General features: G+C 28.4%; 5 protein-coding genes across 10 annotated transcripts; 2 read left to right on the plus strand and 3 right to left on the minus strand.

Annotated features, from left to right (window-relative positions):
* Positions 1 to 2,740: 2,740 nt before the first annotated feature.
* LOC107451193 (uncharacterized) lies at positions 2,741 to 35,713 on the minus strand. Of its 2 annotated transcripts, XM_071178713.1 has the most exons (8): positions 35,333 to 35,646; positions 32,374 to 33,299; positions 18,798 to 18,907; positions 16,429 to 16,634; positions 15,402 to 15,590; positions 9,758 to 9,901; positions 9,589 to 9,682; positions 2,741 to 7,706 (listed from the first exon to the last, which is right to left on the minus strand). In XM_071178713.1, exons 4-8 carry the CDS (start codon positions 16,558 to 16,560, stop codon positions 4,372 to 4,374), a joined length of 3,894 nt encoding a protein of 1,297 aa, XP_071034814.1. In that variant the 5' UTR covers positions 16,561 to 16,634; positions 18,798 to 18,907; positions 32,374 to 33,299; positions 35,333 to 35,646; the 3' UTR covers positions 2,741 to 4,371. The 2 variants fall into 2 exon arrangements, with proteins under 2 accessions (XP_071034814.1, XP_015922695.1); XM_016067209.3 differs by lacking the exon at positions 32,374 to 33,299 and having other exon boundaries at positions 35,333 to 35,713.
* Positions 35,119 to 42,871, plus strand: LOC107451195 (glutathione S-transferase theta-1). 3 transcript variants are annotated; one of them, XM_016067215.3, is made up of 4 exons: positions 35,119 to 35,230; positions 36,529 to 36,616; positions 38,605 to 38,755; positions 41,908 to 42,871. In XM_016067215.3, the coding sequence occupies exons 1-4, from the start codon at positions 35,218 to 35,220 to the stop codon at positions 42,232 to 42,234; spliced, it is 579 nt and encodes a 192-aa protein (XP_015922701.2). In that variant the 5' UTR covers positions 35,119 to 35,217; the 3' UTR covers positions 42,235 to 42,871. The 3 variants fall into 3 exon arrangements, with proteins under 3 accessions (XP_015922701.2, XP_015922700.2, XP_042895403.1); XM_016067214.3 differs by lacking the exon at positions 35,119 to 35,230 and adding an exon at positions 35,910 to 36,136; XM_043039469.2 differs by lacking the exon at positions 35,119 to 35,230 and adding an exon at positions 37,162 to 37,326.
* A 1,921-nt stretch (positions 42,872 to 44,792) lies between these two features.
* Positions 44,793 to 55,264, minus strand: LOC107451194 (8-oxoguanine DNA glycosylase). 2 transcript variants are annotated; one of them, XM_016067212.3, is made up of 6 exons: positions 54,792 to 55,264; positions 51,079 to 51,474; positions 48,708 to 48,990; positions 48,479 to 48,623; positions 46,773 to 46,822; positions 44,793 to 44,982 (listed from the first exon to the last, which is right to left on the minus strand). In XM_016067212.3, the coding sequence occupies exons 1-6, from the start codon at positions 54,863 to 54,865 to the stop codon at positions 44,944 to 44,946; spliced, it is 987 nt and encodes a 328-aa protein (XP_015922698.1). In that variant the 5' UTR covers positions 54,866 to 55,264; the 3' UTR covers positions 44,793 to 44,943. The 2 variants fall into 2 exon arrangements, with proteins under 2 accessions (XP_015922698.1, XP_015922696.1); XM_016067210.4 differs by having other exon boundaries at positions 46,682 to 46,822; positions 54,792 to 55,249.
* A 135-nt stretch (positions 55,265 to 55,399) lies between these two features.
* On the plus strand, positions 55,400 to 60,703 carry LOC107451196 (transmembrane protein 138). 2 transcript variants are annotated; one of them, XR_001585041.4, is made up of 4 exons: positions 55,400 to 55,539; positions 58,099 to 58,146; positions 59,889 to 59,964; positions 60,594 to 60,703. XR_001585041.4 is itself a non-coding variant. In XM_016067216.3 (4 exons), coding segments are annotated over exons 1-2 (489 nt in total). In that variant the 5' UTR covers positions 55,548 to 55,635; the 3' UTR covers positions 58,101 to 58,146; positions 59,889 to 59,964; positions 60,594 to 60,703. The 2 variants fall into 2 exon arrangements, 1 of the variants encoding a protein (XP_015922702.1); XM_016067216.3 differs by lacking the exon at positions 55,400 to 55,539 and adding an exon at positions 55,548 to 56,122.
* Positions 60,704 to 69,349: 8,646 nt separating this feature from the next.
* Positions 69,350 to 71,355, minus strand: LOC122268854 (gastrula zinc finger protein XlCGF7.1-like). Its single transcript, XM_043039463.2, has 2 exons — positions 71,218 to 71,355; positions 69,350 to 70,369 (listed from the first exon to the last, which is right to left on the minus strand). The coding sequence occupies exon 2, from the start codon at positions 70,262 to 70,264 to the stop codon at positions 69,482 to 69,484; it is 783 nt and encodes a 260-aa protein (XP_042895397.1). The 5' UTR covers positions 70,265 to 70,369; positions 71,218 to 71,355; the 3' UTR covers positions 69,350 to 69,481.
* Between the last annotated feature and the right edge of the window lie 469 nt (positions 71,356 to 71,824).

Here is a 71,824-nt window from a genome sequence, read left to right on the forward strand (position 1 = left end):
GACAACAGGCAATTTTACGCCAGGAATTCGAAAGAAAAACATATTTCTTATAACCTGCGTTCTCTGAAGACGCCTTTTCATCTAGCAGTGTTAAAGTCATCCATCAGTCGGACCAAATTAGCATCCACTGGCCCCAATCAAAATGTTTAAAAGTGCATAAAGGTCTTGACGATGAGTCAGCACATATCTTACTCTCCCGTATGAATACATCGTGATTGCTGGGCCAAATTCCCTCCGACTGGAAAGCTGCATCGATTCTTCCCTTAGTCAAATCTGGGAAGACTAGACATCCGATTTTCCTCATATAAATCGAGTGCACTAAACAGTGTGCCATGCAAAACTATGGACCATTATTTTCGGTACTCTTAATTAAACCAAGCTTTTCCTTTAAGTGTATTTCTAGACATCACTCAGGCATATGATCATGCCTGGAATAATATTTTGACATTCAAACTCCTTTAACAAAATATTCCTGGAATCCCGTACAAGTGGTTAAGCGATTTCTATTTCTGTAGGGAATTGGAGAAAGCCTTTCTCCTCTTAATGGGGTGTTCCTCATAGCTCAGTGCTGTCGCCTTTCTTTTTTACAAGAGTGTAATGTTCTCCTTGAACGAGTTATGTGCTTTATCTACGCAGACGACTGTTTTCTCCTCGTTTACACATCATGAATCCAAACATTACTACGGAAGCTGAACCTGGTTCTTTTTCGCCTTCAACAATTTTTATCCCAGTGGCTTCTTTCGGTTATTATTAAATGTCAAATTATAGATTTTCATTGCATAGAAGGATTTCAGTTCTTTAACTCCATGACACCGATATTCTATGGATCTCACACATTTGCATTTTGAAATCGCGTGAATATCAATCCCGTAGTCTAATTTTTAGATCATATATAAATACGAAAATCGATGTTTTATAGTACAACCGCATAAACGAATCACAACATTGGATTTTAAATTCGCGTGCATACGGATCGCTACATAGGATTTTAAAAACGCGTAAATACAAATCGCGATATTGGATTTTTAAATCTCGTAAATAAGAATCCCTGGCCACGTCTAGACTCCTTTTCAAAAGTTGTATTATTATCTAATTTTAAGGCCACACTTCAAGCAATTGATGTACCCAGCCGCTCTAAAACTGTGTGTCTTTGAAAACAAAATGAATTCAGAAAAAGTACGTTTTTGTGTCTGATTTCATAACTTAAAATATCACCCGAGCTAATTAGTTAGCATATTTAAGGTCACCCCTCGAGCCATTAAGATGGAGTCCAAGAACTTACAGACCCCATCTTTAGATCAAACTATTCATGGAGGTCCGTTTTTTATTTTGGGCACAGTACATCTAAAACTTGTGCCAAATATTGGAATTAGAAATCAATATTTCTTTTCTGTGTAATTAAGACAAATAAACCTGGCTGTACATAAATGCAATGATGTTCTACATTTAAAGTTTGTAATAACTGAGAGAGAGGGATGCATGATCGTTAATTAATAATTGTTCAACATATAATCAAGATACTTATTCAGAAAATAAGAGCTTTCTGGAGAACTACAAAAATTTTAACAAAGTGGTTGGTGAATAATTGAATAAGATTTTCTCTTAAAGAAGTTTGAGTTGATTAATTCCTTATCTTGAGTAATATCAGGTTAAAATAATTTTAAAAGCTACCATTCCTAAAAATTGTACCAAATTGAGTTAATTGTCTGATGGAAGCTATATCAGATAAAGAAAAGTACAAAAATACTAAAAATGCCCCAATTTATTCTGGAATACAAATGCAAAATGGCAATGCAGGGACACATCACCAGTACAAAAATTGCAATAACTAGCAATAAATATTTTGATACAAATGCTGTATATAAATGTACTAGTTCTAATCCAATATAAAACATTTTAACTTGTAAAATTCAGTAAAATTTAATTTTGATCTATATCATCTATCTGTACAGACATTTAACTTTATAGAACAAAAAATGATTTTTCTTTGCTTAGCCAAATAAATACATATAAGAGATAGCACAAATGTGAAACGTTTATTTATATCTCTAAAATGATTTAAACACTAAAAAGGAAACAAGATTGTAAAGATCTTTTAAAAAAAAAATAAATTTATATTAAGTTACTATTGTGTACACATCAAGTAGAAATATGATCCTTCATCAAGAACATAAGAGAAAATTTTAAAAATTACATAAAATATTTTACTGGATAAGTTTTGATAGTAATAAAATTACTAAAACTACCATTAGAAAGAGATATATTCTGTAGAATATAAGATATTTGAGAACTGTTTTTAATACAGATATAAAGAATTAGAAAATTAAAACACCTCTGTCATTACAGTAGTAATGTATTTTCATTATTTATTATGCATATTCATTATTTTTAAAACCATAATTGGTAGTAAAAGAACAACATTTTAATCAAAAATAATTTATATCCTTTATAATAATTTATAAAATAATTGTAAAAACTAAAGATTTTTTTTAAAAATAAATAAAAAAATTTTAAAAATGAAGTTAAATATTTATAAGTAAATAATTATAAGTTATTGACAATTTATTTTTTTAAATTTAGCTAAAAATAAAATAGTTCATAATTTCTCCACAGCCTCTTATTATAATCATCACCCTATTTGATTATTAGAGTAAATTGCCATCAAAATTTTTAATAATTTATAAAAGAGTGTCCTAGTTATTTAATTTTGTTAACTGTTTAATAAGACAATTTAAACAAATTTTAATTCAAAAACAGATTTAATAAAATCAAAATAAAGTACATGTATAAGCCAAGGACAGATCTTCATAAAACATTAAAAAAAAAAAAACTTAGACAATGATTTTGAATGGAACCAAAGTAGACAAACTTATTACCTTTAAAAACACACATACATGATAAAAACAAATTTATATCAAGTTGTGTAATAATGAATAATAATAATAAAAAGAATCGCAATTCCCAATCAAATGCAAAACCTAGAAATACAAAGCAAAGACAAGTAAAGTGTTCAAATTAATAGGCATTAGGCAGATACAATTAAGCAACAGTAACTTAGTATTTACATTTACACATAAATTTCTCCAACAATAGCAATTTCTATATAACATGGATGGATAAAACTTTAAACAATTTTCAGCTGGGGGGAAAAATAATGTACAAATTTTACAACAAGTTAAAGGCACTTCAATATTTCTAAATGCAAATTTTAAGCTAATATACAACTGAACATAACTGCCAATGTCTAAGATAAATATTTTGTTTTAATTACAAAAATTTAGCTTTACTTTTAAATTTGAAATATTTTATTTCATTTGTAATGATAAAAAGATCCATAGAAGACAATCTTTAGTTGAAGATTATAGGCTAAAAAAACCTCAAAATATGCCAAGATCAAGCTTGGCAAAGACTTTGGTCCTTTCTCTCCAAAAATTCCCAGGCAAAATAACAGAAAAAAAAAATTTAAAATAAATATAGCCAGTTGTCAAATTAGGAGCTAAATTTAGATATCTTTCAGTTTAATAGATATCCAATTGAAAGAATTGATCACCTACTTTTACAGTAACATTTAGTATTCATTCCTATCTATAATCTAATATTTTAAAAAGAAAAAAACTTTTTCTATACAATAACTAAGACACTATTAATCAGGAGCAGAAAAAAAATTAAAGAAATTTTTAGAAGTTCTTACTAATGGTTAAAAAAAAAAAAAAAAAAAAAAAAGACTACATTTACTTAAATATTTTTTAAATTTATTTTTTTTAGTTTTGCTGAAAATTCTGGGAGAAAGGAGGAAGTTGTGAAGCTTGACCCATTTCAGTACAATACAATCAACCCTGGTTAAGGTGGTTGGACTTTACCACATCAGTTTAGCTGCCACTCATTCAAGAGATTTTAAATCAATGCAATTAAGCTTTTCAGTTTTAAATGTATTTTTTTTTACACACAAGCATTACTTGGGATTTAGAATTAACAATTAAAAACTAATAGTTGTATCACATATTAGAAATAATTTGTATAAAGCTATGACAGTGTCGATAAAACTATTAAAAAAGTTCATAAGAAGTTTTCTAAAATTTATCATTCTATGAAATAAAAGAAAAAAATTCACCTGATATTAATTACAAATATACACTGATGAACACGTAAAAACAACCATTACAAAGTTCAGATTAAATCAATTAGAGAAAATAAAATTAGATTTGAAAGGGCATCTATATTTTTAATTAAAAAAATATATAAAATATTCGAATTACAAACAGAATCTTAAAATTCAATTATAAATTTCAAATCACACTTTGCAGAAAAACTTATAATCAAAGTTAACAGAGATCGCTTAAGAGACTAGAAATTTTAAAATTTCATATTCCATTACAGTAAACTTTCAACAGGGTTGGGTGTTGGTTCATCTTTTACTACTTTTTCTTCCTCTTCAGAGTTACATCCATTTTCCATAGGAGTCTTTTCATGAACAGCATCAGTAGTAGCGCAATCAGCCAATTCTTTAGTAGAAATTTCCACATCATTGACTTCCCGTAAAAGCTTTTCCTCTTCAGAAGGTGTTGATTCATTTGTATTTTTATCATCAGCTTCAACTATTTGGTTGGTTTTCTGTATTGCTTTTTTGGAAAATGATGGTAAATGCTTGGTTGTAAGTTTAGTAGAATCTGTGGCTACTGGTTTGGCTAAATCTCTGGTAGGTTTAACTTGACTATTGTTTCTAGGAGCAAGACGAGATATTTGAGTCTTTGGCACATTTTTAATCAACTCTCTTTTCGAAGGAACATTAGGTTTTGGTGCAGTTTTGCTAATCCCAGAAGCGGAAGATTTAAGAGTACTATTGACATTTGAAGAAATTCCTTTGCTTGGGATCTTTGGAAGAGGGCTGTTTTTCTCACTTAATTGCTTGTTAGATAGCTCTTTGGTTTCCTTAATTTCAGGCTTTTTCAAAGTGGATGAAACAGTTTGTCTTAAAGTTGTAGATGTTTGCTTTGGTTTGGATTCAAACGAAGATTTTGGTAAAGTAGTTGACTTTGTAGCTGATAAAGCTCTGTTAGGAACTGTTGCAGTTGCTGGACGATTCAAAGTAGTGCGAGCAGATGACAATGTACTAGTTTTGTTACTTTGAGTAGAAGGCTGCTTTCTAATTAAAGAACTTGTAGTATGAGTAGAAGTAGTACTAACTCCATTATTAGGTTTCACTTTGGTATTAATGGCTGAAGCAGGCTTCGTAGAAGTTTGTATTCGGCTTACGGACGATGTAACTCCAGATTTGTTTTGAGTCGGAGCATTTCGAGGAACAGTAGTGGGTCTAGACATTTTACTAGAGGGAATTGTATTTTTAGCAGCTGGAATTAGTTTTTTAGCTGTTGTAGATGTTCCAGTAATTGGAACTTTTGCTTTGTCAGTTGTCTTACTTGCGATTGTTGACGTCGGCTTAGACAATTTGCTTCTAACTTCTAGAGGCTTCTTTTCTGCAAGTAATTTTTTATTTTTTTCCACACCAACAGTGCTTTTAACTTTGCTTTTGATATCAGTAGATTTTTGTGCATCTCTTTTTAACTTTGGGGTTTCTTGCTTAGAGGATTTCTCAGAAGATTTATTTTTCTCACCAGCCGCATTGCCTTTCATATAACTCCAACCACCGTCCTTTTCAGAATCAGAATCAACATCTTCAGTGACACCTTCTGCTTCTGGAACACCAACTGGCACAGACTGCAAATCAACAGCAACTGTTTCAACATGACATTCTTCTGAGTGATCTGTAGGTAACACAGCTGCTGCTGTATCATCGACAAGAGGTAACGATACTCCTCCCAAAATTAAAGCAACTTCTGGTTTCTTATCATCTGGTAATTGTACAGCATTTTCTTCTTTTATGTCAGATTTTGGTGGCTCTCTACGAACCTGGTCATCATGAATTGAAACACTTGAGGAATCTGTAACTGGAGAACTCTCTGTAACACACAATTCATTTACAATGCTATTACTTTCAACAGGAATATCAGTTCCTATGCACCCAGTCTTTAAATCTAGAAGATCATTATTAACTATATCTGAGGAGATATCAATTAATTCAATATTTTGAGTGTTTTGAATTAAAGAAATTTCAGAGTTACAAACATCTTCATCACCATGTTTAAGAAAATCTTTGTCATTTTCATTTGAACTAGCGTTTTCTATTTCTAGAAACTCTCCTAAGGGAGACTTTTCATCTGAAACTTCAATAACAATATCTTGTGAAAATACTTCAATAATACTTTCCTCTGTTTTATTTTCTTCAGTTTTTAAAACATCAAATAAATTTTGTGCTGAAATATTTTCTTTCAATTCAGTGTTTACAAAGTTATCAATTATTTGTTGTGAAGATCTATTCATTCGTAGATCCTCCTTAATCAATAAATTTTTATTCTCTGGTGTGTCAAATTCACCAAATGCAGAATTATTTACGAGCGAGATATCCATATCAGCTATTAAAGATAAGTTTTCACTACGCATCTCAGATTTAGCAGGTACTGGTAGTTTTGTAGCGCCGTCTAAATCAGTTGATGCTAAAGTAAGCTCATTAACAGATACTTGAGCCTTTTCAATTATAGATGAGCTGCATGTAGTGGGTTCTATGTTATCCTTAGTTTCAGTAGAAATAGTTTCTGACATTATAAGCTCTTTCTCTTTATTAAAAGTTAAGCCTGTATTTCCCATAACAGAGGTTAAATCAGATGCAGAAGGACAAATATTAACCAAGTTACATTCAACAGTTTCAGACGGAATAAAAGATTTCATAACAAAAGGTTCTGCATATGGATTCAGTTTTTGGGGGCTCATGTGAACTTTGGTTTCATTAAATTCTTTTTCAGAAATACACTTCACAGCGGTTTCAATGGCATTGGATACAACAGTGGATGCAATATCAACAGCTTCCTCTGGTGACAATTCTTCATTTAACAGAATGTTTTTATCATTTTCAGAAATAATTTCAGCTGTTTTTTGATCCTTAAAATCCTCAAATGGAGAATTAGTGCTAGGAGAAACAAGTTCAAATTTTTGAGCTAAATTGGCTGAACAAATATTCTCAAATTGCTGAGAAGCCATCACATCATCAATTGGAGGAGTTGGAAGTTCACTGAGAGCAGTTGCTTCAGGTGCCACAACAGTATGTACAGGCTTTTCAGAAAGCTTCTCAAAATTAGAAGCATGATAAGTTTCTACATAATCTGTAAACGAATCTCCCAAACCAGCAGCACTCAAAACGTTAGCTGTGTTTTTTAATTTCTTTATCGATGAATAATTAAACTCCAGTACATTTGGCTTACATATAGGTGTACTTGTTACCTTATCAATCAATGATTTTTCCTCACCATTTTCAAAAAAATTCATCTGAAAGTTTGCTTTGGATAAATTAGGAATATACTTCTGGGCAGCCTCTTTTATAAGCTGGATATCTCTAAGAAAGATAACAACAGCAGTTATGTTATCTTCAGAACCTTGAAGTTTTGATTGATGTACCAGTTTTGCAGCCATTGTGTCAAAAGGATCATCTTGCCCATTCTCCAATAAATTATAATACAAAGCAGCAACCACATCTTCTGGTGACATAACATCCCACACGCCATCACACGCTAAAATTAAGAAATCCTCATTGCCCTCTAGGTTAACAACTGTTATTTCTGGCTCGCTGCTAATGAAAGGTTTATGATCAGCATCACCTAAAAATAAAGTCAAATGTTTAAAATCAAATTTAAAAAATAAATAAATTACAAAACAAAATAGTTTGTAACTAATAAACTATTATAATGCTAAGAATATTAGAATGAATAAAACTTTGCCTTTAAACTTGCGATTATATTTCCTAAATGATAAGTCAAAATTCGCTTAACCATGGATGACAAACTGTCGTTTTTCATATAATCTATTTTCATAGTTTTATTTTATTTTTTATAAAAAAACGTGAATTTAAAGAAAAATTAACCTTTAGAATAAAATTGAATTTTTTACGACCTGGATTATTGATATTGCATTGAATTTTCATTTAGTTTGAATTGAAAAATTATTTTTATTTATTGTGTTGCTTTTGAGACTTAATTTTAATAAAAAGTCAAATAATCTGAGAAGTTTGAAGATGAGAAAATTACATATAGTTATGACTTGACCTTGCATTAAGCAATTCATGTATCAATCTTTTGTAAAAACTTACGAGTCACTCTGGCATATTACTCTGACAATTGACTAAATTTAAAATTTAATTGAAATAAAAATCATGCAGATTTATATTACATGCAGTTACTAGTTATTTTAATTAGTTTTCTAGTTTGTTATATACCGTATATTCCGGCGTATAATGCGCACCCGTAATTTCCAATAACTTTTTTTTTAATTTTAAGATATACTCTTCGTATAACGCGCACGAAAATTTGTATTGTACATATTCAATATCTCGTCTAATATCTATAGAAAACCAGAAAGCCTTTTAGTGTGGGACATGTTTAGGTCCCACCTTACAGATAATACAAAAAAATTGTTGAAAGAATGTAACACCGATATGGCAGTTATTCCGGACGGATTGACACCATTAGTTCAGCCATTGGACGTCTGCTTTTAAAGCCAATTTAAAAAAAAACAGTGGAACACTTAGATGATGGAGGACGAGAAAACCTTTACGAAAGGAGGACAAATGCGTCATGCAAGTTTGGAAACAGTGTGCGAATGGATATTAAAAGGATGGGATGAAATAAAGCCTGAGATGGTTAGAAAATTATTTAAAAAAAAAACAGCATTTCAAATAATGTGGACGGATCAGAAGATGACTGTTTATTTATGGATGAGGGTAACACAGATGAAGACGAAACAGATTGTGATGACGTGCCTGAAGAAATAACGGAAGACGAATATAATGAACTATTTACGTAATAACGAAAATCAATAAAGTATATAGGTAAAGGTATGCTATTTCTTTAAAATAAAAGTATTTTTCTATATTTAAATTTTTTTAATCTATAATTTTTTATATTCGGCGTATACCGCGCACCCGTAAATTCCAATGTTATTTTTTGTATTAAAAGTGCGTGTTATACACCAGAATATACAGTAATTAGTTACTTTTATTTTTTGAGGGAGTGAAACTTTGCACACAATTATGTAATACGATAGCTTGCAATTGGAATAAACATTAAAAACACCAAGAAAAAGAATTTTAATTTATATATGTTATAGATACCAAATTATACAAGCAACAGATTCATAGCTGCATTATAAGATTTTTAAAGTTCTAGTTTCAAGTTGGCCCAACTTAAAAAAAAACTGGCTGGGTTTTTGATATCAGGCGCCTATCAACTAATCCTCTAGCATATGGAATTAGCTTAACAAGGAATGGGATTTTATTAACTGAAAACTGAATCAATTATAACTATTAAAAAAAAAAAGAAGACTTATATCACTACTGCTCTACAAAAATAAAGAATGCATAGATATTATATATTTCGTAAGATTCAAAGTACATTTGCAAAATTTATTTTCACTTTGTGCTTTTCCAGTTTGACTAACATCTCATTTGCAATTTAACACTGAGCTTATAAGCAAAGTATAATTTACCGATTGCTCTGGTGACTGCGAGCATTCCATTCACTCTGTAAGTTCCAATAAATTGTATGCTTCCACCAAGATCTTCAACTCTTTTTTTTTCATCCTATTAATAGACACTATAAATTATTTTCAATTTAAAAAAATAATACTCAAGATTGATGAAAAAAATTACACTTACTTCTCTGTCAGGTTTATGTGGACTTGTCACAATAGCAGGTATTCCTTCTTTCACCAAAACTGCTTGAGAATCACCTACCCAGGATAAGTAAAATGTTCTTTCTCTAAATAAGGCACACACAGCAGTTGTCCCACTTTTTAAATTCTAAAAAAATAATTTAGTTACAAGTAGAATAAAACAAAAAATATTTTGTAGCAAAAAGAGTTATCACAGTAGCTATGTTTGAAAAGATGTTGCAACTAAGTTTTAATGGGGCAAAAAAAAAAAAACATAACATTTAAATAATTTACTATCTTAGAAATTATTGGTATAATCAAATGTAAATTTGAAATAAATAAAAAAGTTGAAGCAAACTGTTAAGTATTGTATTTTCCTCATTCATATTAAATGGTAAAATGTTGAGAAGAAAATGAAAAGAGAAACTAACCTGTGATGTTATTTAATCAAATGAGATTTTGTTTCCAGTGTTTGTTTTCTTTTACACTGAATCTAATGAGACTCATGATCTACAATTAGACATGTAGTTTGGAAGGTACTAGTACAAAATTGTTAATAAATCAATCCCTGATAATTTCTAAACTATCAGTCAGTTTGTCTCTTGTTTGGACTATCAATCTAGAGTATAAAAACTTACCCCCTAGTTTAGGGGTGCTCAACCTGCGGCCCGCGGGCCAAATGCGGCCCGCCAACCCTCGATGTGCGGCCCGCGGCCGCAATCTGAACAAAATGAAAAAAAAAATTAAATATTTGTTTTTGAAAAATAATAAAAAAAATTCGGTAATTTAAATTTACACTTTTAAGTTTTTGACGCACCCAATCTCAATCAATGTAGTTTTTCGATGGTTAACGCTACGGATTTCAGCATAGTTTTAAAAATCCCAATATTTTTAATACATCATTATTACGATTTACGAATTTTAATTACCACTTTTGACGCTTTTCGTATGTGCCGATTCCAATGACTTTTCGGTAGTTATTGCTACCCATTTTCAAGTAGTTTCTGAAATAGCGATTTTTGAAAGTTATGAAACGCTTTATTTGTGCAAACTTCATGGAAAATCTAAATGACTTTAGATCCTTTCTTCAACAGTTATTGCTGCACATTTCCGCCCGGTTTTTAAAACTTCGATATTTTAGCACGATATTATTACGAATCGCGAGTAAAGAATCGCTCATTTAGATAACCATTTTTTGACATGGCTTATTTGTAACGATTTTATCGCAAATCAAATTATTTTTCAATCGTTATTTTAGAAATTATTGCTACACATTTCTACAAGGTTTTGAAAGTACCGATATTTTTTATACGCTATTGCGACATTTTAATTTCAAATCTCGCATTTAAATTACATAAAATTTTGATGGACTTTATTTACTCCAATTTCATCTAAAATATTAAAGTATTTTGGTTATTGTTTTAGTAGTTATTACGTTTTCCCCGTGATTTAAAAAGATTATGATATTTTTAATACTTTGACAGCAAGCGAGTTTTGAATCGCGCATTAAAATAATTATTTTTTACGTGCTCTGTTTGTGCCGATTTTATCATTTGCGTTGTACCGATTTTAACACGAATTTTTTAAGAGGTTTTTCGAAAGTGTTTTTTCTTCTTTCCCGTTATTGCTGCATTTTTATTTGTGATTTAGAATATACCTGATATTTTCACACAGTATTACAACTCGTGAAATTCGATTCAGCTTTAATTTTTTTTCGTAACTTAAAAAGTAATTACGTATCTTAGCCAAATCAACACCTTCCCAGGAAAAAAAAAACCTAGATGTGTTTAAATGCGGTCCGTTTTGCAAAAAAAAAAATAAAAAAATAAATAATTCAAAAAACGGCATAATTCTTTAGTCCCATGAACACGTGCAAGTTTAACAACACACATCGAACCTATTCTTTTTGTTGTCACATGTAATTTAAAAGTCATACATCGTAATTTGTATTTACGCTATCTGAAAATTGCGCATCGCATTTCGTATTAACATTAACGAGATTTAAAAATAATCCATCGCGTTTCGTATTTACGGGATTTAAAATCACATATCGCGATTCGTGTTCTGGCGTTTAAAATATCATCCGTTGCTACTTTTCTCGCAATTCATATGCACGCGTTTTAAAAACCATATATCGCGATTCATATTCATGCATTTTAAAAATCAAGTGTTGTGAGTAGTCCTTTCGCAATTTAAAAGCCACACGATTCGTATTCACGCGATTTGAAAAACAAGCATCGAGTTTTTTATTTACGCAATTTAAAAATCACACATGGCAATTCGTATTCAAGCAATTAAAAAATAACACATAGCAATTCGTATTCAAGCAATTAAAAAATAACACATCGCTATTTGTATTTCCGCGATTTAAAAACCCAGAAAGGAAGAACACCATCTAGGACAAATTCCAAAACTGATTATGTTATTTGCTCTAAGTTTAATACTACCCACAACAACAGCTTCTGTCGAAAGACTGTTTTCCAGAATGAATTTGGCCTGTTCAAAATTACAGAGTAGTCTTTAAATACAATCATTACATTTTCATTTAATGGCTCAAAAAATATCACATGATCAAGTAGATAAAATTATCACAATATTCAAAAATTTTGCAAATTACAGTATAACCATTAAGAAATTTTTTAAACCATTTTCTACCTTCTTGGAGCATTTTATATCATTTATGATTATATGCTGGGAAATGATTTGTATATCATTAAATTTTAACTGTATAAAAAATTTAATCAAGATAAGTTTCGAAAAGTAATGTAAATTTTATTGATTGTTAATTGATTGTGTATTAATTGTAAATAGTAAGTGTCATGTTAAAAATATATTCGTCATAAAAAGTTGTAAACAAGTATCTTAATAGTTTTTTATTATTAAGGAATATAGTTCCTTAAAATTTAATGTGTTTTCTTCTTTCTTTTTCTTTCCTCTCATAGCCTCTTATTATTAATTTAAAATAAAAATGTCTGAAAGATAAAGTACATTCCCTAATAAATGCTAAGTCTTATTTTCCACTTAAGGGGTTTAGTTTTAGTTTTAATCATTTTTAACCCTATAAACTTTCTTTAAATCAAAGTATTTAACTTGAATTTATATTAATGACTAGAATATTTATTTATTTGAAATTTAATTCTATGAAAAAAAAATTAACGTTAAAATTTATGTTTAAATGGACTTTTGTATTTTGTAATGTGATAAAAAAAATTTCAATTTTTCCATAGTTTTTTAATTATTTCAATTTATCTAAATTTTTTCCGATAAATTGATTCTGATTTTCGAATTCTGTTTTCCTTCTTAAGTAATCAGTTTTGCATTTTCTAATTTTAAACGTTTTAAAGTATTGTATTTTCTGCAAAGAGATTACAAGGTTAACCGACAAAAAGAATTTAGTGTTATATAAACAATGATGTTTATATAACAATCACCACCAACAATTGCTTTCAATATGTCGGTCTAAACACTTTGGCATGCGGCCCTTCATTGGTCAATCTGCTGTGCATGTGGCCCTTCACTGAAAAAGGTTGTGCACCCCTACCCTAGTTACATAAGGGCTGACACAGGCGCACAACGTAACAAGAAGAATGAAACCTGATTTTTCAGCTGGTCGGGCAAGGACAACTTCCAGTCAGGCTGGAATTCAAACGTGGGATGATAGGTTTAAAACAGCTACATGACACAAAGAACTCATTCTTACAAGGTGGGGTTCTTAACATCAGGAATGGTGTAAATTTGACAAACCTTTTTCAGTCCTCATGTATCTTTTTTACAGTGGTATAAAGTCAAAAATAGTTTTTACACATTATTGTAGCTTCTGAATTATTTATTCCGTTCATTCTTATATAGTTTCATAAATGTAGTATAAGAATCTGCATAGGAAACAATACATCATTTGTTTAAATAGCAATGCCAAATGCATAAATAGGTTCATTAAGAAAACAAATCTGATTTCGCAGTGATAAAAACCAAACTCAGGACATTTCACACAAAAATCATTGCAAAACAAGAACATTTTTGGTAATATACACTGATTCTAAAATTTTGTTTAGTGCTACATGTATCAATTTCTCAGGACATGATTTTTTTAAAAAAATTAATGACATGAAGCAAAATATGGTCAACAGTAAACATTTTTAAATAAAAATTTCCCCTCAGGCAAGAATTGGTTTTAAAAAAATGTGTGATTTCACGCATGTGGGGAAGATTCAAGGAATTTGAATTTTCTTGACTTGGGAAACACATTCCTCAACATAAAGAAAAAGATCAACTGAAATAAGTTTCAACCTTTTCATCATGGCAGTGTGACGCTACTGAACGGTGCACCAGGCAGCAAAGTTTGCACACAACATGTCGGTAAGCCAATGTTCGGAATTTCTTATTTAAATATTACATAAAAATACATATAGAGATTGTCCAAGAATAAATAAAGATGCAATTTAGGATAGTTAAAAAACCCTTGTAATTTAATTATGTATGATAAATATATGTATGTATGTAATATTAAAATATGTATGATAAATATTAAAACAAGGTATGACACACAAACAGATATTACTAATTTTACAATCCTACTTTAAATTTTCATCTTCTATTGTTTACACTGCAAGCTAAACTTTTTATATTGATTTTTTCTTACAGATTTATAAACAGAAGGAAAATATCTTTTGGACTTACAAGATATATATCAAGGGCATTCAAAATATACTTCTAGTTGTACTAATTCAATTTAGTTCAACAGAATACTGTTTATAGCATATTAGGCCAGCTATCAAATGGTAACACGCTAACACCAGCTAAATGTGATGCTCATACATACAAGGATTCAGGATAAATACAGAACTTATAACAAAAGTGTTAAAAAAAAAAAACTTCATTATGGTTAATTTTCTGCAACAATAAATTACTACAAAACTGAATCATACATAATCTGCTAAAGAATAAATATATGCAAAAATAAATTATATGAAAACTTAATACATCATAACATGGAAATAAAATCAAGAAAATTTAAAAAAAAGAAAGAAATTAATTTATTACTTAAAATAAAAAGACTTGCAAAAAACAAAACAAAATGTATAAGAAACTAAAAGCAATGCAGAGATTAGCAGTTCCTGAGAGGTTTCATTGTTTTACCTCAAGATTGGACACATTCGATTTGACTTAGCTACATAGAGAACTACATAGGAAATAATACCATAGGAAATAATACCTCATGTCTTCATAAATGATAATCATTAGAAGTATACAAACTTTTTTTCTTCCAATGCCCACCTGAAGAATGATCAAAATCATAAAGGCATCTGAGATGCAGATTTGTTGGCTACTCTTTCAGGGTCACCATATTAGGCGGGCCAACGTTGCTCCCACAGTAAGGACAGATAGTACAGAGAATGAAAGAACATCCTTGCCTTGTCCAGGATTTGAATCCAGAACATCTTTGATGCAAGGCCAGTTCCCTGATCTCTATACAGGCTGGTCAGCAAAGTATGTAAACTTGCCACCCCCTTTTTCCCCCTGCTCTCACTAAAACCCAAACAGCAAGGTTGTACAAATTTTTACCATTACCATGAAAAGTGTGTTAAATAGTTTGCCGCCTGAGCAATAAGACGGATAAGACAAGACATAATAATAATAATATGTCTTACCTCTTGAAAACATTTATTGCTAAAATTTTGATCTGTAATTTTATATGCTTCCGTAATTGCTGTTGGAGTATCTGTCAGAAAATCAGGATGATTTGCTATGTTGACATGCAGATGGGCTGAAGCATAACTAGCAGCATCTACACCAGAATGTCCATCAAAAACAGCATAATAACTATGAGGTGGACAATCCTGAAAACAAGAAGAGTACTTTGAATCTAGTGTTAGCTTTAAACTCAGAGTGACGTTCAAGGTAAACAAGAACATGTTATAAATTCTTAACAAGAAATTTTATGTAATATCACTGATAGATTCGTATAATTAATCACAGGTCAAACAGTATGGCATTTGAAAAATATTCCACTCATCTTGGAATGTTAGTGGTATGAAATTTTTTTTACATAAGATTATGCTACTAAATAAATAAAAAACTCAGAAAAAAAATATACATGACTTAGATATCAAAATTAACCATCAATTAGTGAATGATTCCCCACTTAACCCTTCTTTTAATCAATTCAGGAATTCAAAGTTTTCTTTTACTAAATTTTACATATTCTGAAGAGTGTTCAAGAAAAAACTTTTCAGAAGAGTAGTTACTGTTCGTCAACATGCTCAGACAAAAAATTTAAAAGCTTAAAACCCAGACTTGAAAGAAGTTCATATTTGTTATACACAAACTTTCAACAGAAATTTTAATTACAAATTTTATAGAAATAAAAAGATAGTAGAAAAAGGGGAAAAAATCCATTCTAATTTAGCTTCATTTAATTTTCACTCCCTTTAAATAAAATTAATGCATATCTTTCTACAAGAGAATCTCTAACAAATCTCTGTGACAAGATTAAGTAGCAAAATATTTCATTTCAGAAGACTAATATTTAGTAGTCATAAAAATTTTTTCAACTCATTTAAAAATTGCTTCCTGACAATTTTTACAATAAAAAATTTTCAACGTGCATTTGCATTTAATTTTTAGAGTTCTGAAAAAAGAAATACACTTAGAAAATAAAAATATTTGATTAGTCACCTTTAGGTTCAACAGCAAATTCAAATCGTGATGAATTACATGTCTATCTTCCATTTTGCGCCGCTTATTTTTTACAGCAAACACAGATGCAGTATATGCTAATGGGGGTTGTTGAATATCTATTTCATTCATTTTCTCTAAATAGGATTTGCATATCAATGTCAACTTCTTTACCGCATCATTATATAGAGTGAGAGAATTCAGCACTAGAAAAGAAATTAAAAGCACAAAATTAAATTAATTCAATTCTATGAAACAAAAAAAAAACAAAACAAAAAACGTTATTCCTCATTATTATACATTAGATTTTAAAGTCGTTTCCTAAACCAACCTTAATATTTACAACATTTAATGCTTGATCCATAAAGCTCTTAAGCATATATCGGATTTTCTTTTTTTAAGTGAAAAAAAAGAAGAAAAAAAAAACTAATTTGACATCAGTTGCGAAAAATCAGCTATTTGATTTCTTCTTTATCAGTTCACTACTATAAAATCAACGCTAGATTTTATTTCTCTTGCATCTTTATAGTTTTACCATATTTCTATTCAAGTAATTTTGACTCAATCTTGTACTATAAATACCATTATAACTCCATTTAAGAGTTAAAATGGATTTGTGGGGGCGGAGTTATCGACCATGCCAACCTTCATCTATCAAAAGGTACCTCATGATTGAATTAAGTTAGCATGTCTTATATACCAGTGAATTGATGTTTAATTTTCGTAGTGGTAGTTATGCCACAATACTCCCCCACCAGAATTTTATCAGGGATAAAATTCGATACCACTAGTTGCTGTACTTGTGAAAGACCGGGAGAACTGGAATTAAGATCACCGGGTTTTTGAGTGCTGAATGTGAGAGGTGTATTAACTTCACAGACGTGGTCGCTCCTGTGTTGCCTTTAGCAGTCGAGTGTATGCTGGCCGACGGTGTGTGTATGTTCGAGACGAGACGGAGCAGCAATAGAGTGAGGAGGTGGATGATGCCGCATGCAATGTAAAGATTGTGTTTCGATTAATTTTAAAAAAAAAATAAAAATTAGCATTGCCTTTTGAAAATTTTGAATATTTGTCACTAAAACTGCAACAGAGAGCTACACAATGATTTAAAAATATCATACTGTTGATTCGAAACGCATGTTTTACAGGGAATCATACTGTGTATGTACATACATGTGCGTGCGTGGGGGTGGTTGAGCTGCAAATATAACTATTTAAATGATATTTGGGAAGAAATTGACCAAAATTTCTACGACTCTTGGGAGACAATAAATATTCAGAAAAGAAAATTAAAAAATGTTATGTAATGCTCAGTAGTTAAGGTACACTCCAATTATTTTTCATTTAGCACATAGCAGTTAATTTTTGACTGAAGTCTAATTCAATATTTAATTATTGTTTTTGAATTGGTAAACTAAATAGAGTTTATAAAAAATAATCAGAAAACTATGTAGCACAAAACATATCATGGTAATTTTTTAATCATACATATTTCCTCATTAATATTTTTGAAACTTTAAAAAAATATCTACATTATATGATATATATAAGAATCTTTGAGTTAAAAGCTCTTTTTACATTTTGTGTATTTAAAATTTAATTATTATTGTATATATTTCATAAAGTATAAGTGTCTAAAAAATATATTTGGATTATTTTATATCATTAAAGTATAAATATTGCAAGAATATGTTAAGAGGAAAACTATTTTATATCTAACAACCATTTTATATCTAACTATTTTTTATATTTGAAACTAAAGCCAACTATTTTTTGAGTCTTACCCCAGTAAATATAACAAATTTACTGGCTTATAACTGTAAAAATGTTTTGTTTTAAATATGTTTAGTAATAAGGTACTATCAGTTTACTTTAAAACAAAGGAAAAATGCTTTTGATACTAAGCTTTTAAATCAGAATAATCAAAGTAAAAAATATAGAGAATAAAAAGATGATAAATACTATATGGAAATACAATTAAATAAAGGATATACAATTATTTAACAAATAACTATCTGTATCATTTGATTTTTTTTGGACAATAAGAATGCCAAAACAGTAATGACAAATAGTTTCAGACCATTATCTTTTTATGTAATAGAGATAACTATAAAATATTCAACTCTCTTAAAAATAAACACTTCTTGATCTTAAAAATAATGAAGAAAAATTTCAATAAATATAAATTAATAAGAAAGTTCACCCAAATACTACTTTAAAAACAAAGTAAAATTTGAATCAAAATATTTTAGAGTCTGATGTACCCCGATTAATTAATAAAACAGTACAAATAAGAAATTTTACTACGATCACTTAGAAATTTAGTCATGAGAAACGAAAGAATTGTAATCCATAATTTAATTCCTTACATTTTCCATCAGATGTTGAGTTTTCTTTTAATTGTTGCTCAGAAATGCTACTCTCTATCTGTTCAGCTGTTTCTTTAGCTATTGACACAGCTAGATTATATGGACATTTCCTATAAAAATAAAATGTATGCATACATATATTTATATTGAAAATATACAGCAAAGACAAGACTTATATTAATTTAATAAATTCTTACATTTTGAAGAAAACAAATTTTAACTTTTAGCATGCCCAACAACAATAAGATTATTGATATATTTTTCCGCATAGGAAGAGATAAGCAAAAGCAAAAATTTTCAAAACAAAAGAATTTTATAAAATTATCATAACTTAAAAACAACAGATTTACAACAGATATTTTGCTTTAAATTATATATACATAGTGGTGGGCAATATTCTATTTAATTCAATTAAAAATATTCTTTAAAATAATTTTTTTCACATAAAAAATATTTTCTAAATGTCATGTTATGAGGTTCAAATATTTCAAGTAGGATTTTCAAGACAGGTTTTCGTACCGGTGGCTAATCTAGAGAGATTAGCAGCTTTACCCTTTGAAAAGTGCAGATTTACGTCCTTACACTTTGTGTGAGGGAAGTGTTTTTCTTAACTTAAATTAATTCAGATATTTTTCATAAACAATTTCTTAAAAATAAAAAACATAACAAAAAATTATGTTTAGGAAATTTTAAAAATTAGATTTAAAATTTAGTTTGAGGATAGAAATATTATTAATTTTTTATTATTATTTTTTTAAGTTTTGAAGGAAAGGAAAGCACGAAAAATTCCTGAGTATTCTACCCGAAATTTTATCATAAACGTAAAATTTACTTAAGATACATTTTTTACCTAAATTTAACAAAAAAATTAGATTACTATAGTAAGAGAAAAATATGAGTAAAAGGAAAACCCAGGGTGTATTTGTTGCTACTTTCTGTCATGATCAGGGATGATGTAGCAAAAAAGAAAACGCCTTAGCAAAAATTGATTTTGTTTCAGACTAAATTGATGAATTGTCTTACTAAAAATAGTGTTTTGTGAACAAAACTTTTAGCTACGGGTATAATGAAATCAATTACATACGGTTTCATATTTTATTTGGTAGATAAAAAAACTAACCGATAATAAATATTAGCAATTCATTAATTTTCAGATCTACATAAAAGAGTCTTTATCAACAAATGATCTTTTTAATAAACGAATATCATTTCAACTGACATTTAATGATTTTATCCTAAAATATTCTACAAAGCAGAAAAATTGGTACAACAAAAATTGCTATTAATATTTAACAGGGATACTAATGGCTTCATGAAAAAAATATCTAGGTAGGAAAAAAAGTATGTGGGAGACACATAACTATACTTATTGTGGCAAACTTTTGCTTTTAGAAAATTATAAACCCATTCTTAAAAATATTAATAGAAATTTCAATTCTTAACACAGTTTTAGACCGTCTTTCTTCCTATATTAAAAATCGCAAGGGCCATTGCGACTGCTTTGGGTGCTCAACTTAACGTTACATTTTATTTCGCAGAGCAAAACATAACAGACTTAGAAACAGACTTGAAAATAAACACTTACCACATGGCTAGTAAACAAAAATAAATAATAATAATTTGAAAAAAAAAATGGAAACTTAAGTAAGGAACCGGTCACTTTTTCCTTTTGTTTCTTATTTCTTTTTGAAAATTGTTTAAACAGGGTGCGTAGCATGGTAAAGGAAAAATTCAACAAAAAATAAGCACCTTTTAAGCACTCAATAAATATTTTTAAGCACTTAAATGTCATAATTAGGCAGGGTTGGAAAGTTTTTGACAATTGACGGTTTTATCTTGTTTTAACAGTCATGTCAAAAATCATGAAGTTTTGAATCATGTAAAACGAACATTCGTTTGCCATGGCGTTTTCATACACTACGGACTGACAATCTGTCAAAATAGATTGGGGTTAAATGAATTGTGAAAATGTTGAATAGAACAATGGGAACTGTCTTTTTGCCTAATTCGTATCGAAAATCAACATGGTAAAGGAAATATTTCATTTTGAAAAAGGGAAAATTAAGCACTTTTTAAAAACGCTAAGCACTCTGGAAAACAGAATTTATTAAAATGTATAAATTTCTCCATTCAAAATCCAATAATTTGTGTGGAAAGAAGTTCTTGACAATTCACCATATTTCCAAGTTGTAATGTATACATTAAATATATTTTGCTACCCCCCCCCCCCCAATTTTTTTTTAATTAAGTTCTTTAAAGTCAGTATGTTTAACTAAATTTTCTCAAATATTTGTATTATTTTCATTCTTGAATTAATTTTTCTCAGCCATAGAGTATTTCTCATATGATTTTTTTAAAAAAAACAAATATAATTTAATCTAAGCAAAAAAGAGTTTGCAATAAGTTTTTATTAAATTAAAAGAACCTATTGATATAAGTCGCCAACTCAGGTTTGAGGAAAAAATGACTACTAAGTTATTAGAATATATCTGCCACTGGCTACTAACTAAAAATTTCCAGCTCCACTTTGAAACTTGAAATTATGAAGGTGTGTAGAAAAATGTACAAAATTTACTTTCAGAATTTTTGATTGTTAAACATGTAGCAAAATACAACAAAAGACTGACAAGCATGATGAAGAGACCGTTTCTGTTTATACACAAAGCCCTAGTTTATTTTTGAAATTCCAAATGGCTCGAAAGTTATCGTAATAGTAAATGCTTTTATTGTACTATTCAGTAGTAAGAGCTTTTAATATATTTTTCAAAATTATTATTTTTTAATTATCACAGTAAAAATGAATTAATTTTACAAATGTGTTTGAATAAGTAGGATAGACACACAATTTACATTTTCGTTCTTTATTCATGTAGTGTAACAAATCACATGAATAAGAATAGCGATGTCTGACTTATAAATAAGGAGATTATGAATTGTGATGAGTAGTTTTAATATTGCGTAAATACGAATTCCCATGCATAATTTTTCAGCCACGTGAACAGAAATCACGAGAGTGGCTTTCAAAATGCATGAATACGAATCACGATGTGCGCTTTTATAATCGCGTAAACTAAGTCTACTATACTAGGAAGTCTAATTCAGTACTATACTAACTAGTCTAATTCAGGGGCTCTAGCGTAAACAAGAATCACGTACTAAAAAAAAAAAAAAAAAAAAAAAAAAAAAAAAAAAAAAAAAAAAAAAANAAAAAAAAAAAAAAAAAAATACAAATCGTCAAATTAAATCAAATCATGAATCAAATTAAATCATGAATACAAATCGTGACGTGAATTTTTAACCGCGTGAACACGAATCACTATGTTTAACTTTAAAATCGCGCGTTTAAGAATCGCGATAATTGATTTTAAAAGATTCTAAATACGCGTTAATAATTTAAATAAGTGCTGTTTTTGTATATGAAATGCCGTTGATGTGGGGATTCGCAGATCAAAGTAGACATTAAATTGATATGTGTAATTAGTAAGGCCCGGATTTTGATGACATTTGCATTTTTGGTCCTTTAGAGCATTTTTAGAGATTTATACGGCATTTTCTTTAAATTTTGGGGCGTATTTTGCATTTTAAAGCATCTTTTAATTTTTTTCTAATTTTTATAATTTTAATTCTTACACTGGCTTCCAAACAATGAAGAAAATCTCTAGGATATTAAAAGGTGAAGCAAAATCTTTTCAAATTGAAGAAGAATTGTCAGTAAGTGTAACCGTCCTTTTCAAGTACGCACCAATAATATCAGTAGACGTTGAAAGAAGCTTCTGCAGGAATGAAAATTTACTTTCAGACAAGAGACGCTCGTTTACATTTCAAGTCATCAAAAAACATTTAATAATCCAATGTAATTCTGATATTTAGAAATATTATGAGATGGAGGTTGTTATATCCATTAAAGTTTCTATACAAAATAAAAATATTTTGTTTGGTGTCAATATATTTTCCTTTTTTTGTTTTTTAGGATATAAAACATATTTTTCAAACTTTAATGAACGTAGAACAAGTATTGCATTGCTTTATATTTTTTGAAACGACTCATAATAATTTTAAAGAGTAAAACATTGTTTTAGTTCAATATTTTTTACTTCTATTTAAGTCTTGTCATAAGGCATTTTTAGAGCAATTTTCGCATTTTAAGGGCATTTTTTGCAGTTTGTAAGGGCATTAATTGAGATTTTTTAGGTCATCAAATCCGGGCTCTAGTAATTAGTAATTCAATTAAGTATAAATAGAAAAACAAGATTCGAAAATTAAGTGAACGAGTCGTGAATAACGTGAATATAAATCGCAAATCGCGATGGTGATTCGTAAAAATGTTTGATGCAAATTGCGATGTCTAATTTATTGTAATTCAAAAGAGAATAAAAGCGAATCTGTAGAAATTAAATTAGTTTACACGTTGGATCAAGCGGGTCGAGAAAATAACGCTGTCGTAGATAAGAATGCAATTTTTATATCCGAACTTTTTTGAAGAAGCAGAACTCTTCTTAAAAAAGTAAAAACTCATTAGAAATTGGCTGATATGGTCTTGAGTCGTATAGGTTTTGCGCAACATAATAAAATGTACCATGAAGCTGAATATCCAAAACAGCGGAGGAGCAGACGACTTTTTAATATACTGAGTAAAAGAAAATTGATTCAAGAATCAACAAACGCGCAGGTTCAAGACGCAGCGGATATTTATCACTAATTAACTACAATTAATTGCTCATGCGTTCAGACAAAGAAAAAACTGCAATAGTTCATGCGTTATGCTATAACATCACACGTTTTTTTTTTTCTCAATTAAAACAAATGTAAAGAGAAAAATCTAGACTAGTGTAATTAAAAAAAAAGAAAAAAAAAAAGGCAGAGAGGAATTTGCGACAGAGCGGCGAAGAGAAGGGGTGGGAAACAATGAGGCGAAGCGTAACGAATGAATAAAGGAAAGTCTTTGCTTCCTGGCTTAAAGAACATGACATCTCTACCTGTGCGTTTTTTGCTCTTCAATGAACAAAAATAACATCACACGTACAGGATGTGAGGCAATCAACCGAGTATACAGGGCTCGGAGTGGCAAAGAATTCGCGCTTTCACAAAACGATTTTAATAAACACCAGGAATCTTAGAAGTGGAGAAAACTTCGCTTCCTCGGTTATTATCTTTAAAAATGAGGGGCCTAAAGTAATTCTAATGCAATTAAATGTTAGTAAAGGCAGTGGTCTCTAAAATTAAATTAAATGGGTGCACCACCACTGAGTAAACGGAGAACCTTAACATGCTTCATAACTTTAAAATTGATATAATAAATTAATTAAATGTAGACAGGGGTTATTCTAGGAGAAATTAAGAGTCCGTAAACAAATATCTTACCGCAAAATATTTTATCTTATAAAATCGAATCCTTCAAAATATTTTTCATCATAAGAATGGACCCTACATCAAATTACTTTGAAATAAAAAGCCCACATCGTCTTTTCCTAATTTCTGAAAGAACCAGATTATATGGAAAATTTAAATTTAAAAAAAATATATACATATGTATATTAGTAGAAATTTCAAATTCGCAAGAACAGGATCCTGTTTTAAGTTTCTGATAGTAATAATAGAGTTTCAAAGGATTGCACAAAAACTTTTTCAGTAAGAAATGATCAGTTAATGCTTGTTTAAAGCAATGATTAATAAAATCATAATAAAAAAGTTAAAATAAATAAATAAATAAAAAAAAACTAGCCGAATAAAAACCATAAATCTGGAATTAGAAAGAAATGCTACGACTTGAAAGTAGCTACTTCATATTTATTAAAACCTATTGCAGGGGTGGCGAACCTTTATACACCAACGTGCTATTTTTTCTAAACAAATTTTTAATGAAGTCACAAATGTGCCGTCAAATAATTTTGACTTCATGATTATTGGGAAAATAATACTAAATACTATCAACTTAAAACTCTTTATTCACATTGAAAGAAAAATACATTTTGCAATGTCTCAGTTATAGGCGTAATTCAACTTAAAACAACATCAATGGGTCCTCTGTTGTTGCAGATTAGATGACAAATAACTTATATTAGGTTGTAAGATATTAGTTTAAGCAGGACTGTTGATTTTTTTTTGCTAGTTATTTATTGTTAACTTGTTTTTATGGTTATTGTTTTTTTGCATTAATTGTTAATTTTTTCATTAACAATTGCTTATTATTGTGTTTGATTTTTGTGAATTTTAATTTAATTGTTACATATGCTTCATACTGTAATAACATTTGTGTAATAAAAATTCATAGTGCAATAACAATTGTGATCCGTGACGTGCCCAAAATATTGTGTTGCGTGCCATACAGGGAACGCGTGCCATTGGTTCGCCATCCCTGACCTATTGCATGCATGAAATTATCGATAGAATCAATTATAACTGCTATCGACAACAAAGCTAATAAAAAAACGAAGCTAATGCAGATTTTAACCTATATATATATTTCTCTTACACGGCGATAAAAAAAAGCCCCATTACAACTCTCCGAATGGCAACGCTAGAAAATCAACCAATAATTGCCGCTAAAAATGTCACATGCCAAATCTAGTTTGGGTGGCTCAACATATAGCGCTTCTAAAAACGGAAAAAACCAGAGTGTAAAATATTATGCGCATCGTATTTTTTGTTAAATAATTTATTTATTATATATCAGTTTAAAGATGGTAACGAGAAGAGTTTTGTGGTTGCTATGGTGACTAATTAGAAGGTAAATTGTTTTTTTGAGTGAGTGTGAGATTTGTTTTTTTTGGAACTGCGATGCTGTAATTTTATTGTTTAGTTAATAAATCTTCCTTTTATATTAAACGTGATAGTAGTTTCCTTAATTATTTGATTCGAAGTCCTTGGAGTTTTATTTGAGGTCAGTTTATTTTGTATTTTTTGACAAGAGAGAGCATTCTCACCAAACGAGATTTCTTCCGAAATTCAATGTTTTGTTTATGCAGGGATTTTTCCATTGCAATTTCTCTTATTTAAATTTTTAATAGACTTAATTATAGCCAAAATTTTAACCTTTTTAAAGAGATATCAGTTTTAGAAATTTTATCTTAAGATTTTATACTATAGCACATTTCTAATAGGTTTATCGAATTACATGTCATTTATTTGAATTCAAATTTATTTTAATGACTTAGTATTTACTAAAAAGATGTATTTTTTTTTTAAAAAAAAAGTTGTTATATGGATTTGAATGATTGTTTTGAATTCTTAGAATTTTGTGCATTTGCAATGTACCTAAGTTAGTAGCGAGCGAAGCGAGCTTGGTTTGCGAAGCAAACCATATAAGATTGCGTAGCAATTTTCGGGGGTTGGCGAGCGTTAGCGAGCAGGGGGCACAGCCCACTAGTTTGATATAAATCATATCAAAAGAAAAACTTCTTAACGATGGTATATATATATATATATATAGCAAAATAAAGACAAAAAGGATAAAAAGAAAAACGAGGAAAATTAATAAGTTTTATTTACTGCGTGTAAGCTGCAAGTATATAGAACTCAAAAAATACATTAAAAATATCGAGAAAACATCATAGATTAATGAAAAGAGAAAAAATCATTAAAATAAAATACTTAACATTTAAAAAAAAAGTATTTTATTTAATTAAAAAGTCAGAAAAAACGAAAAGATATAATCTCTTCATCAGCTCACACGATTATATCCGCAAAAAGAAATGCTTTCTAATACTGTATCAATACAGCCAAAACAAACTATATCAATACAATAATGTGAGGAGCCCTAAAAAACAATTGTTTATTTTATTTTATTGGGGGCTCCTCACTATTGCATTGATATATTTTGCTTTGACTATATTGATACAATATTAGAAAGCATTTCTTTTTGCGAATATAATCGTGTGAGCTGATGAAGAGATATCTTTTCTCCCCTTTAATACTATTTTTAAAAAATTTCTTTTTTTTAAGTATTTTATTTGAATAATTTTTTTATCTTCTCCTTTCATAATTTAAATGTTTTCTTTCTCTCTCTCTATGTATATAAACTTTCTTGAAACTTGCGTGTCGGCAAGTAGTAAAAATAAAAGTTTATAGAAATGATTATAAAAAAAAAGCACATTTCGAAGGCTGTTTTTTGTTTTTAAAATGTGCTTTTTAATTTAAAAATTGTCCCATAAAAAAAATTCATTTAGTTTCCTTTTATTCCCCCAAAACATCATTAAGGTCACTTCTTGTTTCCAGAAACAAATTCATGAAAAAAGAGCTCTAAGAACTCAGGCCTTCTGATTTAACCAATTCTTAAATTATACGTTAGTTTTTCTGGTAACGTAAAAAAAAGTTTTAGTAACTACAAACCAAAACAAAGATTGCAAAGCGGAAATTTACACACATAAAATTCTTTTTCTTTAAGAGAATTTCATCAATTAAAAAAATTATACATCTTAGAGAATTTCTCTTGCTCAAAAGTATTCATTTTATCAGCACACACGGAGGCGGTCATAAGCGAACAAAAAAGTTAGCAAACATCCTGATTAAAAAAAAGAAAAAAAGTTGATAAAGAACATTTTCAGCAGATGGAATAAAAACTTAATATGAACGTTGAACTCGGCGTTGAGTGAAAATTATAACATTTCTTTAACAACCGTCTTTACTTCCAATTGCATACCACTACATGGAAAACGCTGAAGTGCCACTTGCGGGAAGGGTGACTCACAAGAGGGAAATTTGAAAAAGTTGGCATGAATTAATCGATTAAAAGAAACATTTAGTAGGGCCTTGGCTACAACATTCTGAAGTTTAATTTAAACTAGTATACAAATTAAATTAGTTTTAAACTGGTTAGTGCGACTACGTGATTAGGTGGCTAAGTTCATAAAATTAACAAATTATGGTGTTTTGAAATGGTTATTGTGGATTTGTAACGTGATTAGGCTGCGTGATTATGAAATTAACTAGGTGTCTCCGCGCTCTGCTCGTTTTGCTCCCCAACCCCACGATTGCGTCGCAATTTTTTTCTCTTGACGATAACAGATTAAAAAAGTGATCTCTTGACAATAAAGATTAATATTAAAAAAGATTGATAAATAAGTCTTTCGATATTAAAAACTGGCTAGCGTATAAGCTGCTATTTTGAGAGTTGAATTTAACATCTTGTTTTGCTGTGTTAAAACGTAGATATTTAAAATTCCGAAGGTGTGCAAAAAATGCACAGGAAGTAAAATGGAATAAAAAAAATTAAGATTAGAAAATTAGTTCAAAAGTTATTACTAGTTAAATTCTGAATAAAAAAATACTATGATGTGAAAAGGCCACTCTCGTTAAAAAGAAAGGACGCGTAACGGAAAAAAAAAATCCTTCGTAAATAATTGTAACTGATTAAATTTAGAAAGAAAAAAAATATGGAACTATGACACGTAAATAATACTGGTCCAATAAATGGGAGCAATATTTAAAGGGCCAAATTAGTATTGTAAGAGGAATTTTACGGACTCTTTTAAAAATTAGATTATTTTATCGAAATTATGTATCATTTTATCGGACTAATGATTTTATCGTAAAAATGGACCGTAAAAATATTTTACCGTCTTACTCTAAATGGTTTCTTCACAAAACTTATTCTTTTGTGGGGAAAAAAAAAATTTAAAAAAAGAAGAAAAAAAAACCGGAGTCAGTAACTCCTTTAATACTATAACTTCCAGAACGAAATAGCTTTCGTCTAGTTTTTTTCCACGAAATACTTGAAGCAAAATGCATAAACCTATGGTCAAAAAGGGTTATTTTCCTCTGGAGAATCCGAAACTGCAATATAAAATAGGAGTTCATTTTTAGGATTTCTAACTTCCTCCCACGGGGGTGGGAGTGGACGCTCAAGTCTGGTATTATTGGATAGAAAAATAGAAAAAAAAACAAAGATAGAAAAATTAAAATTTTAATATTAAAATTTTTTCTCAACATTAAAAATCTAAATTTTCTTTTAATAGTGAAACTGAAAAACAACCAGGTAATTGCATTTTAGTCCCCCATTTAACATAAATCGTTATCTTTTAAGATTAGACTTAGATCTAAATTTTTGTTTCTTCATCATATAAAAATAAATTCTCGAACCCTACGTAAACATAATATATAGAAGCTTTGAGGTAAGGTTTTACCAAATTTAAAATATGCTCAACTAGACATGAGTATTTAGTGGGGAAATACACTCAAGTTCATAAATTAAGGAGCACATATTTTCACGGATGGAAGAAGTGGTGTACTAAATTAAGTGAAATTTTATGATAAGAGTTCAAAAATGACGCAACAAAATTGCATTTCAGATTTAAATAAAAGGCAGGGCATGAAATTTCACTTCTTACGCCAGATTAGAATTTTCGCTTGCTACTTTTCCGAAAAATATGAACAATCTTAATTTTTAAAATGTTAACTGATGTAGTTAGTGTAAAAGAACTTTTTGATGCCCAAAACCATAAAAGAACGTTAAAAAGTGAAAGTACATTTATGGCTAAGTAATAATATTAACTTAAAATAAGGTTTTCATAAGGTCTCAATTAGACGCATAATGAATAGGAAACACAAAATCAATAAACTTTCTGCAAAAAATTTTATTGACTCTTAACAAGTTTCAACCGTTTCAGCGCTAATTTTGACGAAATTTATTTAAAAAAGCAGAATTTAGTTAAAAAGTGATATTCATAAAACTCTATATTGATTGCTATTCATACTAGTATCTGAAAATTAAAATATCACCTGTCTAGTGCAGACTTAGCGTCAAACTCTCAGATTCTGTGTTTTTTTTCTTTTATTTTCCCCATTCCAAATCAAATTCTGTTATACTTGAGAATCTAGTCTAACTATAATACACTCAATTGAAACCAGGGATGTTGGATTTCAGCCAGATTACTTTTTATTCGGTTTAAATTAAACCACTTAAGACTGTCTTTCAAAGGTTCTGCAGGTGCATGAAATTATGCTTTATTGCAAATATGCTATTTTCATAACTGATGAGAGTTTGCAACGATTACTCATGACTGACAAGTTTAGCCTATCTTAAGCCAATGCCCTCTTATGTTTATTCTGAAAATGGTGCAAAACGTCATTAAGAAGAAAAGCCAGTTTTGATAAAATGGGTTTATGTGGTCCAATTTTTTAATGTATATACAAACTTAATGCAATGCTGCATTATTTGGGGTTATAAAAATTTTCATCTAGGTGGGAAAATGTCGCTTAAGATTAATAACTTAAAATATTCAAGGTATAGGTCAGTCCAGAAACATTCTTTACATTCAAGATGGCATATATACAGTTTAAAAATATAGCTTTGCTTTAAGTGTAAGGCACTTAAACTATGGCTTTTTTTATTTTCCTTGGGAAAATAACTTCGAAAAACAATGTTAAAAAAAGACAGGCTATAAATAAAAATGCCAGCTTTTATTAGAACTAATATTTTTATAAACAGTAATCAGGGCCAACTTGCTCCGGACAGCAAATAAATATTTTAAAGTGGTAGTTTATTATTGTGATTCTTGGTTTAATAAAATCAATTTAGTGGTTTTTTAATAAATTCAAGTAGATTTTTATCCACCACTATTTCTAAATAATTTGTAGGCTTATATAATTCACCACTTTTTAGAAGTTAGGACATGCTATACCTTTTAAAAAAAAAGTAAAAATAGTCAAATATTTTCAAAATTTACTTTGTAGTTATTTACCATTTTATTAATTATTTTGGCATCTCTGTCAGGGGTCTGCCCAGGTCAAATTTACAACCGTTTAGAGGTACCTTCACAAATTCAACTTTAGGAAAAACGGTAGTTTCACAAAATACTTTTTCTTAAAATTTTATTTTTGTATCCCTTAAGAAACAATAAATCCATATTTTTGTGTTGATTTTTTAATATAATTTTTAATTTTCACAAATTATGTCTAAATTTTTACAAAATAGGTACCTCTTAGAAAAACCAAGACAGACCCCTGGCAATATAAAAGGAGTATAAATTTGTTAATTAAGTACTGCATTGGCGTGACTGCATGTTAGGAGCAATTTTGGGCTTCAACTTTACACTTTCAAAACAGTTTGAAGCAAAAGTTATTGCAGTTTTAAGTGCTGTTTGTGTTTTGGGTGTTTTTACTAATTACACATTATTTAGCTGAGCGAAAGACTGATACATCATCAAGTTCTATTACAAATACAATCTAGACTACAATGGAATGAAAAAGCAAAAAAAAAAAAAAAAAAAACACTTGACAATTAGTTCAAGAATTAAATGATAAACTTGCAATAAAAAATACCATGCAATTTGCTATAAAGCCTGCCCAAACACTATTACTGAGCTTAAAGAGCAGATTTTATTTATGAAATGAGCTTTTCTGAAATTCCAATTTGTTTGAATTATTGCAATTCGGAGTGTTTAAAATTTTTTCCCAATATTTGTGGTTAACTAATTATTTATCCATTGTTGTCAAAAATTTCATAAATATCACGCAAAATCTTTTATACATTAAGTTGATGTTGAAAATAATAGAAGGAAAAAGGGGAAATTTTTTTTTTTAGATTAGATGTTGCCAGATATAAATCCAATCATTAATACTGGAATTTTTAAAAATACAAAAAACATAAGTCAAGTAAAAATAGTTTCAAAGAAATTATAACTATTTTGAATTAACATTAGTGAAGTTACTAATAATTTATTTCTTCTTATTGTTTACTGAAAAATGCAAAATACAATCCATTATTTTTTAAATCCAGCAATAAAGTACATTTTGTTACAATTAGCATATTACAGAGCATTCTTAAATAAAATTAAGGCTACTAGGAATCTATTAGTTAATATTATATTAACAAATAGATTTTTGTTTCGAAAAACAAACTTCAAGGAGATAAAAAAATGAAAGAAGAATACTCATGGAGAGTGATAAGAAGAGATTCCTAGTAGCATAAAAAAAAATTAAATGAGATCGAGATAACTAATTGTTTCAATAGATTTTCAGATGCATTCTTGTCAGATTATATTGGCGATCGAAATGGGCTGCAGGTGGCGTAGAGCAGAACTCTTTTCCTATGGCAACACTTCACATGCTTTCCCCATTAGCGTGTGGAAAGTCATAGAGGAAGGAAGTACGTTAGTTTCTCTCTTGATTTTCATATAGTTTAAAATCTTTCAACTTGAAACACTATATGAAACTGAAAACTGCATTAAACATAGTTCTAAAGAAAAGTATCATGGAAATTTTAAAAAATATTTTGATTAAATAAAAAGGAAAAATATTAAGAAAAGGTAAAATATCGTAGTACATTCCTATACAACTGAAAAGAGGAGGAGAGGGAAGGGAGAAGGGCTGAAAGCATGAAACCGGTCTCTCCCCAGATGGCGTATTCGAGTGTTGCGATCGCGAATAGCAAAAATGCTGCTCATTACTGAGGCTGTAATAACTTAACTTCCACTTTTTAAATTTGAAAATGAAGTAATAAAACAAATTTACCAATTAAGTAAACAAAAAATTATTCCAATAGTTATATATATATATATATAAAAAAATTGCTTTCACTATGACTTAATTTTCTCTCTCTCTGTTTTGGTCATCAAATTTAGTATGTGATTGACGTTACCTGAATCAGCTATTTAACCTTTTGGGGACAGCTGGTACAATAGTTGTATCCTGATATTTTTGTTATAAAAGCATTTAACATATAAGAGACATGTTATATTGAAAACAAATATGGAATTGATGATTTTTCTTCTTCATTCTTCTGTTTTTATTATAATGCAGCATTTTAAAGGAATGTCTCGTACTATTTATCATTTTTTTCAGTACAATATTATAGATAACAGGTAACATAGGAAACTGTGATTTTAAGTGTTAAAGTTTTGCTTTAGGAATTAAGAACTATTTGCTTTTTCTGTTTCTCTTTTGTTCTTATCTTACTTCTCTTCTTATCTGTATTTTTATCATGCCAGCATTTTTGTTTTTAATAAACGTTACTAATAAACATTATTTTATAGCAATTTCTTTTTTTCTCCTTCTAAAAATACAACATGAAAAAGTTAAATTGAGATTTTCATTAAAAAAATTAAGAAACTTTTTTTGTTTTGGTTTCTATCTGGCTTTTTTTTGTTTTTGCTTCGATTTTTTTTCTTTTCTTTTTTTATCGAAGTTTTTATTATAAAGCAGCAATTTTTAAGAGCATTTCTGTTAGATTTGATTCTTTTTCCTTGAATATATGGTAATTGAAGAACTGACATGTTGAGCATTAAAATTTTCTTTCAAGAATTAAGATTGATCTTGTTTTCTCTGTTTCTCCTTCGTATATAATCTTAAATTATGATAGTTCGGCAATTTAAAAAGAGTTTCTGACAGGCAGTTTTTTCCCGAAAATATTATTCATATCATTGAAATTTCTGTTTCAGTGTTGCTATGCTGCTAAAAAATGTTGCTATTTGGCCTAGCAGAATTCGGCTGATTTTTTTTGCAGAATATTTCGGTATACAATTTAGTCACAATTCATTATCACATTTGATCAAATCACATTCATTGCTGAAAAACGAAGGAAAAATAACTAGGTTATACAATAAAATTGTACCAAAATAACAATAAACAAATGAGCAACTAGAAATTTGGGTGCTTTAATAACATCGTAGCTATATAACGAGATAGTCAAAATCACATGGAAAAGTATAGGAATAATTGGAGAAAAAAAAATCCCTTAAATTTATGACGAACTCAGCAAAGCAAGAATAAAGTGTACCAAATGCTCAATTTGAAATTCATGTGTCGTAATAAAATTATCAATTTTATTATATTACTTGGGTATGCATAGCAATAACTGTTTAAAAAATTACAGAAAAAAAGAAAGAAATTGCCAAAAAAATGAGAAAAAAATCACTTAGATGTTGTCCTAAATAAGCTATTATTTATATGAGGGTCTGAAACTTTTGTGTCGTAATAATACTGTAATAAGAATTCAGGATTCTCACAATCATGTTGAAAAGTGGAAATAACTGTCTAACACATTAACATCGCATTTAACACACATATAGAATCTGTGAAAATTGAGTGCATAAATAATTGATGATTCGAATGTGCGATTAAAAATGTTCATTGTGTTTAGAAGCTCCTGTGGGCTGCACTTCAGTAACAGGTTGTGCACCCCTATTTAAAACTTTTCGATATCACAGAAGTAATAGCTTCCAGAATATTTTCAAGAAATTTGTGATATATGTGTTAATAAATATAATCTATGTTAATTCTGTCTAGAGACTAATTAATCATAGTCAATTTGTCAATGTATCTACAATTTAAGTCAATGTTTGGCAGGTATATTTTCATTTTAAATGAAGCGTGTAATTATATTTTGATTGCAGCCATTAACGTAATAATTTTCAAAAAACTTCTAAATCAGGACCAAGAAAATCCTATTTTAAGTTTGATAAATTATGAGATCCTACTTTACTACTAAATCCCCAGATACTAAATTGGCAGCTAGAAAATTTTTAACTCTGAAAATTAAAAAAAAGAAAGAAAAAAAAAAACACAACAATTATTATTGGGAACCAGGGATCTGTCCAGGCCGAATTTACTACCGCTTAGCGGTACCTTCACAAATTCAATTTTAGGTGAAACGGTAGTTTCACAAATTCAACTTTAGGAAAAACAGTAGTTTCACAAAATACTTTTTCTTAAAATTTTATTTTTGTATCCCTTAAAAAACGATAAATCTATATTTTTACCATGTTTTTGTATTGATTTTGTAATATAATTTTTAATTTTTCACAAATTATGTCTAAATTTTCACAAAATAGGTACCTTTCAGAAAAACCTAGACAGACCCCTGGGAACACTTACTATCTGATACAATATTGAATACGATTAATAAGCCTCTGCACTGAATTATAACCTTATTTTTAACTAATTTCTAAAGCTATTTTTCAAATTATAAAATACCCCAATACACTGAGTTAATAAAAACTTTTTTAATATTAATATAAGGGAATAAAGAATGAATCTTTTGAACTGATAATAAACTAGCAATAACCATTCCTAATTATGTCTCTCGTTTTAATAATGCAAAATTCTTCTACATTCACAAACTAAATTTGAGAAGTTTTCAAATACTCATAGTACCTAGTTATTATGGATCTACATTATGGCTAAGAACCAACATTTGATTTTTTCCCCCAGACAGTGTAAATATTTACCAAAAACATTAATACATAGAGAATAATTTTACACATAAAAGTAGCGTCTTTGATGTTTTTTATTAAAAGCCTTTCTTTTCTTAACCTCAAAAGTATAAAAATTGATTACAATATTTCAAAACCGAACGAACATAACTACAACCGACTTCTTTTATTCAGCTACAAAGGAGAGAGAAAATACGAAGTTTAACAATATTTAAGCAAATATTTGGCGGAAATTCAACTGAAAATATCTTAGTGATTCTTTCAACTAAACAATGAGCAAAATAAGTATGGAAATAGTGGTAAAATCTTTATTATCAGGACTACATCTAAAATATCACAAATGTTAACAGAAAAACATATAATAGTTCATTAAAAAGCTATTCTTACCTCTCTTCCAAATAGTTCAGAGCCCAATCTATGACTTGCGTTACAACATCTTGCCTATTTAAATTATAGTTTCCTACAATTTTAGGATTAATATTGAACTCCGAAGTTTGCAACTCGTTGTATTCCTTGAGAAATCTCTTAACGTCATTAGCCATAATTTTTATATTCACGAGAGAAAAGGCACTCTTTAAATTTTCTTAAAACATCGGACAATTAAAAACTACGCTAATCTTTAACTAATTATCACAACTAAATTAAATTTCGATAGTACAAGAATTACCGGGAAAATGTCAGACACCCGCCCTTCAGGCTTTTTTATTTCACATACAAATCAAGTAGTAATAATTTCATTCATGTCACTGAGTTCTATGCGCCATCTATTGAGAGTATTATCATTTAAGACTTTAAATAGTTAATTTAATAATAGTATAAATAATATTTAAATATTAAAAAATATTGTCGACGATTTCCAAAATTTTTCTCCTGATTTTATTGCCGCTTACTTTTTTTAGCAATAGTTATTTCTTAATATTATAATATGTTTAAATGTACTTCAACTGGCCGAGAATGACGATATGGAAAAACCACTGAAATTTGTAAACAAACAGTGAGTCACGAGCATGATAAGAGCAGAAAAATTTTCTTACTCCTCAATTTGTTTGTCAGCATCGTTTCATCATATTTAATTCAAAATGACACTTAAAGTGTTTTATGATTTGATGTCACAGCCTTGCAGAGCTTTAATAATTTTTTTGAAAGTTAATAATATATCTTTTGAATCTAAAGTTGTAGCTCTGAGGAAAGGTCTCTCTCTCTTTTTTTAAAAATTTGAATTATAAAATTGGACTTTAGACTATTGTCTTTCTTATAAATATAGAGCTATGTTAAATTTGACAAATGCTTTACAAATATATTTGTAAAATGCTTTTTGAATTGCGCTACTACTTTATATTAAAATAAGAAATAGTCAATATGATTTTATGCAGGAATGATTTTCGGCTTTTGTCTGTAAATGTTAAACAAAATGATAATGCATTTTATGACTTGATGTCTTTATTTTTTATGCATTTTCCTGAAAGTAACTGTCGTTTAAATGTATAAAGGGTTGGGCTACATTTCTTCATTAAATTTTGCAATATCTTTTTCAAAAATACTTTTAATTTGAATTGGACTTAATTTTTATTGTTTGTTAATAGGTGAACATTTGACTGAAGCATTCAGTAAAATAAATCCATTCCGGAAAGTTCCTGTCATTGATCACAATGGTTTTGTTTTAACTGAAAGGTGAGTAAATCCTCTATAACCAATTGCTCTCAATTATTTAAAGTTTATTTCTTAATGCACGAGCAAATTAGCTTAATTTGCTTGTCCAAATGCCTTTTATTGCATCTATTTTGTAGCAGTGTTAAATGGTATATAAAAATTCCTAATTTTTTAAAAAAATATATTGAAATTTTTTATTTGTTGATAAGAAGAAAGATAACTTGTTTAAACAAAAGTTAGTATTATGCATTGTTGATGCTATTCTACTTTGAGGCTGTCTCGAAGTATTTAGAGAATATTTCCTTATTAACTACGTCAAAATATTCACCAAATTATGGCTATTTTCAGGTAGTGGTCCACGAGAAATTAGAAAGAAATTAATAACATTACAAAAAGAGAAAACCTCTACATGTTTTTATTTAAAAGTACATGTTTATTATTAGTTTAGTAAAATTCATTTGGCATCTTGGCAATTGTAGTTGGCAGGCAGATCACTAAATGAAAATATCCCCAATATTTAAGCAGTGTATATTTTGAGTATATTTGTAGTAACTACATTTGTTTAGGCTCCAAAAGGTTTTCAAACTTGCATAAATTTTAAAAGAAGAAAATCCAGAGAGGTTTATCCGTGGATGAGTACAATTTATGCCAGTTGAATATGACCGCTTCTGTGATGCGTTTTTCAGCTATTGCCCATGCTATTGCCAGATCTCTCCAAAACTTGGCAACAGGTAAGCAGATACATAAATCTTCTGAGTATTTTTCAGTAGCAGTGTAATGAAATAGGCAATATATTCTTATGCATTATACATTGTAAATAAGCAGGTAATTTAAACTATTTTAAGAAAGTGACAATATGTTTTTCTTCCTTACATTATGAAATAATATACTTATAATGTATAACATGTACTTTATAATTAGAGACCAAAATATGTTCCAAAACTCTGATGGGTAATTCTAATGGGTGAACACAATTGGATAATGTTAAATGGGAAATATTTGGGTATCATTACTACCATTGCCAAGGTGCCTAAGAGTTTGCTTACTTGCAAATATTTAAAAAACAATGGGTAGTGTTTTGTCAAAGTGTGTTTACGCATGATAACATGCAAGTTGGTACCCTTCTGTGATTTTTGGTCTGTCAGGTTGCTAAAATTTTAGGACTTTTTTTGGCGTAGGTAGCTGTACGAAAATCTTCTCATTGAACTAAATTGAGTTCGTTTTTGGAACACAATTTCAAAACTTATGCTATTCTGTTCTATTACAAAATAGATTAAATTTGAAATTCAAGTTTTTGTGATATACAAGAATTTTACAGATACTTTCGCTAATGCACTAATCGGAAGTAATGAAGATGAATGAACAAAAAATATTTTTTTCAGAGCTATTTGTTTTAATCAAACAGTTATTCATTTGTAGACAATTCCCTTTGATTCTGTTTTTTTAAAAAAAATTATTGATACAGTTTACTGATAAATCAATGATGAACGTAATGAAATATTTGAATTCTGTTTGATGTTATTTATAATTAAAAAAAACTAAACTTTGGGTGGAAAGTAACAGTGTTTTTCATTTTTATTCTTGTGAACAAGATATTTTATTTTAGAAATTCTTTACAATTCATAAATTATATTATTCAGACATTGCTCAGGTAAAAGTTGCCGCTAGAGCTTTTGTAACTTAATAGCTAAGTTTATAATTTGTAGGTTTTTTGGAACTTCTCCATTTTGCTGGCACAGGCAATAAAGTCGCCAATGCAAACTTATTGAGTGCAAGTGAATGCAACTGTTTTTTTTATTATTAAGTGAAGTTTTTTTTTATTTTCAAATAAATAGCTAGAATAGCCAAAATTATTTGTGCCGGCAAAATTAAAAAGTAAGATTTCTTGCAACTGTATTTGTTTAAGGTTTTCTTACCCTAAATGATTGCATGTAGTCATTTATAAAAATAAATAAAAAGCTATTGCTGGGAAAGAGAAAAAAAATAGCACTTTCTTTTCTACTTTACAGCATTTCTATGATTAGATATTTGTCAAGAGAATATAAGATCTTGGACAACTGGTACCCAAAAGATAGTAAAAGACAGGCGAAGGTTGATGAGTATTTGGAATGGCAGCATTTGAATACAAGATTGTTTGGAAGTATGATTTTTCGTGAAAGGGTAGGTTGTATTTCTTATCATTGATACAGGCACTATCGGCACTTTCAAACAAGTGTTTATCAGGGATGTGACTTTTCAGTCTAATTATCTAAAACTCTGATTCTCTAAAAGTTTCAGGTTTTTTTATAAATATGAATATTTAGCTTTTCTGGAAATTCAGTCATTGAAATAAGATTATATTTAATTCTGATTTTCAAAGATAAATAGAAAACTCAATCTACCTAGCTGCCAACTCTTCCCCATTTTTACTTATTTTAGCTTTTTTCATGCAGAAAATAAGATTTTCCGTCCCCCCCCCCGCCAGATAGCTCGTATTTTTTATTCAAACGTCACTGCTTCCTGTTTGCTGGTGCGAAAGCAAACAAAATATGTATATGTTACCGTTAAAGTATATAATGCAGTTATTTCATAGAATACCTAGTTATTCCATGAAATAACTGATCATGTCCGTTAAAGTGAGTAATATGTTATTAATTTGACACTTTAACTAGTTATTCTATGAAATAACTAGGTATTCTATAAATTAACTAATGAGAGACAGTTAAAGTGTAAAATAAACAATTTATCTAAAATGAAATAACTAGGTATTCCATAAATAAACTAATGATAGACAATTAAAATGAAAAAGAAGCAATTTATCTAATTTATGCAGCGTATAAATGGTATTTATGGAAACGTACCAATAAATCATTTGTTACAACAAGGATTACTAAAATGACCCTTGGAATTACAAAGAACATTATTTCTAAAACAGAAAAAAAAATTTGTTGACACACTGGGTTTTACATGAATATTTTTTGAATCCCTGACCTGTACCTAAACTTTCAGCTGTAGCAACCGACCGGAGCGATATTTCTATATCCGGTACTTCTTCGATTTTAATTAATTTTTGATCGCAGACACTGAACTGGGATCGGGAATATGATTGTTTTATGTGGCCGTTTCTTGTGCCCAAATGGAAAAATCCTTCTTCGGTTATTTTTATGATGATAGCTAAAATAGATTTGGCATCACCTTTTCCTCTGTCAACTTCAGGCACTGGGATGTGGACGGTAAACCCCACAGAGACTTCAGAATTAGATTCATCCGACATTAATTTAATCTTTTTCGCTTGAATTTCTAAGCATTTTTTAGACCTTTCTCTTTGACCATTAAAACACAATTAGCAGATTTTCTGATCAACTTCATCATATTTCACAGTGTTACGGGCTGCAGACCGTTATTCTATGAAATAACTAGTTATTTCATAGAATAATAATCAGATCTGTGTCTATTCAAATGAATTTATTTCTAGAAAGTGGCAGAATTGAGTACATTTATGTATTAAGCGCTTCAATAATTTTCAAAAAAGCTAAACGGAAAACTTTTTCTGCTTCAGTGAGTAAAATCTAAAAAAACTATCTTTATGCATATTACATAAAAATACCTTATTTGGGATTTTTCTGACTGATAGAAAATGGTTTTCTATTTAGCTTTCCTGAGAAGTAGTTAGCAGAACTGATGCCCTTTCTGCATATAGCAATTCAAATTATTTATTTTCTGTTTAAGTTTTATTAAATTTGAATTTTTTGTCTTGTATTTGAATAAACTATGTTATTTTAATCAATCATATCATTAAAACAAAAAATAGGTGTTCATAAATGGTAGTCTAGTGACATTTTCATCTGGATAGTGTATATTTCTTTTTCTGTTATAATGCATTATAATCGATCTTAAATCTAAGAACTAAGCATTTTTAAGAATGTAATGTAACTGTTTGACAAGATCAGAACTGAAAATCTTCAAGAGTAAATTAAGATTTACTTAACACTTTAATTCCAGTTTGATTTAACAAATTTATTTTAATTTTTACTACTAAAAATTTGATTTCTGCATAATATGATGTGGCTTATTTTTCTAATAAAATTTTATTATAGATTTGAATATAGAGCTGGTGATAAGTTTTAAGTTATTACTGTTATTAGTCAAAATAGTTATACAGCTCAAACATTTATTTTAAATATTTATAAAGAAAGTATAAATTCTACAACTTATTCATCGCAATTTATAGAAAACCACTTCAGTTTTTCTTTTTATGAGGCAACTATATTTAGTGATTTATTTAAAATATTAAACAGTTTTATCTATTATAAAAAAAAAATATTGTGTACAAAGTTAAAAAATAAAAAATGCTATTTGGAACTTGGGATGTGTCCTTTGCTGATATTTTCGATTATTTGTTTCAAGAGTAAAAATTGTTGCAGAGAAAATATATTTTTCCTCAACATTATTAATGTTTCTAATATAAAATCATACTGATTAGTTGTGACATCAGTATTTTATAAAATGTAGTTTTACCATCTGTACTCAAATTCAAAATTTGTGTGAAATTTATTCATTACTTATCTATTCAGTAAAATAAATAGAAGATATTTATAATCAAATTTAATAAAACTTTACCAATTTTATAAATAATTACTTTCTTTAAATTTTTGTTTTTAAAGCAGAATTTCATAATGCATGAATTACAAGTCTGCTTTAGACAAAATGCATTTAAATCTAGTTTAATGAAACATAATGCTATCTTTCATAAATATATCAACTAAACTGTAGTTTCAGTTCTATAAATAAGAACTTTTATTCTAATCTAGGATTAATTTACTCTCATTTAATCTTTTGCACTAGAGGGTTCTCTCTGAATCTTCTAACACCTGTTTCTTATCTCTCTTCTTTTATCATTTTGTTCCTCTGTCCCTGTTAGTTAAACCACTTAACATGCATTTACCTCTTATACTTGTCTGTTTGGTGTTTAGACCCTGAGGAAGGTTCGGTTTATAGAACTGAAACTATAGTATGTCCATTTCTGTGCTTTATTCATGGTTTTTTTTACTTTAGTTTACATAGCACTAAATATACCCTATCCTTTTTGGAGAACTTTTAAGTTGTTTTTAGTGCATAATTTTCTATATGAAAGGTACAATGGTTTTTTATTATCTTTCCTGTACTTTGTTTAGGTAATGAAGCAAATTAATGTATGTCTACATGCTGTTAAAATGACCAACTTCACAGTTTTATCTTCATATCAAAAATATTTTTTAAGTGTTGCACAGGTCACAGTTAAAATTATTTCTTGGGTTTCTATCTGTGCATTCTAAATTTTATTTATGTTTTAGGTAATTACACCGCTTATGACCCAGAAACCTATTAATGAGGAGAAAATCAAATTCTACAAGGATGGTTTTCAGAATGTTTTGAAAGATATTGAAAGGGGTTTCTTGCAGAATAAGAACTACTTATGTGGTGAAACAATATCTGTTGCAGATATTTTTTGTGCTTGTGAAATTGAACAGGCTCTTGCTGTAGGATTTGATCCATTTGCTGAAGCACCTTTAGTGAAGGCTTGGCTTGAAAGAATAAGACAAGAACTGGATCCCCACTACAGTGAAGTTCATGGAATAGTAAAGAAATTAGCGTCTAACATTGTAAGTGGAAAGTTGTAAACACTAGTTTCGTGTTTAAATAATATACAATCTAATGGTGATTAGTTTTAGTTTAGTGAAAACAAAGTTAAAACTTTTAATCTGATAAATCTTGTTAAATCTGATTTATAAATACAAGAAAATCAATTTACTATTAAAAAATATGTGAATATTTTTATAACTTTTTACATGAGTTTATAAAATTTATGCTGCCATTGTAACTTAGATTTGTATTTATATTTGTCATTTCCAGAATAGTGTATTTTTATTGATAATTGGAGATTGTTGAAAGTATTACTTGTCTGTATTTTTCTCCTTAACTTATACCATACAATTACTATATCTTTAAATGCCAAATGTATGGTTAAGTAATAAAAAAAATTATATCACGAAGAGCAATTTTAAAATGCCAAACATATAGTCAGACAAAGTAAAATGCTTTATATTTTGCAATTATTATTGAGACAGATTAATAATGACATAGATATAAAAAGAGCTAATTAGTCACTTTCTTTTAAATTACTATACTTCACTATTGAAGTTACCTTACTAAAATATTTATTTTTAAAATCACATATCCTCATAATTACTATACACTTGTTGTTTCATTGTTTGTTATTTCTTTAAATATCTGAACTTAATAAAATATTTTCAAATATCTTAGTTTCAAAAATCATTGATAAAGAAAATATAAAACTTTAGCACTATATCAATTTAACTATAGTTTGTTTAAAGTGAGAACTCCCCATACCATTCGTCTGGAGCTGTGGCAATGACTATGGTAATGAGGTATAACTATTTCAAGTAGGGGTGTGGGATCACTGTTTTTGACAGGTTTTAGCTCAAGTGAGCTAGAGAAGGGAGATCTTTTTCTTCAGTCTATTGTGTTATCCCTAGAGTGAAGAGAAGCTACCCTCCCTGAAATGCGCTATTATTGTTTCCATAGCAGTAGATGATCTCAGACTTTGAGCCGGGGGGAGTTTTTACCATAGATAAACTATACTTGCAATTTTACTGCATAATATGAAGAAATTTATGACTGGTAGGGTAAAGCTTAAGTGTAAAACACACTTTCGCACTAGTTAAATATATGCGAGAAGAGATTGACAGTTATTAAAATGTGATAAGTATTCATATCTAATTATTTTTTGAAGCTAAACACTAGTTTTCTAACGTTATTTAGAGGTCTACAACACTGGAATAAAGATAATTTTTAAACATATTTGCACTCATCTTCAATTTGAATTAGATTAAAGTAGAATGAAGCTAGACCTAAAAATGTTCAGAAAAGAAAAAATATATATATATTGTTAGATTCGTACAAATGTCGAAAGGTAATTTAGATATTTGAAAAAACCCTTTATTAATAAGTTATTTGCTTGCTTGATAAAATGAGTAAACATTTTGGAGTCTAAGCAAGATACCTTTGTGTAAATAATAATCATATGAATTGCTTTGGTAAATATTATTTTAATGTTCACACAATAACTAGAATGCCATTGCTTAGTTGCTTATATTAATTTTCTGTCCCTAGATGCTCCAATAAAGCATAGTTTTTTAAAAATATATACAAAAGATGTTCATGCTGCACAAAGAGCTGAATTTTTTTTTTTTTTTAGTTTTGGAGGTTACACTTATTTATTGAAGAGTAATTAAAATGATAAAAAAAAAACTATAGCTCTTAAAATCTATAGTTAAAGTCATTATTAAAATACTTATTTTTAGTCCAAATTTTAATCAATAAAATTTTAACTAATTTCAATGGTAAAATTACATCTATGTGCTATAATGATAATACACACAAAAATATTTGTTAAGAAAGAAACAAATATTTTAAGATAGAGTGAGTTCTGTGATCTAGAGTCAGTAGAGTGTGTTGAAAATTGTTACAACTGTCGCCAAAGAAGAGTAATGTAAAGAGTTTGAAAAAAAATCAATTTGTTTAAATGCCAGACAGTGGGGCATGTATAATACTAATTTTTAGCTTTTTATGTCAACAAGCAGTTTAATATTAAATTTAATAAAAAACCTACATTAACAGTATTGTTTTATTAATGACATTTCAATATTGTGCTGAATATATATATATATATATTTGTAAATTTTTCATACGAAAAATGCACTAAAAAAATTAAAGTCTGGGTGCAATTTAGACAGGTTGAGTAAAATCTAATGGGAATGCTCCCCAGTGATCTGAATTGAAACTAGAAGAGTTTTATTAGTTAAATTCTAAAATTAAAGAAGAATATTATTAGTTAAATAAATATTCTGTATTGTTAGTTTTTTTTCTCAAAAGTGATTTTAAATTTAGAATTTTTTTTATCACTTAAAGAAGTATGATGTCATGAGGAAACTTTGAACTGAATAGCTCAAAAAATTACATCAATGTTTGTAACTAAAAAGTAGAAGTGAATCGGAGACATACCATTGAATCTATGTGACAGAACACCCCGACTATTAAGCAATTAACTAATGTTATTCTGCATTATTTTAAAAAATTGCAATGAATAAAATTGGAATTATGACTAAAAATCTGTTGTCTACTGCTATAAATTTACAAATGAAAATATCTTCACCACTAACAACAAATACTTCTTAGATTTAATACTTTAATTTGTACATTACAAATGTTAGGATAAAATTTGTTCTTCTGTAAAACCTAAAGTACTGTTTTGGCTGCAAATATCATTCTTAATACTTCATTGCAAATATCATTCTTGAGAAATCTTATTACTTCTTGAACATCTTTAAATCAGCAGCAAACAAGACCTTTAAAAGAAGTCGAAAATAAGTTAACTACTAATAATGTTAATTTTACACAAAAGCATAAAATTAAAAAACTTTACAGAATTCTTTTCTAAAGAAATAGTATATTTTTTCATAATCATATATTTCAAAATTATTCTGCAAATTATGAAAGTGATTATAAAAAATAAATTGAGAACTAAACAAATTAAGAAAAAAAAAACTAAATTTCTATCTGTAATCTATCTGTCAAAAGATAAAATTTACAAAGAAAAAATATACTTTTGTGTCAGATCCTAATTATTGGTTGAACAAATTGTGCCCAAGTATAAGATGGCCACCAAACATTTTTTAACAGCTACAACTAACTGTCTGTTTTTTTTTTCATGTATTAAGAGTTTCGATAGCGGGTTTGAGTACCGTGTTGCTTGCTGAGTGAAAGAGCTGACCAAGCTCCTATCTATGACTGTGGAGTTCTTGATGCTCACCAGAGGGCCTTGCTGATTTAGTCAAGGCTGTTAAAAAATGTCAAGGCTGTTGTCTCATCTGGTGCTCTGTGCATTTTAGTTCTTTTTACAGTTTCCTGTTAAGCATCCAAAAAGAGCTTGTTGAAGTACCCTGAAAATGGTAAGCTGGCGTTCAATCTCTAAAGGTCTACCTTGGATTAATTTGGGCTGAGGCAAGTCTTGAGGATTTGGATAATGGAAAGTACTGGATTACTACCATGGATTAAACTTATTGAAGGTCCTTTGAATGGATTTATGTTCTGGCCAAATGCAATTCTTAAAATAACTAATGACAATAATTGTTATATTTTTACATATTGTTCTTCAATGGCTGTGTATTGTAGATGTCAAAAAATATTCGTGTTTTATTAAATTTGTTGTATTTCAGCCAAAAAAACCAGGTCTAAATGGGTTATTGCAGGTATTTATTTGAAATTGTATTATCACTTCTGAAATTTAATAGTTACTTTGATAATGCATGTCATGTACTGATACATAGTTTACAAAACGAGGCGATCTTCTAGGGCGTTCACCAAAGTATTAATTAATATCTATATAGTAAGCAATAAATTAGACAATATAATGTAGATAAGGCTACACGTTTTTTGTTAATCACCTTATATAAAATACTGTAATTAATTAGATGTCTACTGTAAATCTTACATTAGGTGAACGGGATATTGTTTAAATAAAAATTTCTATAATTGAAACAGAATATTCATAATCTGACAAAAATAAAAATTTCCAAATATAAAATAAAAGATTAAATGTCCCATTTGAATTGAAGAAATCACATTAGTCCTAGCTATCCAAACATAAATTAAAAAAAATATAAGAACCTGTCAATTTTTGCTAAGTCAAGATGTTACAATATCAATTTGAACAAAATTAAATTTAATTTTTGTAAAATTAATGTACCTTTAGTATCATAAAAGTTAATAATATGATACTAAAAATTGACAAGGGACTAAAAGATGTTACAGGCATTTTAAAGTTTAAACTACTAAATTTTAAGACAAAAATAAATATCTATACACATCTTTTATTACTTCTATCATACTAATTGGTAGTGAAAATTGACCATTAACAAAAACTGATGAAAAAAAACTTTTAATCTTAGAAAGAAAAATTCTTGAAAAAGTATTTGGCACAATTAGAGAAAATGATAGATGGAGAACTTTGTTTGGCGATAAAATCTACATAAAACTTAGTATTACCAGTCATCATATCATGTCAAATAGCATAGGCATATTCACTTTTAGATCTGACAACTTGAACCCTGAAATAGAAATAATGCAGCATACATACTGTGTTTGCCCATCCAGCGTAATCTCCAAATCTTTCTCTGTAAAAATCACCTAAAAAAGAATAATGTTATTTTGATGATTGCAAACGATTGGTGTTCATTTTCATTATAAAAATAATTACAAAATAAATGTCAAAAAGTTTTGTCATAACAACATATGTACACAGTATTTATTACTAAAATAAATAAATGTATTTAGAATAATACACAAAAAATACAGCATCTATATTAAAAAAAAGTAGGAGTGGCAACTGCTGTTTTAGAGGTTCAACTTTATGTTTCCAAATTACAAGACTTAGAAAGTTAAAAATATACAAAAATGTGCAGAGAAAAAAATTTTAATGTAAATTTTTTTTTTAACATTTCATAATAATTTGTGAATTATTAACTGTTAAAACTTGTAGTAAAAAATATCACTTGGGGTGTACTACAGTTCAAAGAAATGCAATACAGATTTGAAATTTGACATACTGAAAGGACTATTTTTGTTTGTTAACTTTTTTTTTTGTTTGTTTAAAAGTTGCAATTTATGTGCTTTTTCCATGAAGTTTTGCTCACTTTTTGCTTTAATTGCTACTTCATTAATCTTCAACTTATTTTATTAATTTTGCATCGTTAATTTTCACTTTTTGCTACTTCTCTTTGTAAAAATATTGTTGCAAAGATAAGGTTGTCTTAGAGTTACAGAGCTGTACAGCAAATATTTCACCTAGTTTAGCAATTCATTTTTAAGGTTATAAAAGAAAAGTGTTATTTTTCCTAATAATTAGATTTATTTTTAATTAGAGTAAATGATAAAATATAGTGTATTAAGCATATACTCTAATTAAATATGTCAAGTAAAAGTAAGTCACAAATTATATTCATTTAGGGTGAGTATAAAATATATATATATAGGGTGATTCTAAAAAGATGGGCAAAATTTTAGGAAGTGATAATACACACCCACGCAAACAATTTTTATCAAAGAATGCATGGTTGAAAACAAAACGCAAAGGAGCTGGTGCATTTGAAAAGTTGTTTGATGCAAACGTGAAAGCTCCATTCCTGTTGCGAGTTACTGTGCTGCGTTACTTGTCGCCAAGCTTTCGGGCGCTGCAGGGAAAGTTCGTGATATGCATGTGTGTTTCAGAATGTTCGCCTATCTTTTCTTTGTCATTGTAATGCGTGCATAGCCTTTGCCGGCCACTGTTTTGAGCACTTATTGTAATCACATTAAATTTGCTTTTATAACTTAACTTCATCGTTCTTTGTGTGTTTTTGCCTCATATAAGAACATAAACTTTGACGCCCTCTAGCGGTTTTGCATTTTGTTTTCGACCATGCATTCTTTGATAAAAATTGTTTTCTTGGGTTTGTACTATCACTTCCTAAAAGTTTGCCCATCTTTTTAGAATCACCCTGTATATACTGCTTTCTCATAGCTAGCTAGTGGCCACATCAAGAGCCTCTCTGTCAAAAATGGTGCGAAAATCTTAGTAAAATACTACAATCAAGAGGTTTCTACCACACATATTCTGGCATGTTTGGAAATCTATTCTTTCTTCAAGTCAACAGTTTTTTGAACTTGGTCTGACTTCTCTAAATTTTAAGGATTAAACGCAGTAACAACACAAAAAATAACTATTAAAACTGTACAGTTTACACGGTAATAAAAATCAATAAATAAAAAAGAAAGAGCAATATGTAATGCTTTAATTATTATTACCTATTTGTTGATATATTTTATTTGTTAACGCTTTAGCATTCTTAAGATGGGGCAAATAATCTTTAACAGTCACTTGCCAAATATGGGTATCAACTGGAATAGCATTATATTTATCAAGAGACATGAGACAAACGCAATCAGCAACCTAAGCAACAGAAACATATATTTAATATAATAGACAACCAATTAAAATCAAGATGAGAAAATATACAAGCAAAATAATGTATACTTTAGCTCCAACTCCAGGTAAAGCTTGCAATTCTTCGTGAGCTTTCTCATATGGCATATTTCTCAAACTTGTAAACCAATTATCAGGCTTTTTTTCATGTAAATATTTAGCAGTTTGTGCAATGTATTTAGCTCTGTAACCAAAACCCAGTTCTCTTAATTTGGCTTCCACATCATCTTGAGCTAAACGTCTAATTGCTGGAAAAGTATAAAATAATTTTCCCTCACATTCAGCAATTTTCTCTCCATAGTTTGAACATAACTTTTCCACCATACTTGTAATTCTAGAAAGAAAAAAAAGAAGATAGATTTAAAGATTAGAGATAATCAATCAAACAATATTTCAAATTTTAATAGAAATTATTTAAACGTTTTATTCTTATTAAAAATTGAATATACAGTATAAAGGTTTGATAATTTAAACCAGTGATTATCGAACCGTTATCTGTGAGCTACTAGTAGCTCACAGGGATATTTTCACTAGATCACATTAACACTCCGGTTAGTTAACCTTGATTAATCTTCTGAGCTGATAAATGCAAATAAAACTTGGTATTTATTTTTATTTGTAGTTCAGAAGCTCCATATGTTTGACAACTACTGTTTTAAACAAGCATATGCTCGAAGGCATGGGAAATTTTTAGACGGGGACTAAATTAAAATATACAGTTATAAAAGTTTTTTAAATTACCCTCAAAGAAGAAGAAAAAAAAGATAAAAATAATTTCTTTTGTGTGCCTAATATTGACAAAATGATTACTATTCTTTTATTTTGTAAGTTGTTTTCAACTAAGTTGGATATAAATTGACGATGGTTCATTTGAACTTACTACATTTATATGAAATTTTAGGAAGGAGGGACTAATATTCCAGTTATTGAAGACATACATATTGAGGGTGATATAACCCACTAGTCCACCAAAGATAAGCACGTAAGCAAATCTGAAAGCAAAAATAATGAAAATTTAATATTAAATTACAACAACTGATACCTAGAAAATAATAGAGTACATTTTGAATTTAATTTACCATGCTAGCAAATTTTATATTTTCCAAAATTTGGAAAAATAAAATTATTCAAAAGGTGTTTATGTGAATTTTGTTCTTATTTTGAAGAAACTTTTTCTGACAATTCCTTCAATTAAAATTTTCTGAATATGCCTATGCCACTGATTTCAACTGAACTGTTTTGCATATCTACATGATTTCTTTTTATACACAGCTAAATATAAAGCAAGTATCCATACCAATAGACAATGCAGAGTCTTTTCATTTTGTGACATAGCAAAGTTAAGAATTAAACGACCTTATAGCCAAAATGTAATTGTTTGCCTCAATCTTGTTCACCATCAAAAGATACACTTTCCAGATGCAGATGAGGACTCAGACTTACTTTTTCACACAGGAACAAGCAGAACTAGTTAGGTAATAGAACCAGTTAAATCCCCTTCCAAGCTACTAAAATAAAGACAAATGTTTACACAGAAAATAAAAAATTTAAGACTTTATAAATGTCAACCTATCACACGTTGTCTATTCTAAACTATTATCATTTTACAAACTATGATTAAATTTAAAGCAGGGATGGACTGGGATACCCTGAAGGGCAGTGGATAAAACAGTGGCAGTGGAGTTCACTGTGCGGTATGTATATATATCTATATGGTTATATTAAAAATAAAAGTACAATTAAAAGACAAAATTAAAAATTGTGATATATATAGTTCCTCTCGTGTCAATTTTTGAAAAATATGCTTTTTTTTTAAATCATGATTGTACATTATCTCACTTCCTGCATTTCTTAAAGCTTGTCTGATAGGAAACATAAAATCAGGGTTCCACTGTGTGTGTAATAAATGGAATATTTAATTTTTGAATACTAAAATTTTTTTAAGGTTGGATTGTGAGTTACTATTTAAAGCATTAATTTTTAAGTAAAAAAATAAAATTTCATTGTAAATAATTATTTATGATTTTTTTCTGAAAAATGATTTAGATTCAAAACACCATTAATATCAATAATTGTTTGTTTTTTCCAACACAAAGCAACCTTGCCAGAGGACATTAGTTAAGAGATATACTGGAACATGTTCTGTGGGGCCAATCCCTGATTTAAAGCACATCACTACATTTTAATTATTATTTATAAAATATATAATATGCATCATCATTGAAAGAGATTATTTCAAATTGGAAAAGCAAAGAGCTATTCACATACATGGTTATAAAGTGGTAAATTAACAAATATTTATTACTATTATTTTTTTCATTCAGAACAACAGTCAGACAAAGCAAGAAAAAATATAAAACATAAGTAAAACAGAAAGCTAGAATACTACACACAGAAATCTAAAGTGAATTTTATAAAATACCTGGGTATGTTGTTATTAGCTGAACATATGAAAGAAAAAAGATTCTCTACAGGAGGTTGGCGTAATATTCTGATACCGTTGTATCCTTCTGAGACCTTCTTAAAGTTTTCATCCGCTTTACTCCACACATTATAATAATCCATTAACTTGATATCTAGGTTAAAATAATCTTTTAAACTACTTTCAAAATAAGATGAGTCTTGTGAAGAATTGTACACTGGTTCCTTTTTTGTCTTTTTTCGCCTTTTTGATGGTAAACTATCACAGTCAATGTTTGATCCTTTGTTTAAAGATCTATGTACAAAATACAATAAATTACCATTTTCATCTTGTTTTAAAGAGAAAACTGAGTTTTCTATCACTCCAATCCAATGACCAATGTCTAATTTTGTCCACCTAGAAAACAAATAAAAATTAACAATTAATGTTTTCACAATTTCTAAAGAGAATACAAATTACGTTTTTTTTTCCCTTCCAATTACGAGTAAGGTAATTCAGTCAACATTCTTTAGCACAACCCTCCATTACAGTGACTATTCTATTATAACAACTGATGCATAAAGCGCTGTTTGCTATTCCATGCACCAAATGTTCCATTAGAACGTCTGTACTGAACCACTCATTCATTATTTAAATTTTTAAAGAAAAATAAGTTATTTGATTTGGAAAAAGTTTCAAATAAATTATTTAAACCATTATACCCTTTGATGTTACACTATGATGACCTCTCTAAATGAAAAACACCCTGAATTCTCTTTGAATGAAGGAAGAGTGACATAATCCCTTAAATTTCATAACCAGCATATTATTTTTAATACAATTTCCACCTATAAAGTAACTATTATTTTGAACGGTACTTATATATATGTAACATAAAAAGCTTCAATTAATCTTTTTATGTTAGTTTCTTTACTATAAAACAACTCCTACTTTATTACTAATTAATTATTCAAATCGAAATACCTTCTCACACTCTTAAAAGCCACATCCTGTTTCTAAATCTATTTTTGGCCCAACTATGCATAAATTTAAATAAAGATCTTTTTTCCCTTTTAAGCCGTGGGAATCACTCGAGCAAGTTCATTAACCAATAGTAATATCTAAGATTTCCCTAAATAGAGACATTTTCGGATTATTTGCAAGATTTTCCCTACCAGAAAGACTGATCCTGAATGGAGTTAACATCACTTTTCGCTGGTCTTCCATAAGAACATGATCTAAATAAAATACATCTGATTTCATTAAAATCCTGTGTCTGTTTCCCTGCTCGGTCCGACTGCATCATTTTACAAGCCGAGCAGGATTATAAGAACTGATGAAACGGGCGCAGGATAATATTAAATGCTTCTTCAAAACATAAAAAAAAAAATAAAAAAGTAACTAAAAGAACACACTTCTATTATGTTGGAAGATTTGAGCCTATTAACGAACGGATCGAAGACTTCACAACGAAATGCCATAAGTTCAAACTAGAAGAGAATGCTTAGCAGTTTATTTCCAATGATGCGAAATTAATTGGATTTGGAAGAACCTTGACCGTGGTTGGCGACACTTTCCCCTTCTACCCTGAAATCGAAAGCATAGTCTGCTACAAATTCTCTATCACTTTCGGCGTTAGTCTGTGACTCATCTTAACGAAGAAAATTGGCTTATTCCCCTTTTAACTAACTGTCGTGTTTACTCTTGGAATGGAGCGACTATGGAGAAAACATTAAGAAAGAAAGAAAAAAGATGTTTCGCTTGTTTCACCTTTTCGAGAATTCCATGCCTCTCCTGCTCGGTACGACTGCATCATTTTACATATATATTATTAGATATAACAAAAAATGCATCATAACCTGATTTTTCCGCTAGTTAACAAATATTTATTGAAGTAAAGCATTACTTCGTTAAAGTTAGTCAAGTATTTTTTTGGCTATGAGTCAGTACTTGAGTCATGAGTCAGTTTTGTGCACTCTCGATATAACAAACTCACATTATAACATCCGTTTTTGCCTGGGCCATGAGGGTCATTATATTGAGTACAGATGGTTATAAATTCTAAATAAAAGAGATAATTTCCATTTTGGTTTGTACCAATTCATATAATCAAGATGGCAGTTTTCTGAATTCATAAAAGTTCCAAAGTTTAGGCGACAACTAGGAAAAGACATGAGAAATGGAGAAAAAAATTCATAAAAAAGGATAAACTTGAAGGGTAGAACTTATGGACACCAATGAGCAAAGTACTGAATTTTTTTTACTTTTTGTTAGAGCAAAACCCTTTCGATGCATTGGCAATGCTAGTAGGAACAAATAGGAACTGCTATGGAAATATTTCCGTTAAAGGATTTTTGTACCAGTGGTAGTGGCTTGCCTAGAGGTGGCTACAAGCTACATTGCATGAGTTGGTTTCCTCCTGTATAAATTAGTTTAAGTTTTGCAAGTGTAACTACTTTGTTGTAACTAAAACTTGGCAAACTTTTTTGGTGCCGGTACAGATACGGAATCTACCTTATATGAAAAGTTTGTAGATCCTAAAGCAATCAAAGTGAAACATAAGACTGATTTTTAAAAATTCTAACTTTGATAATATAGATTATTACAGATGACAGACTGAATGTAAACAATAACAAGCTTCCTAAAACCGGAAGAAATACAGAAAATTTTCGGTGTATTTCTTCGTTTGTTTACAAGGCAATGTGTGAAGAGGTTTAAAATTCTAAGAAGTTTTATTATTGTGGTTTGTGCTTGTATTTATGAGTCATTTTACCATTTATAAGATTTTCTGTAATTTATAAATTCTAAAAACTCGTGAGCCTTAGACAAACTTAAGAAAATTAATATCACAACATAAATAAATGGTAATGTTTGACATGTTTTGAGTGTTAGGTATTCCTTGTTTGGCTATTAGGGTAAAATATCGCTGTTGGCTATTTTTTTGGATAGCATCATAGCATACTTGTAGAATTGCCCAAATTCATTTGTTGTTTGCTGAGTGGAAATATAAATTGAAAGAATGTGTTACATTGTAAATGCTAAAAATATAATAATATTGGATGACATTGACATGCTTTTTCAGGAGTAGGCGTAAAAACTATTCGGAAGTCGTAACCCGGAAGTCTTATGACGAATTTGAACCCCTAGAGCCATCTGTGCTTAGCTTTACATAAACAACCATCCATAAAAGAAAAAAGTAATGTTTAATCACTGTTAAAATGCTTAATCACTCATGTTGACAGTTCAAAATTCACTCATGTTGAAAATTGGAGATCATCAGGAAAAAATAAAAAAATTAAGGTAGAAGCAAGAAAAACAATTTAAAAATGTATATATTTTAAACATTGATTATTTTGACGTAGATTACGATAAGGAAATCTTCCCTACAAAAGCGTGAGAGTCAATCCCTCGGCAGAGGATCAAAACAGTGATAGCATGTCTTCGGATTATCCTGAGAGATGTTTCCCAGTCCGGCGCCAATAGCCCATTGCACAGCTCTAAAGTAACTTAAATAAAGTTTCCACCTAACTTCCAAAATCAGGGGTTCCAACTTATGAATTATTGAAAGGAACAGGACCCTTAAAAAGGATGGGGGTTGAATTCTCCCTTTGCGTACGTTACTGTATCTGAAACACCCATGATCGGTTATCTTTTGTAAGATGAAGGAAAAGAATAAGAAACAATTAAAACACTTTATTTTAAAGTTTTTTAGTATTTTTTACTTGTTTTCTCACCTAAATGATTGGCCCCCACCAAGAGTAATATCCAGATTTAATTCCATAAAGTTGCAGGATAATTTACGCCACATATTTTACTATATAATGATAACTATATTTTTTGTTATATTTCACAACTTTCGCATAAACCAAGTTTTTCTTTCCTTCAAATAAATTAGGAAAATCACTTCAACTACAAAATGATTATCTAGAAAATATACACAACAATGTTTTAATGAATAAAATATTTCTTTTTCATGTTAACATGATTTAATTATGAAATGATAAAAGTTAAAAAATTCAAGTAATATTTGAAGGCAAAATTTGCCGGCTTTCGCTACACTTGTTTACAAATAGATCCATTCAAAAGTAATCTGAGTAATCGCAATGAACCGGTTGGAGTTAGTGAAATTATAAGTTCTGCTCAATTTTGTAAATTATACGAACTATTTAAGGGTTAAAACTGCATTCAGTGTAAACGGTTCAAACTTGTCTTTTTGAAAGTTGTAGTTAGTGCTTTTACTACCTTGAAATTATCTGTATTTTCATGATTTTCATCAAAGACAAATGCATTAGTTTTGGCCGAAGATTTATTATTATTCTTTTTTTGTTTCTTTCCTTTGATCAAGGAGTTTATTGACAAAGAAAAATTATCTAGGTCATTCATGATCAGCATAGAACTTCTCGGCATAATATCTAGGTCGATTTTTGTTTATTTATTTTTCTCCTACTTGTCACCATGGAAACTGCTCCAATAAGGCAAAAGGTACTATTTTTATAAAAAAATTATCAAATGGCAGGTTTCTAACTGTAGTAATCTGTCATTTTTTTTAAATTTTACATTCTTCGGGAAAGTTTTGTTATGCGAAGCTCAAGATATTTACCAGTGTTGCTATTACAAAATGCACTTTTATTTATTGATATCCTTTTGAATGCTTTCGGTGATTTCGGTAGATCTGAATTTGTTATTTTACTTGTGCTATCAGTTGTTCAAGACATAGGAATCATATGCAATGTCATAATTTTATTTTTGATGTTTGCTAACACATACGTATTTCGTGCTGGGTTGTTAGGAATACTGATTTCTAGATATCGTTTTACATTAATTACATGTTTCGTTTACCTGGCAATAACAATAGCTTGGCATTTTTGGAACCTTAAACTCATTTGGGATAATCCATATGCGTATAACTGGACTACATATTTGCTTGTTTTGTTTATATTACAAAAAAGTTGTGCAGTATTTTATTACTACTTTTATAAAAGAACTTCTCTGCTAATTGTTGACCCATGTTTTTATGACGACAGTGAGTGGCTAAAATTGAAAATTTCTAAAGAACAAAGAGCATGTAAGTTTATTACATCTTTAACTTAGAAGCAATGATTCTTATTGTTCCTACACACCTTTAATTTAATATAGTCAGAATTTCACTAGGTTCATTTAAAATTACTGAACTCTAGCGAAAACATGTAAATATTTCAGTAAAAAAATAGATTTCCTGATATTTTAATTTTTTTATTATCACACTTGAGATTTAGTTTATTTTGACAAGCAACAGAAATGTATTATATTTAATATTTTTTAATCTTATTTTAGATTGCTAATATTTGTTTTGGTAAAAATTTTGCCAACTACAAAGAAAGATGAAATTATATAGTGGTATAATTGATATAAAAGACTGCATATAATGAAATTATGGAATATGAATGCATATTGTTGATATTGATTGTTCAGGATATGGTTATTTGTACATAATTATTAATTAAATTCTATGATTATTTCTATATGTTCATTAAAAACTTAAATTATATAAGTGGGGTGCTTATTAAACAAATTTTAAATTTTTTCTTTCTTTCTTCAATTTAAAAGCAAAAAGTATAATGAATAATTGAGAGATTGAAAAATACAAATGCATATACCATGCTTTACAGGTATGTGTGCCTTTCTTTTCATGAATATATAAAATGCTTCTAAAATTTTCATTCATTAACTTGAAAGGAAATTATGTGTTTATTTATAATTTAAAACTAAATCACATTACATATTATGCTTGACATTTTACAAAGAATTGTTTCAGTAACTTCAATTTTATGCAATTCTTTAAACATTTAGAATGCAGGAGAGCTGACATCTAGGTTTAAAATAAACTAACTATCTACAATTACCTTAAAAATATCCTGGTACGGCCATCTAGTATATAAAATGAGAAATGAAATGTTTTCCGGGCAAAAGAAATGAATGAGTTTTATTCTTATTGGCGCGTTATTACTGAACTCTACAGCCCGGAAATTTCGCGGGAGCGAGTAATATAGGGCAAAACCTTCCCCGTCATTTTCACGGGAGCGAGAAGGAAGGGGTTAAAAAATCTGGGATTTAGTGAATCCTGTTTCTCATTGAAAAAAAAGAGCTTCTACCTTTTCTTACCCTTGGGTTGGAATAAACTTATTTTTTCTGGGGTGGTTTTTCCCACTCTGGTAGAAACTTGTCATCTCTGAAAATATTAAATTATTGTGTGATGTGACTTATAAAATATTCTTTAAAGGCTACAGCATTTTTATTATTTGAAAATGCATAATATGTGTAAAAAAATTAATACATGATAGTTGGTTTTCATCGTAAATTAGATTGAAGCTATCTTCTGTATGCTTTAAAAGGAAACAACTTGAAATCAAACACAGTATTCATAACATATATATATGTGTACATGACACATTATGGTGTCAAATTTTTATTTAACAAGGTATAAATTAAGTGTAAATTCTCTATATTTAAACAAAAATGCTCCCAATTAATTTGAATAAGTCAATAGTTATATTTCACATATTTAAATTTTCTGTTAAGATTTATTTAAAACATTATTTCCATTTAAAGTTTTATGCTTTAAAATGTAAATTGATTTGTGATCTATTTGAATTGAATATTGATGTTAAGACAAACTCAATTTTTAATGTTTATTATTAGCATTTTATTTTGCTGTTTCAACAATTAAATTATTAAAAAAAATATTTATAGACGATGTCTATCGATTTATGACTATTATATTTAAGTTTTTGCCGTCAAGAGTTAAAAAATATATATATTTAACAATATGCTTACATGCTTCAAAATTTTTGAAACCAAATTGGTATAAATATTTAAAATTACTTAAATTTGTGTTCAAAAAAGAAGTTATAAGTGGGTAATATTTTGTGTGAATAATTTTTTTTCCAGATTGAATTTATGTGTGTTAGATTTTAAAAATTATTTTTCTCATATTATTCAAAGTTATAAATTTTAATGCAGAACACACGTGTGCCTTTTAATTATGTTTTTATTTCATTTCAGGAACTTGAAACAATTCTACATGAACTAAATACAATCAAACCAAATGCTGTAAGTAAAAAAAAAAAAAAAAACAGTTATTCAGTTTCTTTATTTAATTGACCTTCTGCTAAAACTTTCCTTAATAACATTATTGTTTCACAGCTATTATATTGCATAAGAATTAGACTTTTATAGATGTGTTACAGTAAAAATCTAAAAGATTTATTAAATTACACATCATTAATCTACATTAAATCAATAATAAATTATTTGTAATTGCTTATAAAACATTTTAGAAAGATTTTATGAAATATCAGTTTGAAATCAGATAATTTTATGTACACCAAATAAAAAATTTTTTCCTTAAAAAAATATTTTTACTGTTATTAAAATGTAATTAAGAAATGCTGCAGATATTCCAAATATTTTTATATATATGTTTTGATTAAAATTCTATTGAAGCTAACCAATATGTTTGTTAAAAAATAATTCTAATATTTATCTTTCACCCCTGAATTATTGAGCCAAAATAATGTCTCTAGCTTTGTGATGTGAAAGAGTTTTTGCTAATACTTTAGTTACACAATAGTGATTTTAAATATTAGCACATTGAATATGCTTAGTCAAATTCTAACTTTAAAAAACAATGTTTTATTTTTGCAACAAACTTTTTTTTAAAATTTTATTCCAGAAAATTATATGTTTCTCTCAAGGTGAAAACATTTTAATTTTTAAGAATAAATTTACTTTTTTTTTCAGAAGTAAAAGTCAATGTTCCTTAAACAAAACAAAAAACAACTTCAAATATGGTTTTGTGTGCAAATGTTGATCCCTAAATTCAAGCTTTTTTATGTATTGATGTAATAATAGAAACATATTTTCAGTGCGATGTTAATTGAAGACTATGAGTGGAATGGATTACTATTACTGTATGTACTATTTTACACAGTATGAAAGTGTGATTGTGATGCTCAAACAAGACAGGGAAGAAAGAATGAAATGTGTTATACTGAATTTAAGTCCCTTATATGTTTATGTGACTGTTAAGCCCACATAAATTGAGCAATGCAACTTGAAACATTATTTTTCATGATCACTCATCATTTCCATATTTTATTTTTTATTGCTTTGTGAAAAAATATTTTTAACTAATAAAATTGCTCTGTATAATCTTTGATAAGATTTAAATTGCATTAGGTTGTTATTATCAATATTTATTTATACTCTTGGTATTAAATTTTTGAGAATGTTAACGAAATTTAACTAGCATTGAATTTTTTTTTTTATGAAATGAATGAAGTGCTTTAAATAAAGTTTATTTTAAAAGTAATTCAAAATGAACTTTTGAAATAAAATGTTGATTACTATTGAAATCACGCATGGATATGGGCTTCTATACTATTTTAGTTCTGTACTAATCACAAATATTATTATGCACCAGTTGTACTTAAAAATTTGTAACTGGAACCTACATTCTTTTAACAATAGAATGAATGAGCAGACTCCTAAAAAATATTCCTGGACACTGGTGTATAGAACTTTTTAAGTTTTTTTACTGTTCAGTATCTAATAATGAATTATTGTTTTCCATAAAATATTTTTTATGAATTTTATGCTACAATATTAGCGTATTGATTTAATTTTTATTTTATTTATCTAAATCTAGCAAATTCATTTTATTAAGATCATGTTGAATCTGATTTTATATTTTATAACATATCCTATTTTTATTATTAAAAATATGGTACTTTATAAAAATGTTTGCCATTATATAAAAATTGCCTTATTTTAAAAATTTATTTCATTTTCAGAAAGTTTATAGACAACTTCCCAATTCAAATATATTCTTCAGAGCTAAAGTAGACACAATAAAATCAGAAACCCATAGTAAGTATATTTGAATATTTTTTATTATCAAAACTGAATACACTGATGTAAGAAATTAAGAGAATAACTAATATAACTGGACTGATTTTAACGAGATTTGATATGTACATACATTGATAAAACACGAAACAAAGAACCATGCAACAATTGTGAAACACGCTCATGATCGTGCATAACACTCATTGGAATCGAAAAGTTTGAAACAGCGGTTGGAGAATAAACAACAACAAAAAAAAGGGTTAATAGGGGGTAGGGTCACTTCTTACAGATATATAGGCCTTGTAGCATGATTTCATACTTGAAATAAGGCAGTTTATCATTTCCTGTGGCAATTTCATACCTTCCGACTCCAACGAGTGTTACACACGATCATGCGTGTGTATTATAATTGTTAAATGGTTATTTGTTTTGCATTGTATCAATGTATGTACATATCAAATTTCATTAAAATCGGTGCAGTAGTTCTAGAGATAATCTACCAAGTCAGCAAATTCTCTTAATTTCTTGCACCAGTGTATTTAATTTATACACATATCAATTCCATTCATTCTTTTAACTCATTTCTTATATTAGTTATTATATAAGACGCATGATAAGTTTTATTTATTTCTGTGTACTCTTTCCAATAGATGAGTTGGATAAACTACTCAAGAAAGAAGACAAATGATACTTTCATAACAATTTTATGATGTATATATTTTTGCATTGTTACAAATAAAGACATCATCTTTTTATAAAATTGTTTTATTTTTCACGTTTCAAGTGTGTTTCATATTTTAAAATACTATGTCCAAATATTTTTGACTGTTTAACAAGTACTACATTTAGTATAATACCCACTAATAACATTAGGCATGTGTCAAATAAATTTGAAATTAATTTTGAAATTTTTATGTTTTGCATTGAATCTTTCATGTTTTGTCCATGTTGAATATTATATGTTTTGCATTGAATATTCAGTCATTTAAATTTTGTTTAATTATTAGAACCCAGATTTTTATGAGATAAAAATTCATATAAATGCTTTTTAAAAATTCAAAAATGACTTTAATGAAAAAATATTATATTATTTAAGTAAAAATATTTAACAAAAACAATCTTTACCTCTTGAAAATTATTTTCATTTGCGTCAAAATATAAAATAATGCAACACATGTTCTATGTTCATTCTATGTTTGAAATAAATGGTATATGCTAAAATAACAATATATATATTTATATATCAACTCCTGCACATTTCAAAAAATATAAATATGCAAAAATATACTAAATACAACATTTAAAAAAAAAATGCTGTTAAGGCAAAAAAAAATTTCTAAAAATATAAATTTTATTACAATCCAAGCCATAGTTATTATATGTATATAGAGGAAAGTGGGGTAATACCGGCTATGTAAGATTCGAAGGCCAAGTAGGCTAAACTATTCAACCTAAAAACGATCAGATTCGATCAAGATATTCATTATTTAGTTACGTACAATTTATCATTCCCAAAAAGTCATTTTCTAGAAAAGTCATATCACTCGGTTATTCTATTTTATAGGAAAATTTAAGAAAATCTTGCATGCAATTTACTTGTATTGTTGTCAAGGGGGAGGGGGGAACTGCAAACCGTTAGACTAAAATTCCATACAAAAAATATAGTTCTTATTTTTTAAAATGAACATTTCAAATAAAACTATTTTTTATAAAAAGTATTCGAAATTTCTAAAAATATGAAAATAACTCTTTTTGTGCTTTAAAGAAGGGACTCGTAAAAACTTTGTTCAGCTTTGGATGTAATTGGAAAGCTTGGACTGCAGCTGTCATGCGCTCAGTATAGACACACATTAGGAGAGCCACAAATCCCGAGAGGAGAGATTATTGAAACTAAACAGTGGTACGATTGGACAAAATTCTTATTATTTGTTAGGGTATAAATCTTTAGTAAATGTATTATAAGATAGACTTGAAATCATTTTTATAACTCTAACGACCAATATAAAAGGATACCGTCATATAGGGCAACTTTGTGCAGGATTTCGCAGTTTTTGAACTTTGACATGTAAAAAAACTATGTTAATTCAAACTTTAGTAAAATCTATCGATATTATATTCATAACTGGACTCAGAAGATGGCTGAGATGGCTAGATTTAGTTGAGACTGATTTCCTTACTCTAAAGGAGAAAAACTGGCGAACAAGTGTCAAAAGTAGAGAGAAGTGGATTCGAATTCAAAGGAAGGCACTGGCCCACCCTGGGCTGTCTAGCCAAATATGATGATGATGGACTCAGAAGAGTGAATTTGATCAATATTGGCATTATTTGTATGTAATATTTACAAATAATAAGTCAAAATATACCTTGACATGACACAAAGTAGCCCCCATGAGGGGCTACTTTGTGCAGCGATAGGAATTCAGTTTAATAATCATGTTTTTAGTAAAATATTGATATAAAATTGTTAAAAAAGTTAATTGTTGACATTTTTAATAACAAAAACATCAAGATATGTAAAGATATTAGTTTGAAAATAATTTTCAGCTTTAAAAAACCATTTTTTATGAAGAATTTTTTCTTAAAAAAGAATGTTTATTTCAAAACATTTGAGTTTAATCAAAAGGAAACCATATGCATTTTTGAACATTGAAATGGATGAAATTTCAAAAATAATAATTATTACATCTTCATTAACATTTATAATATTGATAAATTTGAACATAACATGCTTGAATGAACATGACAGAAATTGCTCTTCTGTTTCTGTCTAAATCACCTGATGTCCTATAAAATATATTTTTGTGTGTTAAATGGTTTGATTAATTCATTAGAAAAATCTTTGTAGAAGAAAAATAATAGTTTACCAGCATGTTTCACGTGTTTCTTGTGAATTTTATTAGAGATAGTATTTATGTGGATTTTGTACTTCTGAGAAGCTTCTGCAATCGACATACCACCAGCTTGCAAACATTGTTGCAGATTTTCTAAAGTGTAATCACGGTAGTTTCTCGTTCCAGGTATTTTTTTTATAACGTCTGACAATTTTTTTGTCGAAAAAAAAAATGAATGAAACTTTGCACAAAGTAGCCCCACAGTGCATTTCTTTTCATTTTCCGTCTATTTGTTATTAATTTTAAAATTTTTTTAACGCTAACATGATATAATTGTTTATTAATATATATTAAAAAAAATTTTACTTACAACAATTGTTTTATCAACGTCTTTGCATTTCACAGCTAAAGTTTCCCCACACACTTTTCGACGTCCGACGTTCTCGGAAAGTTGTTGACATCTCTGAGATTGTTTTAAAATTCGAAAAAATGTTTGTAGTAATAGAAGAGACTTCTTTCTTCAAATTCCACACATTGAAAAAAACATAATTCTGAATAGCAGCACTTGAAAAGTGCCAAATTCGAATTTGCACAAAGTAGCCCCACATGACGGTAGCTTAAAAACAAGAGAACATTAGAGAATTGGAATAGTAAAACAAACTTATCAACAATGCACTTACCGGTAGATCCTTCTTCTTTACTAGTAAAGTGTAATGCAGAGTTTGAAAACAGAATTTCCACACAATCGATGTACTTGAGGGATCTACTAATGTACCAGTTAAGAAGAACCAGCATGTTATGAAATGGAAAGTAACAAAAAATTTTTGCTTTCATGCTGAGTTTTGCTAAATTATTTGATACCTAGCATGATTTTAGAGGTGCAGGGCAACTAGGATATGTAGATCCCTATATATGTGTATACAAAGAGCTTGTGGCCCTATAATAATAACATACATTTTAAAATTGCTCAGAAGTACCCTTATTTCAAACAGGCAAGTCTGATTTCCTGTGTTATCTTACGTTGAAAAATGTTTTAAAAATTTGTTAAGTATGTATTTAGAAAAAATACAAAGGAACAGTTTAATGTAAAAATGTCACTTTAAAAAAATTGCAGCTTATTACTACATAGTTCCAAATCTGTGCTAATCACATTAGTGTTCAATTAAATATAGCTTCTTTTAAAACTGCATTCTATCCATAGTTTATTTTTTCTATGCATTTTTATCAACAAAAAAAAAAAAAATACTGCAGCAAAACATAGATATTTTTTAAATAGCACAGCAAAAGACAATAAAAGTATTTTATTTATATAAACATAAGTAATTTTACAATGCACATTAACTTTAGAATGTCAACTAATTTTGATTTGCAATGAAACTAGTATTACATTGCTGAACTATAATAGATTTTTGCTTTATTATTCAGTTAAAGGCTTAAATATTCAAAGTTAAATGGACAAATAAAATTTATGCACATTAATATTTCTTCTTTAATTTAGTTTCAATAATGTTCAGACGATTATTAAAACTAAATATTCTTAACACTTGATATTTAACCTGAAGAGCACAGAAACAAAAATCGTATTGCAAATAAAAACAGCTTATTTCAACAAAATGCAATTAATAAAAAAATTGCTAATATATACAATCAAAGAAATAAAAGTTAAAAAATTATGAAACTTAAACAAAAAATTTTTAATAGGAACCAAAAAGTTTGATAGAACAAAATTAAAAACTTAAACAAGCATTTTAATAATATTTTTTAAATAAATGTCTTCGTTTTCAACAAATCACAGTTATATTTTGTACATATTGATTAAATATAGTCCAGTGGTTCCCAACTTAAATCTCGAATCACATTAATTTTACCCCTAAACTTTTTACAAATATTCTCACCTTTTGATGATAATATCTAATTGAAAAATATAACTTTGCTTCTTTTTCTTTTAAATAAATAAGGTAACATAATTTTATTTTAGAAAGCGAATGGGGGGGGGGAAGCCTCTTAACTGTTTTTTTGGTTTGAATGTTTATGTTTACCTCATAAGTATGCTGATCTCTGAAGTAAGTAAAGAGGTTCAATAATTTTTATTACGTAACAAGCTCTGCTTTGTATATGTTTGAGAAAAGAAAAACCCTTTTGCACATTTCAGAACCGTTTTTTGTTTATATTCAGAGCAAAGATGGATTTTTTATGAATAAATAATTACATTTCGGCTTTAACCTTCATCACACAATGAAAATTTGACTAGTTGTCCATTGAATGTAAATTTTTTTGCTATAAGAGCTGAAGATAGCGATACATTTCCAATAATGAATCATTTTATAGAAGCTGATTATACAGTCTAGTAAATTAACTTAAGGGAGGGGGGGGAAAGCTCATTGTGGTTTCTCAATAGTGAGACCTTTGTTTATCTGGAGAAAAAAAAAAGCCAACTATTTAGAGGGTTTCAGGGATTAAGATGTCATTAGAGCATCAAAATGATTAAGAAATAATCAATATTAGAAAAATAGACTTAAAAATTAAAATAGATTAAAAAGGCATTATGCATTAGTTGCCAATGTTAACGTAATTTTTGGTATTAATATAATAATAAATATAAAACTAGATGATTTTTGTCTGTAAACTTCAGATAATATTATTACCCTCTGTGCTTTTCTGATTTTGCATCAAAATATATAACAAATATATATATTTTTTGGTTAAAAAGACTTTCTATGATTCAAAGTTGGTGATGAAAGAACTATTAAAATGATGAATATAACAATGATAGGAATTAATTTTTTTAATAATGATTTGCTTAATAGACAACATGGAACTTTTAAACAATCCATTAGTTGAGAACCACTGATATGGTCGATAAGCCAAATATTTTTTAATCTAGGGAGACCTTGGCATAGACTGATGGCAGTCGTGTGACTGCCTGCTCAATACAGTTTAGAAACATAAAAAAAAGTTACAATAACTTTTAACATTTGTAAAGTATGTACTTTAAAAAAATTACATAATCCTATAATAATATATGCACTTAAAAAAATGCTAAATTATAAACAAACAACTTTCCATGAAATTATATTTCGATAATTATTTTCAAAAATAATTCGTGCAAACATAAAAACAATGTCTTGGAGCTTTAAACTTCTGATATTTTTTCCATACAACTACAAACTGTAACTCCCTTGTTAAAGAAAAAAAAAGTTAATAATTTTAATAGAATGACCAAATATGTTTAATAATACAATTATAAATGTGTATAAAAATTCAAATTTTTAGTATTTTAGACAAATTAACAGTTTAAAAAAAGGAAAAATGCCAAACAAAAATTTAATGTTTTCACAAAAATAAATTATCACAAATAATATTTTAATTGAAGAGCTTAGTGAAGGTGGAAAAATAAACTTTATACAAACAAAAGAACATAAATATGGTATTTTCCAGTTGCCAAAATAAATTATTAAAATTACATTTGAAAATAGCCTCTGCAAAATGGAAAATTTTAAGTTTCAGTATATGATAAAAGTCTATACTCCCAAATTCAATAACCACAGGCATCATAATGCTTGCTGACTGCATTAAAAGATTCTTGATCCATGAAAAAAAAATTCAGTTGTTAATAAATTTCAGTTTTCTAGGTAAAAGTATAAATTCCCCTGAAAAAATAAACAAATGGTGCCTGCTATGTGATAGGTATTCTAGAATGTGCTCTTAGTACAAGAAGGTAGGGGACTTCTGAAGCAATGTGTTCTTCCACTAAGCTCTCCAATAGTCATCTGCGGTTTATTCAGAACATTACAATACCTATGTTAGGTCAGCAACAAATAATTAAATTAAAGCACTTTTTTATCATTAATGTCCAAAAAAGACATTTGGGTTTGTTTTGTTTTCAAATCTGTTCACATTTGTCAAAACATATATACATTATACTTTTTATAAAATTAACTTTAGGTTCAATGAAATAAATTTACAGACAATGCTAACCTTAATTTGCATCTTTTAAAATAAAATTATTCCCAATAGTTTTACATTGTTATTAAAAAAAGCAATAAATTAAATATTATTTCTTTATGGTAGCAACTTTGATGTATAAAAGGGCAAAATTTTCAATAATAAAAACTTCGACAATGATAATTCAATAATAGTACTTCTGATAATATACGACTATATTAATAAAAATAAATATACTATTATCATGCAGTTTGGTATAGGAATATCACAGAAATGAAAATATTAAAAAAATAAACATAATACAACAATCTTAACAACTTCAAATCTACATGAAACATTTGACTAGTGAATTAAGTATTCATAGAAAAAATATACTAGAGAAAATAAGTTCATACAGCCATAATAACAATTTAAATAAAATAACTATGGACAGTACAGCAGAAAATATGGGAGATATAGCATAGGGAAGGGGCTACAGCCTACCCCTACAGAATTTACAATAAAATCTCACATATAGAGAAGCAGTACACCCTATGGATTTTTTGAAAAAGTTATTTTTCTTTTTTTTTTTTTCAATTTTGTAGTTTTTATTAAAAGTATTGTAAAATTTGTTCATTTCTATAATTTTTTATGTACTTATGTACAAGTATTTTAGTTTGTCAATTATAATTTTTTGTCAATTTAACAGTCTTTCTTTAATGGTATTGGAAAATTTGTTAATTTTTGCAATTTTTACTGTGCTGCTGTACAAGTTCTTTTTGGTTCTCCTAAAAATAATTAAAAAGTATAAGATCTGGGTGTTATATAATTTTCTGTTGCTACTTCTCTGCTATATGAGTATTTTACATCAATTACATCAGCTATCCACCAAAGATCCTTGTTCTCAATTGCCCTTTTCTATCAAAAGTAACAGTATAAGTCCAAAAAGAACCATTTAACTGTAATAAAAAACAGTATTGTAACTGTTTTTTATCAGAACAAAACTCTGATATAAAATTAAGTTAAATTAGAAGAAAACATTTTAAAGTGATTTTAATTTAAAGAATATTAAACTGAATATGATTAGAAACAAAAGTGTCTATAAAATTACAACATTCAATTTAAAGAATATAAAATTGGAATTTTTACCATTTTTTTCAATATAAAATTTGTGCACAACAGAATGGCAAGAACTATTAGTTTATGAGACAAACTTTTACACTTCCAAACAAGTTTTTTATAAAATAGATCATGATTAAGAAAAAACTTTTGCAATTTAGCAAACATGAAATGCTTTAAAAAACTGTTTATCTTTGCATCTTTTAAAATTTATTATTCTTTGACAATTTTGTTACATTTGTCACAAAAAAAAATTATTATTGAGTAACAGAATGAACATAAATACACAGTATTCCTATTTTAAGCTCGATTTACTTACAGGCAAAATTAATACGGATTCAAAATGGAAAGTAGAAATCCATTCATTCAATGAAAAATAATAAGTGATATACTATAATTTTATATCAATTATTGAGGTGACATAAGTTTTCATTAAATTTGAACAATAAATTTCTTTAATATTCAATTATGGACATTGTTATCCATGGAAAGGATTTAGTGTGAAGAAATGTTGAAAAAATATAACGTGAAAAAAAACAAAGATAAAAAAAGAACACCTTACTTTTGATGTATTGTATGGATAGTCACCTAAGATATAATCTTAATTGTTTGAGAAGCTAAACTTAAACAGCTTAAAATATCATCTGAGGAAAATTAATTATCATATTTATGATTACTGCTCTCAAATCATTAACAGTGTATCCTAGTATGTGACAATCTAATTATTAGATTAAAAGTTATTAAAGTGTTATGCTTTTTATAATGCACACTGTAGATACACAATAAAGAAAAAAAATTGCAACACTGTATCAAAGAAATTATAGTTTGACTAATGAAAAAGCTTTTATATTAATTAAAATTGTTTCTTCTGCATTTTAAAAATATATTTTATGTAGATATAGATTTAAAATAATAATATAACAGCTCAAAAACAAATTTTTTGACTAACTCCATGAGATACTCAAAAAAAGAAATCAATTCCATTATTAAAAGTCATTATAAATTTAAATTCAAAATAAGTCATAAGTCAGAAAAAACAATCACACCCAAAACACAACACTACTTAGCAAATGAGTAAATATTCTAGCCTGCAGTTTCTTTTTTAAAGTATTATTTTGATCACATGGCTTAAAACATCAGAAAAATAATTACCCCTATTCAAAATTCATTAGAATTATTAACTTGTTTAATAACCTAAGAAGATTAAGTTAGATACTTTAATCACAGATTGTTATATTGAATAGAATCCTGATAATCTGAAATAGCTGGGCATGAAACCAACAGGAATTACTAAAAACTCAGATTGACCAGATTTTATATTATGAAATAATACAAATAAAAATGACTATTTTTCAAAAAGGCAAATTAAAATTAAAGTATAATTACTAAATTCTTTTTTTAAAGAGACGCTGACTTTAATAGTAAAAGAATCAATAAAACATAAGGACCTAAAGCCTCACTTTCAAAGTGTCAGTGATATTTCAAAAATAATTGATGCATTTAACAGATTTTTTTTTAAAAATAATGCTTATTTCTTAAGATCCTATAAGTGAATTACGATCAATACATATTTTTTTGTTCACCAGTTATTTCAAAACAATATAAATTCTTTCATGTAAATTTTCATTGTCTTAGTGTGATATACACAGAGGCATAGGAAATAGTCATTTATTAGATAACATATAATGACTTGCATGATTTATATTCAAAATAGATGTTGCCAGAGACACTGATATTTTGTGCTCAGGTGCTCTTGGCAATTTTAATTCACAATTTTGATGACAGTTTTTCTCACAAACATCTTGAGAATTGTCTTCTTCTGCATGCATTTGCATATGTTCATTTAGAAGGCTTTTAAGAGAAAAACATTTATTACAAATATTGCAAGCATATTTAGCTTTACTGTGGGATAAAAAGTGTGTTTTCAGCCTACTTTTAACAACAAAACATTTACCACATACATCACAATTATGTGGTCTACTGTTTGAATGTAATAGAGTGTGAGTTTTCAAATGGGATTTTTGTCTAAACGATTTACTGCATATAACACAATTATAGGGTCTTTCTCCTGTATGAATCATCATATGTCTTTTTAAAAAATATTTCTGTTTAAAAGATTTTTGGCATAAATTACATGCGAAAGGACAGTCATTTGTATGTGTTAAAAGATGCATTTTTAAATTACTTTGTTGCACAAATCGTTTTGAACATAGGGTACAAATATATGGTCTTTCTCCAGTATGCGTCAGCATATGCCTCTTTAAATTACCTTTTAAAGTAAATGTTTTCTTACAGACGTCACAAATGTGTGGACGTTCTTTTAAAAGAAAAGACTTCTTTTTATCTTTTGAAGTTTGAAACACAAAACCCGCAGTAGTAAACATATTACAGAGAAATGGCTGATCTATCTGCTCAGAGTTTGAGGAGCTGTTGTCTTCATCAGCCATGATTTAATTTTGTAAAATTCACACCTTTATACGTAGCATCTTAGTATTACTTAGCACATTAAGATATAGGAAATGCTGAAAGTCATTCTTAGCATTCTTCAACACCTGCAAACATAAAAATATATCACTAAATGAACTAAATCAATAAATGTGCTATGATTATGCAAAATCGGAAATTTTGGTGAAAGTTTGAAATTTTTTTCAATTGCAAAAATGTATTAAATATGATTTTGATATTGACTTTTTTGATTTAACAATTCAGAATATTCGAAATACCTTTCAAAATTGCAAAATAAGAAATTTTTTTTAATTGTTAGAAAAGTGAGAAAGAAAATATTAACAAACAGTAAAATATACTAAGACAAATGCTTTTTTTCTATTGCACGAAGATAAAGGAAATGTTTGCTATTTTTCTATTCGTGTTTAATTTAACAAGGAAACATTTCTATTAGGTTTATTTTTCTTTCATAAAAAATAAGAATTGTTTATAAATTGGTCTAGAATGAAGCATTGTTACAATTGGATATTGCTTAATTTGTACTTAAGTTGAAATAAAATAATTAAATCATGGAAGAAGAAAACTCTCACAGCATTAAAATGTTACATAAATTTGTGTAAGAAGCTGGCAGCTCTGCAAAATATTTCGCAACAAATTGGCAGTAAATAACATAAAATAGCAGAATCTTACACATATTTCGATAAGTACAGAGCAAAAAATGAGAGAAAAGATTGTACATTTTAATTGTAGCATGAACTTAAAATCATTAATATAGAAAAGAACAAAAAGGGGTTAAGATAAAGTATCGCATTCTTTAAAATTCAAATTAATTAAATTTTTTAGCACTGCTATGATATTATTTAAATTGGCACGAAACTACAAAATGTAAAAGATTTTAATAATATAGTCAAAACATTTATGGTAGGTATTTATATTTCTGTTAATGATGCATTACTTCAAAAGTATTGATGGTGATAGATTACTCTCATGAAATAAATTAGCATGATTATCCCTAAAAACATTTTTTAAGAGCAGTCTTCAAAAGTTTTATCTATATTAATTTTAAGTCATCTCCATAGATCAGAAAGCAGAACTGTGTTGTTTGTTTTTGATGTTTTCTAAAGCTTCCGGTTTCTTAATTCTGCACATATGAAGGTACGCTTTATAACCAACATATTTGGAACAAGAATAAATTATAGATGGCACTATGAGTTTGTCAGTATCTGGTTATGGTTTTTTTGGATTTGCCTCGTTTATATCAGAACCGTTCTCACTGAATGCGAAAATCAGATTTTTAATCGCATCGCAAATTCGAATTCGCAAAAGCGAGTTTTTCGCCGCTAGTGTGAATGATCTTGAGACCATATGCACTGGATGCGGAAATATCGCATATGCGAATTCAGAGATGCACATGAGAGCCTGATTGGCAAGTTTTATATGGGTAAATATACTTTATCAATCACCACTTGCAGATGCGAGTTTTCTCATTCAGCGTGCAGGTCCTAGTTAAATGTCTCTTCACTTTCAATCGTAATCAAAGGACCGAAAGGGAGCGGGCCGCA

The sequence above is a fragment of the Parasteatoda tepidariorum genome, chromosome 3 (genome assembly GCF_043381705.1).
Source record: "Parasteatoda tepidariorum isolate YZ-2023 chromosome 3, CAS_Ptep_4.0, whole genome shotgun sequence".
NCBI lineage: Eukaryota > Metazoa > Arthropoda > Arachnida > Araneae > Theridiidae > Parasteatoda > Parasteatoda tepidariorum.

Bases quoted from the DNA above. Each gene is read 5' to 3' on its own strand.
- LOC107451193 (XM_016067209.3), bottom strand. From the start codon at position 35,487: ATGGCTAATGACGTTAAGAGATTTCTCAAGGAATACAACGAGTTGCAA. The intron at 15,591-16,428 runs GTGACTAATCAA...TCTTGTTTTCAG, and splicing joins ATTTGCTGTTGAACCTAAAG to GATTGTCCACCTCATAGTTA. The intron at 9,683-9,757 runs GTAAGTGTAATT...GTCTATTAATAG, and splicing joins CACATAAACCTGACAGAGAA to GATGAAAAAAAAAGAGTTGA.
- LOC107451195 (XM_016067214.3), top strand. From the start codon at position 36,025: ATGACACTTAAAGTGTTTTATGATTTGATGTCACAGCCTTGCAGAGCT. The intron at 36,617-38,604 runs GTGAGTAAATCC...TCTACTTTACAG, and splicing joins GGTTTTGTTTTAACTGAAAG to CATTTCTATGATTAGATATT. The intron at 38,756-41,907 runs GTAGGTTGTATT...TTTATGTTTTAG, and splicing joins GTATGATTTTTCGTGAAAGG to GTAATTACACCGCTTATGAC.
- LOC107451194 (XM_016067210.4), bottom strand. From the start codon at position 54,865: ATGTGGCGTAAATTATCCTGCAACTTTATGGAATTAAATCTGGATATT. The intron at 48,991-51,078 runs GTATTTTATAAA...TTTTCTTTCTAG, and splicing joins GCTAATAACAACATACCCAG to AATTACAAGTATGGTGGAAA. The intron at 48,624-48,707 runs GTATACATTATT...TCTGTTGCTTAG, and splicing joins TACCTGGAGTTGGAGCTAAA to GTTGCTGATTGCGTTTGTCT.
- LOC107451196 (XM_016067216.3), top strand. From the start codon at position 55,636: ATGCGAAGCTCAAGATATTTACCAGTGTTGCTATTACAAAATGCACTT.
- LOC122268854 (XM_043039463.2), bottom strand. From the start codon at position 70,264: ATGGCTGATGAAGACAACAGCTCCTCAAACTCTGAGCAGATAGATCAG.